The sequence below is a fragment of the Lepidochelys kempii genome, chromosome 5 (assembly GCF_965140285.1).
Source record: "Lepidochelys kempii isolate rLepKem1 chromosome 5, rLepKem1.hap1, whole genome shotgun sequence".
Taxonomy (NCBI): Eukaryota; Metazoa; Chordata; order Testudines; family Cheloniidae; genus Lepidochelys; species Lepidochelys kempii.
This window is the reverse complement of record NC_136384.1, coordinates 123,868,198-123,940,286: the sequence shown is the minus strand read 5'-3', so window position 1 is coordinate 123,940,286 and position 72,089 is coordinate 123,868,198. Positions and strand designations below refer to the sequence as shown.

Sequence of the window (72,089 nt, the reverse complement as noted above, 5' to 3'; positions counted from 1 at the left end):
ACTCAATGCTTTTTTTGCCTCTGTTTTCACTAACAAGGTCAGCTCCCAGACTGCTGCGCTGGGCATCACAAAATGGGGAAGAGATGGCCAGCCCTCTGTGGAGATAGAGGTGGTTAGGGACTATTTAGAAAAGCTGGACGTGCACAAGTCCATGGGGCCGGACGAGTTGCATCCGAGAGTGCTGAAGGAATTGGCGGCTGTGATTGCAGAGCCATTGGCCATTATCTTTGAAAACTCGTGGCGAACGGGGGAAGTCCCGGATGACTGGAAAAAGGCTAATGTAGTGCCAAACTTTAAAAAAGGGAAGAAGGAGGATCCTGGGAACTACAGGCCAGTCAGCCTCACCTCAGTCCCTGGAAAAATCATGGAGCAGGTCCTCAAAGAATCAATCCTGAAGCACTTGCATGAGAGGAAAGTGATCAGGAACAGCCAGCATGGATTCACCAAGGGAAGGTCATGCCTGACTAATCTAATCGCCTTTTATGATGAGATTACTGGTTCTGTGGATGAAGGGAAAGCAGTGGATGTATTGTTTCTTGACGTTAGCAAAGCTTTTGACACGGTCTCCCACAGTATTCTTATCAGCAAGTTAAGGAAGTATGGGCTGGATGAATGCACTATAAGGTGGGTAGAAAGCTGGCTAGATTGTCGGGCTCAACGGGTAGTGATCAATGGCTCCATGTCTAGTTGGCAGCCGGTATCAAGTGGAGTGCCCCAAGGGTCGGTCCTGGGGCCGGTTTTGTTCAATATCTTCATAAATGATCTGGAGGATGGTGTGGATTGCACTCTCAGCAAATTTGCGGATGATACTAAACTGGGAGGAGTGGTAGATACGCTGGAGGGGAGGGATAGGATACAGAAGGACCTAGACAAGTTGGAGGATGGGGCCAAAAGAAATCTGATGAGGTTCAATAAGGATAAGTGCAGGGTCCTGCACTTAGGACGGAAGAATCCAATGCACAGCTACAGACTATGGACCGAATGGCTAGGCAGCAGTTCTGCGGAAAAGGACCTAGGGGTGACGGTGGACGAGAAGCTGGATATGAGTCAGCAGTGTGCCCTTGTTGCCAAGAAGGCCAATGGCATTTTGGGATGTATAAGTAGGGGCATAGCGAGCAGATCGAGGGACGTGATCATTCCCCTCTATTTGACATTGGTGAGGCCTCATCTGGAGTACTGTGTCCAGTTTTGGGCCCCACACTACAAGAAGGATGTGGATAAATTGGAGAGAGTCCAGCGAAGGGCAACAAAAATGATTAGGGGTCTAGAACACATGAGTTATGAGGAGAGGCTGAGGGAGCTGGGATTGTTTAGCCTGCAGAAGAGAAGAATGAGGGGGGATTTGATAGCTGCTTTTAACTACCTGAAAGGGGGTTCCAAGAGGATGGCTCTAGACTGTTCTCAATGGTAGCAGATGACAGAACGAGGAGTAGTGGTCTCAAGTTGCAGTGGGGGAGGTTTAGATTGGATATTAGGAAAAACTGTTTCACTAAGAGGGTGGTGAAACACTGGAATGCGTTACCTAGGGAGGTGGTAGAATCTCCTTCCTTAGAGGTTTTTAAGGTCAGGCTTGACAAAGCCCTGGCTGGGATGATTTAACTGGGAATTGGTCCTGCTTCGAGCAGGGGGTTGGACTAGATGACCTTCTGGGGTCTCTTCCAACCCTGATATTCTATGATTCTATGATTCAGGGAATTGGTATAGCCATGGTTCCACCCTCCCTTCTGTTCCAGCCAGTTCAGCTGACTGGCCACATGGGAATGGGGAGAATATGCTGCAGACCGTTAAGGAGTGTTGCAAATTATTCCCTCTCAGTGCAACCGGGAGGTATTTTGCCTCTATTAGTATGTGCATAGTTAACCTGGGCTCTTACCTGGATTTTAGCCCACCATCCTCCCCAATCCACCCTGATCAGGGTTTGGAGATGCTTTCAGATCAGGATAGCTTACCTGGCTGGAGATGTGGGTTAAAGCCTGAGTTCTGCTTTAACTTGGACTGGAACCCCCCGACTTTGCAGTGAGGATGTAGGTTAAATCATTTGAGTGTTGATAGTCTTCCACTGTTTTCCCACAATTCTCCCCAAATGACAGACACATTCTCCCCAAATTGACACAAAAGTCACTGAAAAAGAATCACAGTGCGTCTCAAGAAAAGAACCATGGGATGTGCCCCCAGACACACACACAAGTCTGTGCAAGTTCAGAAACAGTGAAGACACAGTGAGGCAGTGTGCTAAGACAACCCAGATGCTCAGACCTGGGTGCCAATCCCTTGGGCTAACTCTTCAGTGAAGACACCCTCAGATGCAGGATACCTCCAGTGTGGCCGTTAGGACAGTGTGCCTTCTACACTATTTGTTATTTCTGTGCTGTGCCTAAGTGGCACAAAGTAGCCCATAACTAGCAGCAAACATAAAGCCACGATTTAAACAATGTCAAAAAGCAGAACATCTAAATGCTTCATTCTTTATTTATTGCTGTGGGTAATAATTGGGGTGCCAAGTTAAAATCCATAACACTAAAAAACAAACGAACCAGGATTGCTGACCCCTTTGTTTCTTTTACAGATGAGACAGATATTTTTGCTAATTAATATAAACATATTGCAGTGAAATCCTTTAAATTAACATTGCTTACCTTGTTATTTATAGTTTTCAGAGTAGGAGCCGTGTTAGTCTGTATTGTACTCCTTTTCTTGTTATTTATGATTCACCGATGTGGGAAGAATTATTATTTTGTTAATAGACTGCATCTGGAACATTTAGCATACTAATTCATATATTCATTTGCCCAAAAGGTGAAAATGGAAATATTCTAATTAATGCATCTCATGCCATGCATTTTAGCGATGCAAGCCATATTAACTAAGCGCACACAGAAATCTGGCATTTATTGATCAGAGGAAAGAAGCAGATCCTGAAAGTATAGAGCAATTTAACACATCCTCCCTGGATTACAAAACTCTAGCAAATGAATATAAATGTAGAAAAGAAATAAGGGGGGCGGGGGAGGGAAATGCAAATATTGCCCTGCCAGCTGTTCAGTGGGGAGTTGAAAAAATGACAGGACTGGTATCTCCAAATGAAAAAAATAAATCACTATTGTGTACTCAGGAACAGGTTTTGTTTTGTCTTTAAAAATAACTTTTTTCATGTACATGCCATGTCTTACACACATGGGACACAAATACAAATCTTTTGCATGAGAGAGGCAATGACTCCCAGATCCTCAAGGTATTTATGTGCCTATCTGCCATTGATTTCATTGGGAGTAATACGTTTGATGATCAAGGAATAAGGGTCAAATCCAAAGCCCACTGAGATCAATATGAAGCTTTCAATTTATTTTAATATTCTTTGGATCAGGGTCTGAGCCAATATGGTGATGGGGCCACACGAGAGCACAATGACTACTGGCACCTATATGTGTGATATGTTTTGATAAAGGGACATATTCCTCCAATATTAGTGGCCTGGACAAAAGATATAAAGGGAATCCTATCAACAGGAAAAATAGCCTTAAATCAGATCTAACAGATTTTGTAATATTTGGTTTCCATTCCTTGAATTTGAACAAAATAAATTCACACAGATAATGGCAGGGGGTTATCCAAATACAAATGGATCTCAATGTTAACTCATGGTTAACAAATATGGGTTAGCAATAGTGCTTGTTGAAAAACATTTTGACAGAACCTTTTTCCACATTTTGTTGAAATCAAAAGGTTTCACGGGAACATGTAGAATTCAGCTAAATATTTGATGGGGAAAAGTTGCAATGGATTGTTTCAACTTTATTGTTTTATTTTGATAAGGTCAAAGCATTTAACTCTGATAATACTGAAATGTTTCATTTCAGCTATCATTTTTTATTCATTTCATTTCAACTTTTGTTGAATTAAAATATTTTAAAACATTTAATATTAGGCATAATTTTATATATTGTACAAATTAAAATGAAATTCATCAAAATGATGAAGTTGAAAGGAATGTTTTAACCTTACTGGAAGAACACATTTCGACATTATAAAAAAAACAACAACAGTTCAATGGTCCTGAATCCATTTTTTTCAGAAATGTCATTCCATGGGAAATTCTGAAATTTCAGCTTTTCATTCCAATTCAGAATGAAAGCAAACTTTGGCAAGAGTGGAATTTCCTGTCGACTGGAAAGGCTACATATGTGGTGTAGTTATGAATAAGATTTACTAACAGTTGTATTGAAAGTTCATTCATGTTAATGATAAAATAAGTTGACAAACGAACTCTATTAGATAACGTGACCAAATAACTGTAAGATATAAAATAATATCCATTAGACAGTGTTAAAAGGAAGCTTATCCTCCCATGAACAGTTCTAGAAGTGCACATGGGCCTGATTCACATCTGTGATAGTCCAGCTTTATACCCACGTAACTTCACTGAGAGTAGTAATGCAGCAACATAAAATCAGAGTGATGTGGGCATGCAGGCGGCACTATTGTCAGAGTACTATTCTGGTCTGAAGAGGGCGTCTCCTGCTAACATAGCACGGTGTAGACACCACGTTAAGTCGATGTAAGTTACATCACACGGGAATGTGTGTGTGTTATAGCCTTGAGTGACATAACTTATGTCAACTTAACTGGAAGCATAGACAAGGCCTCAGGGTGCCAACAAAGGCCCCAAGTGCTTCAATTTACTGCAGTTTTTCTACAGAATTTAGCAGAAGTGTGACTCTCAGAAAGTTTTTTGCAGCTATCACCAGCATATTTTTCTGTGGTATAACTGCTGCACTAGGGAACAGAAAATGTGTATTGCATTGATGTGACACTTCATGACAGCTAAAGAACAGGCACAAAAAAGTGAGTCATAAAGGCTCTCTGTAAAAACTTTTTCTACATAAAAATAGATGTAATAAAAAAATGACATTACGAAGGCTTAAGCTTCAAATACTGAGCGCCATTTTTGTATTTAGAGCTTAACCTCAGATTCACTAAATTCTTCAGTGTTCAAAATTAGATTTTGTGACATGACAACTTTTTTTAAACTTTGTTTGGGGGATGCCTGACAGTGTTGGTAATGGAATATGGGGCCTTTCGTTAAAGTCACTGGTTCAATTTCAGGCCATATTGATGGTAATCAAATATATAGCTAACTTTTATGACTTATGGGTTGCAGTCTTAGCTCAGTTTCTGCTGAACAGGTCTTTACAAAGTCACAGTGTTAGCATTCTGGGGAACTAGAAAGCTCATATTTAAAAAGATGAATAATATATAGCTAGGTTTTGAATATGTAACCTGGTTAACATCATGTCTTTGGAAGAGCTACAATCTCTTGAAATGGAATATGTTTTGGAAACTGTGCTCCATTGACTTCTGGGAAGGTAGTCTTAATTTATTTACATAGGTACAGCTAAGAACAGAATCTGGCCCAAAATGAAGAAGTTGAAGCACTGATCAGCGTGTTCTGCAATCACTGAAGTCAATGGGACAGATTCTCAGTTGCTGCAAATAAGCATAGTTCCATGAATGTCAATTAACTGATTTACACAAGCTGAGTGATCTTGCCTATCAGCACAACACCTGTTAACTTCAGTGAACACAGGACCCAGCCTAGAAGGAGCAAATAGTGTAGTGATATGAGGTAAAGATGTATAGCTTCAAGGAGAGCTAAGCTGCTGAATGTTGTCTATAAAAAAAAATAAAGTAAGTGTGAGGGGTTTAGAGATGAGTTATTTGCCTCTGCATTCCCTTACACTGAGCATGCAACAATAATAAAAAAAACCCTCCATTTAACAAGTGGTACATTGGAGGGAGCTCTTTATACTGCTGCTAGCTGCAAACATGGAACCCGGTGAGTGGAAAAAAATCTGTCGCTATTTTGATGTGACTTTCTAAGCGTGCTCTCTAACTACAAAACTTAATTTAGCTTTAAATCTTCCACCCAGTACTGAGATGCTGCTGTAATAGCCCTGCGCTTATTTGTTCTAGAGTTTCTTATTTAGTGTGAAAGATCTTTCTGAGGAGAGCTGCTGGGATGAAAAATTGTGTCCAGAAACTAAACTGCATAGCCATATATCTATATCTATATATCTCCTTTACTCTCACTTATTCACCCAAGTAGTCCCATTGAAGTCAAGGCTGCAGAAAGTTGCCCCAAATCCGTTATTGTTGGCAGATTTGTGTCATGGCTAAAACATAGGAAGGTGGGTTCAGCAGTGGTAATTCTATTATGATCTGGTGAAAATACATCTGCCCTCATTAGTGGGTTCATACTTCTGTGCAGCACGTGTTGTCCAATGCTGAGAGAAAATTCTCACAAATCAGGATATCTGGGTTCTCTTCTCAACTTTACTACTGAGTCTCTGTGTGTCCTTGTGTAATTCCACTGGGGCTATTTGCCAATGCGAGTAAATTGTCCTATGCATCTTCAATATAAATCAAACTCTGATCCAAAATGTTGGCAATAACTTGTTAATGTTTAATTACACTTATCTGTGTTAAAGTTGCAGGGTTTTTTGGCGGAGGAGAATGAAAGCAATTGATTTTAAAAGCAATGTATATGACTTTAAAAATGTTCAAAGGGATTTAGGTCAGATATTTATGACAACTTTGGCGTCTTGTTTCTTAGAGACATGGTGTTTTACCGTCAACTTATTTGATTAATTTTGTTCCACTCTTTTAATAGGGATTAATATTTTCTGTTAAGTGTGTATATATTGCAAGCTCTCTAGGTAGGGGATTGTGTTGTAGTAACTGTCTTGTACAACCCCAGGCATACTGTGTTGGCACTTACTGCTGCTAATAATAATAATGGCAGGAATCTATTTATTGCTACGAAGAAAACATTAATACACTGATATCCTATTTTCTAGCTGCCACTGGATGTAATTCTTGTTTTCCAAAAAGTATTTTTCATTATATAGTTACATTTTGCTCCTCTTTAAGCAGAGGTGAAATGGTAATTTTTTTGAACATGGACTTTTAGTAAAATTCTGGTTGAAATTTAAGGTGATCTGAAATTAGCAATGCATGTTTCGTAGACCTCAGAGATAATCTGAGGTCAAATACGATAATTCGATGGATGTCAAACCGTAGGGCCATCTCTTCTTGTGATGTTTGGCTGAATCTATATAAGAGACTAAAAAAGTTCATAATTTCATCAAGATATGAACTTATAACATGGCTGTTTCAGAGAAATTTCTGTAGTGATTGCTTACTGGAAATGACATGTAGCACTTGTCGTTCAACAAAGACCTCAATTTGGGTACAGATGTTTCCAAGAGTGAGGAAATTTGGGGGCTTATTTTCAGAGCTTATGATGTGCTGGAAGAAAAATGTATTATGAGGAATGGGAGGACTCCTGCAGTTCTCTTCCAATAATTCTGTTACTGATTACATCGTTAGCAATGAATTTGAATCAGGAGTTTGATTAGTGAGTTATGTAAAGTGCAACACAATTTCAGACTGGTTTTATGTTTCTGCATAACTCTACTTGTTATCAATGTTTTGTTTAAAAATGGCCAAAATTATCAGCAATTTTTTTTAATGGCTCAACTTTTGGATATGCAAGTGAATTGTCTGGATATATGTCCTATGGGCCTGATACTCTTTTATACTAACATTTCTTTGCATCCATTTACCAAAGGGGTACTTAGTGTGAGAGTCAAAGTTCTGTGTTTCTGTCACAGTCCTCCACAGGCTAAAACTATTATTGAAATATCTAATTGGCATATGACCCATAGGAGCTGGACTATGAAGAGTGCATGCTCTACTTTTACAGTATGCTTATAAAAAAAAAAAAACAATTGAACAGGTCTAGGTTTTTTACATCAATGTAGTTTTTCACCAAAAACAAAACAAAAAAAAGTACGAAAAATGTGTTTGGGTAAAATGACTTTTTAACCAAAAAACTTAAAACTCTTTCTCTTTTTACTCCCCATCCCCTGCTTTCCCACTAGAAAAGGTGGGGGTGGGGGTGTGGGGGAAGAGAGAGGCCAAAATAAAAAACTTGAATTCAAAACATTTTGAAAAGTGATGGTTTCATTTTGAATTTTTCTTCTGGGGAAAAGGGGAGGAATCCTGTCATGCTCTTTTTTATATAAATATTTTAGTTCCAGTCTTCAATTTCAACCAGCTCTCCAACACACAGTCATCTGAGCTCAAGTGCAAGAGATTTTTTTTTTAAAGCCAAAATTTATTCTATTCCTCATGCTGTAAAACGATGTTCATTTGAGAATTATCACTGTTGCCGCATGGTTTGTTTCCATGTCTATTCTGTGCCATTTAAAGTGTTCATAGAATTACATTTTAGCTATTGTCTGTTACCAATTATGATAGCAGTGATTGACAGGGACACTGTGTCAGACAGAGCCGAGGGTGAAATTGTTTTTGTGGCATTCCCTACCACTTGAGTTCATGACGAGCCTTTAGTGCGTCAGTCTGAATTACATCTACATTACTTGGTGACTGCAGAATTACCTTGGAAATAGGTGGTCTGGAGACAAATAAGAATATTTCCACATTATTATATACATTTCTTTCTCAAATAGGTGAAGACAAACATTTTCTTTATGCATTTCTAAAGTATCATATATAGACAAATATATAGCTACAAGGCCATTACACAATGGACTGGTTTATTCAGAATAAGGTCAATGATGCAAACAAGAAGCCTGTCTCTTTCTAAGTGACCATATTGTAATTGATCTGATTTTTTTTTCAAAGGAGAAAGCAAAGAGTGTGCCTGTTACGCTGCTCCAGAGAAAAGCATCTAAATCTGCAAGATCATTTATCTGGTGAAGAAAAATTCACTCATGAAGGGGAAAAAATGAAGATAAAGCTATTCTGGGTCCATAGACTCACAGATTATAAAACCAGAAGGGAACATTGTGATCATGCAGTCTGACCTGCTGTATAACGCAAGACGTTGGATTGACTTGAATTAATTCCTGTTTGAACTAGATCATATCTTTTAGAAAACAATTCAGTCTTTATTGTAAAACTGCCACTGATTGAGGTTGCTTAATATTTCCTAAGTTTAAAAACTTTCATTAACACTGACACCTTTTAATAAGCAGAACAATTGGTCGTACGGGAGCCGAAACTCCCCCCCCCCCGCCCACCCCACTCCTACCAGGCTATTATCAATGCTCTGAGCACAGCTTTCTAGAACTATTATGTGATTCCTAAAGGGCATTTTTACCCCACTGTAGAACATTAAAAAGAAAACACTGTTAACATCTATTAAGAAAGTAAAAACATCCTATTATACATGGTTCCGTGTCCCCAATTTTCGTGTCAGCTGCATGTTGGGGATGGGAGGAAAAATGTTTCAAGTTCTGGGGGAGTTTTCTGTAACTTCCAAGAAAACTATAGCTTTTCTGTGCTGCCTCAAAGCACACTGGAGGGTGGAAAAAACTAGTGTATAGCATCAGAAAAGGGAATGTGGTCCGAGACCAAGTCACTGCACTGTAGTCATCACAACTGAACAGAATGAAGAGTGAAAAGAAAAGGAGTACTTGTGCACCTTAGAGACTAACCAATTTATTTGAGCATAAGCTTTCATGAGCTACAGCTCACTTCATCGGATGTAGCTCATGAAAGCTTATGCTCAGATAAATTGGTTAGTCTCTAAGGTGCCACAAGTCCTCCTTTTCTTTTTGCAAATACAGACTAACACGGCTGTTACTCTGAAACCTGTCAGAATGAAGAGTGTACGTTAAAGTCCTTCTCTGAGTGATGTCCCTGTGGGTGCTCCACTTTAGGTGTCCGTGAACCCCAGCGCTTGTAATCAGAGATCTATAGTAGCAGAGCCTGGTTGGGTCGCACATGCACGGTCCCCGTCTCGCGCCACTTCAGGCAGTTAACTGACGCTGTGCAACTAACTTCAGGCAGTTAACTAACTAACTAACTAACTAACTAACTAACTAACTTCAGGCAGTTAACTGACGCTGTGCCCCCCCGCCCACTCCCTGTTCCTTTTCCACCATCTTTGGCTTGAGTCAGAGCAAATAGCAGCTCCTCACAGCCTCTGAGTGGCATAGTTTCCCTTAGTTTTAGGGTTCAGTTAGAATAGTTAGCATTAATACTTTACCTTCGGCCTTTCGTTCTTAAAAAAAAAATGTTTTTGTCCTCATAGGACTGCAGGTTTCCGGGTTTTTTTTTACTGCAGAACCACTGTATTCATTCCCCCACCGCCCTTATGGGGAGAATACGCTCCCTGAGGGGCATGCCTGGCTCCGCAGGGTCCAAACACTGTGTTACCTGCAGGCTTTCTGTACCTCTCTGATGGGCACTCTGTGTGTCGGTGTCCCCGCAATACACATATGTGCTCACACTGTCACAATCGGAAAGCCTGCACAAGAAAGGCAAGAGATCTCTAACTTAAACTTTTCCTCATGGAGAAGTCTCTCTGGCGTCTGAGCCTGAGGTATGCACCCCACCTGGCCAGAAATCACCGACCATAGCCTCTGACAAGGGTCCTTCTTCCCAGACCCAGGCCCCCGATCAACCAGCCAGGTAGGTGGCAAAAAAATGGGGTATCATGTCCCCAACCTTGGAGTTGGCCAAGAAAAAGCACTCCACTAACTGGCAAATGTTGCCGGTATTGACCGCACTGGCCATGTCAACAGCCAAAACAGCAGGACGCTTCAGCGACGTCGGTACCAAGAAAATGAAAGCTTCCAAACAGCCGAGCTCAGGTACAGGCACCAAGGGGAAGATGAAACCCCATACCACGGTACCGCCGGACACAAATAAACATGTGGTGGGGCACCCTGGCACCCCCGCTGCTAATGTTGCCACCTAGTGTGGGCATTGTGCACTCCAGTCACACACTGGTACTGACAGGCAGTTTTCAGCATACGGTACCGATTCCTACCATACCAACAGTGCCGATGCCATGCGCTTTGCAGCAATTCCTCCACCAGAAATATTTCTGTGTCTCTTCGGTACCAGAGTCTCCCATCCTCTGCATCAATGGTACCTAGTCAACCCAGCTCTCCACCTCTTTCCACTCCACAGTTCTCCAGTGAGGATGAAGATGCATATGAGGATGCCGGGCACTCTCCACAACATTCCTCCCTGTGACTGCTGTCATCACACATGCTCCTCCATGCAAGGGCTACCGAACAAACCCTCCCAGTGGTTCTCAAACTTTTCTACTGGTGATGCCTTTCACATAGCAAGCCTCTGAGTGCGACCCCCCCCCAGCTTATAAATTAAAAACATTTTTTTTATATATGTTGAACACCATTATAAATGCTGGATGCAAAGCGGTGTTTAAGGTGAAGGCTGGCAGCTTGTGACCTCCCCATGTAATAACCTTGCGACCCCCTGAGGCATCCTGACCTCCAGTTTGAGAACCCCTGCTCCAAACCAACCCTGGTACGGGAAACCCTGGATGCCCACTATGCCCTTACTGCCACAATGGCCATTTTGGAACCTGTGGGCAGCATAACCACAACAACAATGTGTATCTGTCAGTCTTCCCAGAGCTGTCACACATCAGTCACCTTCGTTAACACCACAGGGACCACCTAACATCTCAGAACAGGAGGATGAAGAGGAGGAGAAATTCTCTGATCAAGCCAGTCCACCTGAAGTCCACTTATCTTCATCCTCATCTGACGACATGATTATTCCCCCACCTTCCAACACACGTGATGATTTCAAACAATTCCAAGACCTCTACAAGAGAGTTGCCACCTCACTGGACACTTTCTCTGGAAGAAGTCCAGGAATCTCTACATAAATTAGTAGCTATACCGCACATATCGACCTCCCCAAAAATCACCCTTCCGATGAATGATGCGATTATGGACCCTGTGAAGTTTCTCTGGCAAGTCCCTGCAATGATTCCACCGATCGGTAAGAGGTCTGATTAAAAAGTACTACGTGCCTGCAAAGGGCACTGAATTTCTCTTTTTGCATCCAGTGCGGAACTCATAGGTGATTCATGTAGTCAATGAACAGGGTAGACAATGATACTCCAGAAACTCCCCGTATGACACAGAATGGAAATGGCTCGACCTTTTTGGATGCAAAGCATACACTGTTGCAACCTCACAATTTAAGAATAGCCAACTACAAAACCTTACTGGCAAAGTATGACCACAATAATTACACAAGTCTTTCTGAATGTACTGAGTTTATTCCAGATGACAAAAATGAACACTATAAATCTATCATCACAGAAGGTCAACTCATAATTAGAACAGCATTACAGGCCACTCTTCATTCTGCAGCGAGATCCATAGTGACTGTAATGGTTGAGAAGGGCTTCCTGGCTTCATCTATCTGGATTCCCAAAGCCAGTATAGTCAACTGAAGAAGACTTACCATTCGAAGGATCCAAACTCTTTGCAGACAAAACGGATGAGTCGTTACACACTCTTAAGGACTCGAGGGTAACATTGTGATCTCTAGGCATTCACACACCTAAGATCAAAAGAAGACCGGGAAGTTATCAAACCCCTCAAAGATTCCGACCCCTTCCATATGCACAATGCCATAGATACTATGACCATCGGGGCGGAAACAGAAAACATCAAGGAGATGACAATCTGCTCCCTCGAATACTACCTCTCAGCCATCAACTTCCAGACAACAAATTTGAAGTCCTGGTCAAGGGCCCGAGAACCCCATCTCTTTCAATGCTGGAGCCATCTACCACTTGCAAGAACTTTGGAGATTGCCAGAACAGGTAAAATGGAATCAGGCAGAGTATTACAATAGACCAATGAGTATTAGAAATTATCAAAAGTGGTTACTTCATCCCTTTACCTCCAAACCCCCAACCCATCCCCCTTCCCCATACTTCTTTAGGGACCCCTCTCATGAGCATCTACTGTGATAAGTGGTAACCCACCTCCTATCTCTAGGAGCCATAGAACCCCTTCCTTCTGTACTCGGATGGTATGGGTTCTATTCCCACCATTTTCTCTCACAGAAAAAAACAGGAGGCTGGAGACCTATCTGAAATCTACGGCGACTCAACAAATTTGTGAAAACACAATGATTCAAAATGATCACACTAGGCATCATAATCCCAGCGTTAGAAAGGAAGGACTGGTTCTCACCTCTCGACCTCCAGGACGAGTATTTTCGTATATCTATCCATCCTTCAGAATGAAAATTCCTATGACTTGCAATAGGACAGGACCATTTCCAATACAAAGTTCTACCCTTTGGCCTTTCCACTGCTCCTTGGCTATTCACAGATGTACTCGCTGTAGGAGCTGCCTATCTATGCAAGGAGGGAATCATGATATTTCTCTACTTGGACGATTGTCTGCTGAAAGTACCAACACTGCAGACAGCCATAGAGTCCACCGAACAACCAATAACTCTATTTACCAGGTTAGGCCTTCAGATCAACATACACAGATCTACTGACACCAGTTCAACATCTGTAATTTATTGGGGTAGACCTCAACTCTCTTGAGGCAACTGCATCCCTACCAACAAAATGATTTTTGACTTTAACCAACTTGATCTCCATGGCGCGAAACAGCCTGTAAGTGTCTGTCAGAACTTGCCTACAAATTGTAGGCAACGTGGCCACCACGACCTTTGTCATCTGACATGCAAGACTACATACGTGGTGTCTATGAGCCTGGCTCCAGACAAATTATGTCCCACATAGGCATAGTATAAACACATGCCTCACCATGCCAGGTACAATCAAAGACTCCCTTTTATGGTGGAACAATCCAGACAACATTGGCAGGGAGGTGCCCTTCCTACAGAATACACCATTGCTCACCATGACCATGGATTCATCCCTTCTAGGTTGGGGAGCACATCTGAAACCACACTCTATACAGTGCTGATGGTCCACAATGGAGTCCCATCTTCATATAAACCTGCTAGAACTGCAAGAGGTTCAGAACACTTGCTCTCACTTCTTACTAATAACCAAAGACAAGATGGTGCCGATCCTCACCGACAATGTGGCTTATGTGTTATATAAACAGACAAGGAGGAGCCTGATCCACTCTCCCTCTGTGTGGAAGCCATGCGACTCTGGTAATGGTGCATCAAGTACAATGTCCATATTACAGCATCATACCTACATGGTTGTCAGAATACCACAGTGGATATCCTGAGCAGGAACTTCTATTAGGACCACAAGTGACAGCTGAATTCATGAGTACTCCTAGACATTTTTCGTACATCGGGGTTTCCAACAATAGATCTTTTTGCAACCCCTGCACAAAAACACCAAATGCGCTCACTTTTGCTCCAGGCCAGGATTCGGTCCACACTCTCTGGGCGATGCCTTCCTCATCAAGTGGAATGCTCCCCTAATATACACCTTCCCTCCTAACCCCCTCCTAGCCCACATGTTTGACAAGACAAGATCCAGAGTGATCCTAATAGCCACCCACATGGTCACGACGAACATGGTATCATTACCTTCTCCACATGGCGGTCTGTCCACCGTGCACACTCCCACTTCTATATCACCATTATTGGTCATTTTTAGTGATACAGGAAGTACAAGTAGACATGGTTCAGTGTCAAATTTTGCCTGTTTCAAACTTCAGCATAAAGCGGGTCAATTTTTTGTGAAAATGTTCACACCAAAAAGTTGACTTGCCTTTATTCATAAGCAGAGTTGGCTCAAAGATATCTGCCATTTCACTGATTAATGGAAAAAAAACTGACTCAAAAGAAGTCCAAATGCAAATATGAGCCATAACAGAATTAGCAGTGAGATCTGATCTTAACTTTTCCCCAATTTTGGGAAAGTTTTGGATCCACACCTGGGGGAGAACCTTGAGTTGGACCCATTTCTAATTAAGATGCATAGCCTTAGCTTTTACTTACAGCACTTGAATTGCTACAGGAGTCATTTTGTCTGTCTGTGTCTCTCATATACAAGAGTTCAGGTGTGGAACGGATCCTTCTCTTTAACTGAGAGAGGAAGCTTGCAGATAATAGGCTCAATCCTCTTGAAAATGACATAGTAACAAACCACAAATCTGTACATTGGGGAGGCAATGATCTTGTACATACCAGTGATTTGAAAACAATATATTTGCTCTACTGACAATCTCAAACCAAGGTAGGAATAGAATAATTAAACCACCAAACTTAATGGGGTAGCATCTGTCTCTGTTCCCTTTTGCAGCAACTGAGAATCCGGCCACCATCTCTGAAATGTAGGAAAATGCCGTACTTGCTCTTTTATTCTTATTGGAAAAAGTAAAACACCCAATGCCCAATTTTTCCCTCACTGGCACAGATGCACTTCATGACTCTTAGTGAGTTGCACCTGTATAAGTGAGCTTCAAGGACACACTAAATTAGCTTTGATGTGCATTACATTTTTGCCTGCACAAAGCTTCGTATGAAAGAAGGAACAAGCTTTGCTTAACTGATGTTGCCTTTTTAGTTTGTTTTATTAATCTGTTTAATAGTAACTATGACCTAAATTGAAAGGGGATGCCCAGTGAATGGATAAAAGTTACATACCTTGCCTGTGCACACCTCTCGAAATCTAAGCTAATTAGTAACCGGTTCTGGAAAAAATGTCCTGCAACCTTTGTTCCTTCAGTTTTACAAGTACAAATAACTATAGACATGGATTTTAGTACTAATGTGTCTAAATTCATGACTGTGCCCCCAAATGAGGTAGGAATTTATGGTAGGATTTTGAAAAGGGCTCTGTGTTGGTCTAACTGTCCTCCCTTTTTACATCAGTGATAAAATTCCCATTTTTCAGAGTAACAGCCGTGTTAGTCTGTCTTTGCAAAGAGAAAAGGAGTACTTGTGGCACCTTAGAGACTAACCAATTTATTTGAGCATGAGCTTTCGTGAGCTACAGCTCACTTCATCGGATGCATTCCCATTGACTTCATTGGGAGCAATGTTTCCCCAATGAAGAGCACTTCTGAGAATCCCACCCCACATGCACTTTTTTTAAATGTGCTTGCAACTACTGACACCTCCAAAACTTCAGGAGCAGAACCGATAGCCTGACTGAACCTGTTAGAAAACCAAGGACTTAATGTCAGATGAATCGGCACACTTTCAAAATTTAAGGGCATATGCTGTCAGGTGATATAAACTCAAAATCCCCACTGGAGTCAAAGGGATTAACATACAAGTATGTTCTTATAGAATTTATGATGGTGGGGTAGCCAAGTTGGACCCAGGATATTATAGAGATAAGGGAGGGTCAGGTAATATGGGTAGAACTTAGCCAGCAGTAAACTTTAGGGTTCATAAAATAGAATGCATTCAACAAGATCATATACATAAAGTTCTTTTGACACAAAATATACTAAATCAGATCAAGTTCTTAATTTTTATACAATTAGACCTTATGTATTAAGGTAGCTTTAATATTAATCTTTCATATTTTATCCCTTAATATACAATATGATTTTTAATGAAGTCAGACAAGAATAGGGGAGCTGTACTGTAGTTAATTTAATAGCTGAACACTTCCATAGATCAGAACCAAAGTGTGTAGCCAACTGGAGAAAATTCTCTGCATCACATTTCAAAGGTAATGATTTCAATTTCTGTTAAATGGATGAGTGTGTGCTTTTTATTAAATTTTCTAATGCTCTTCCATCAGTGCAATCTTAGATTATTCATTTTGTTTTTTGTAAAGCAAAATCCTGTTATCTGAACTTTAAATATTTCCCATAAAAAGGCCAAGTTGAGGGGGGAGGAAGAGGAGGGAATGGAGCCAGACATTGACGTAATTCTAAAAACAACCAAACTAGGAAAGGATTCTCCAGGTTGGGTCCTGATTCTGGAAAGCATCTTTCCTCAGCATAGCACTTGTATTCAACGTTAAAGTAAATGGAACTTAAGCAGCTGCAGAATCTGGGACTTAAAGAAGACACAATGAGCCATAGCCTACAGTCCTTACTTGAGTCCACATATTTCTTTTGAGGTGAATTCTTTCTGGTTCACAGCCCCAAGTCAACATGAGTCACTACCACTGACTGTCAGCTTTGCATCAAGCCAGAAGGTGCTAGGGTCCAAGTGGAGAAACTGAGACACTCTGAGGGTTAAATTGTGTCAGTCCCTGCATTACGAGAAGACTGAGCACCTAGATCCTCTCCATTCTTCTATGTACTTGTGCAGGAAGCAGCTATAATCTGTTCCCAGTGTTCTGATACTGAAGAAGATGCTTGCTTCCTTGCTAGAACCGAATGGCTCAGAAAAGACATGTTTGGAGGTGGGTGACACCATGAGTCAAAGTATTTTGTGATCTAATGAGGAAAAATCCTGTATAGGAGTTAGGTATTAAGATACTGAACTACCTCAGGATAGTCCAATGGTTAAAGTCCTCTTGTGATGGTGAAGTAAATTTGTAGACCCCATGCTGTGAGCTCAACTGTAGAATGAGTGTAAGTTCATAAGATGTTATGATGACCTGTAATACCAAATGTTGATGAGAAAAGGTGCAAAAAAAAGAGACAGATTGGATTAGTCCAAACCAAAAGGCCCTCTGATAAAACTCAAGGATGGTGTTGAGATCATGCCTCATAAACACGAAAAATGTGGGACTGGAAATTAATGAACCAAAACAGGCTTCACATCTGACACCAAACTGGTGGACAAAACAATGAGGTTATTCAACCCATCACTCCTTTCTGAGGTCCTTTTAAAAAACAAATACCACCACCTCCCCCTGCGCAAGACTTTGGGAGGAAAAATTGGCTACTTGAGCAAGCTTCATCATCATGGCTGCCATCTCCACTCTCTCAAGGGAATCTGGACCCCCTTCTTCATGATCCTGAAAGATGTCCTGGCCAGGCCAAGCCAGAGAGAGGGAGGCAGATGACATTCCCACCTCCATCAGCTCTGGCTAAATCTCAGATACCACCTGGGATGTGAGACTTTTTGTCACTCATCCCATGTGTTCTTTTCTTTCCCCACACTTTCTTATCCATCCCCTGTTACTGTCTGTCTAATAAGTCTGGCTTAAGCTGGCCAAGACTGCATATTTTGCAATGCTGCTGAAAGCCTGTGAGCAGAAATGCCCCAAACTGCCCTATCCTGGTACAAGTTTGCTGGGTCTTGGAGTGGCTAATTTGACTGGGAGGTGTGCTTCTGCTTGTCCAGCGGTAAAGTTGCAAGTGGAAATCAGCAGTGGAGACAGAAGCTGTGGGCTGTATCTTTTTCTATCTGTGTTTGTTTTTTTTTTCTCTAGGAAACAGGGTCAGATTGTGATGCCAGCTCCAGCCCATTTCCACTAAACTCTTTTTTCTCTTCTCCGAAAGGACAGTTATTATCATCTTTAATACTATCTAAAAGAATGTCAAAGACAATTCCGCTGCCCCCCCCCACTCACACACACACAGCTTCTACAGACTGTAAGATAAAGGGGAAGGGAACAAGGGATGTTGAAATGAAAGCCTTAATTAATATTTTACATTTTAAATGTAAAATTTAAAATGTAAACATTTTCCCCCCTTTTCTGTATCTTATCTACCCTTTTAACCTTTTATGAAAAGGTGTTTTGCTGTGTACTATGCATGTTGAGTTCTCTGTATACCAAACTGCTAGACGGTGACCGGTTGGCTTATCTTAACATCTTTGGCCCATATATTCCATTTAAATTAATACAACAGTCCTTGCTTGGGCTGCTGAAACAAAGTTCAACTTGTTCTGTCATAGATGTCCTGCATGATCTTGGGTGAGTCATGATCTCGGTGCCTCCATTTTCCATCTGTAAAGTAGAGAAAATAGTACTGCCCTACATCACAGGGGTATCTGTGTGAGGATGGATAAATGCAGACTATGAAGATTTCAGATACTATGGTAATGGGGACTATATAAATACCTAAAAAGAACTTTGAGTAGAACAGAGGTTCACAGTTCAAGCCTGAAGGATCTTGCCCACTAAAACTAATCAGCTAGCTATAGTAAAACTCCACCTCCCCGTCATCTATAACAAGAGAGAGCTCTCCATGAACTTTGGTAAAAAAATCCCATTTTGTCAAAGATGCTTCAAGAGTGTCTCTAATAAAATGAGATGAATGAGGAAATCCATCTTAAGGCCTGAGGAAGAAATACTTTCTACACATTATAAAAGATATGTAGCAATAGTCCCCCTGAACCTTCCAATTAACCAGGCAATAATTAACTTCATTGTTTTGCAATATGAAGTAGAAGTTTTTCCTTCACTCTGAAAAGGCTGTTTTGCTAGTCTTTACTTACAGTACAGTGTCTGGATTATCACCTGTTTGCTGATTGTGCAAAACAGAAGATAAAATTGAAATAACTTTTTTTAAAATCTTTTGTCAGCAAACTGTCACTCTTGCTATTTCAATGGAATGGACTAATGATTCTGCAGGCAATCTTGCAATAAAGGTTTAAATGCCGCCTACCCCCTTTAAAAAAGTGCATTTCCATACATAAATACAAATAGATGTCCACAACAAATGTAGCCAGTTGTTAAATGTGAAGAAGTATTTTGTTGTCTAACAGTGAATGAGAGCCATTCAAGAGAATGGAATTTAGTTAATTTAACTACCATTACAAGTGTCAGGCTTAAGAGTCCAACTAATCCACGCAGCAGGCTACTAACAGATGGTCCTCTGGGCATCAGCCATCATTGCCTAAATGTATTTGTGACCTTCTCTTATCAGATACCATCTGGAGAATGTTAATGTTCCAATAAAGCTGTCAGTATCTTTTTTTTTTTGCTTCCATCTGAAGTCTATAAAAAAGCAACCAAATTCCTACGTAATACTGAAGATTTATATAGCACCATAGGTGTGTGTGATCCTATAACAACAGATATGCTGGACAAATCCCTGACCACTTGCAATATAAGACTCCCTATAGTTGTGGGGTAAAGGGTGCAACACAAGACTTCTGCCATATTTTTATAGCCTTGCTATTATGAATGTACTCCAATTCCCATTGAAGTCAATGGGAGTGTTCCTGTTGATAACCATAAACGTAGAATCAGCTAGGCCAGTTTTCATTATATTTAAGTTGGATGACCCAATGCTATTTATTTAGTTTTTTCTGGTTGATGGAGTCTCTAAAAAGTAGCAGGGAGCCTCTGGGGTTATGTATCTTTTCAAATGATCACAATGAGAATGTCTTAATTTTTTCCTTTTAAGCTGTCACTACTGTTGAACTCCATAATGACAGGTTTCAGAGTAACAGCCGTGTTAGTCTGTATTCGCAAAAAGAAAAGGAGTACTAAGGTGCCACAAGTTGTCCTTTTCTTTTTGCGAACTGAATAAAGACATTGTATCTACTAGGGCTACAGGTGGACCTGAGTTAAGATTGGTGTGAAAGGGAGAATGGAGATGTCACAATGGAAAGCATTGAGAGAGCAACCGAAGACTGAACATTGTTATATCCTCAGAATGATACCTTTCTTTTTTCTGTTAAACTATTTCTATCAGATGCCTATAAATACTAGTCCTTCCCCTTTAAGTGCTAACTAGTGAGTAAACTGAGAATCTTTTTGAAAACACCTATTCCTGAAATGATGGAATTAGTAAGAGACAAACTTCACTGCTTGATCTACAGCAAACTGAGCCAAACTTTGGCCCCTCTGAGGTTCTCCCTTCACTAATAACAAGAACAAAGTTGAGATTTTTATCCCCATACACAGGAAAATGTGTAGTGTTCATTTTTCTTTACTGCAAATAAAAAGGACAAGATTCTTCCACCCTCCCTCAGTATCTTACTCTCACTGAAGTTAGTAAGTGAGGATGACAGAATCTACCTCAAATAGGTAGTCACCATGGGAGTGAATATGACTCACTCAGTAACATGCTGCATCTGAATTGAAAGACAAAATGGAAGCAGACAGGGCAATGCCTCAACATGTAAAGGTGTAGTACACAAAAAACTGAATGTTATCCCCTTTTGATACTAAGCACACCAGACTTTCTTCACTGGATGGTGGAAAGATGCCTGGTGCTTGTCGTATCAGTCCATTAGCCAGCCAGCTTAGTGACATGTTAATGTTAAGGGGTGACTTTGCAGTTAATAACTTACCATCTTACATTAGCCACCTTATGTTGTTAGATGTAACTAGTAGAGAGGTGTGGGAACTGAAATTTCCATTTCATGGGAAATTCTGCAACTTCAAAATTTGTCACACTCCAAATAAGATTGAAAACAGAATTTATAAATTTCTCCCAACAAAATTACCACCAAAAAAAAAAAAATCCATTATTTTGGGTAAGTCCAAACATTTTTTAACTTTGAGGTTTAATGTTTTTTTATGAAGTCATTTTGAAAAGAAGACTTTTTTTTCCATTGTGGAAAAAGTCAAAAAGGAATGTTTTGACCTTACCAAAATGCTTTTCATTTTGTTTTTCTTTAATGTAATTTTGTCAATGAGCAGGTTCCCACGGGAAGCTTTGATTTTGGCAAAACAGCATTTTCTGTCGTAAAACTGTTTGGCTGCCGAAATTTGGACCAGCTTTCATTATACCTAAGCAGTGAGTGTTGTGCTTTTGTCATAAGCAACAGGCTATCCAAAAGGAGGTGCTTAGGGAGAAAATAATGTCACTGTTGCAGTTTTAAAGTGCTGAAGTTTCACTATAATAGATTTCATTCATTTACTGGAATTGGAGCTCAGTTATGAAAGGGAAGTTTACATAGTCATTATTCCAGAGGGCCTTGTTAAATACTTAACAGCATACGAACACTCTGGGATTCACATGGAGAGATTAATCTGAGGTGAAAGTACAATATGTGTCCGTATAGATTTGGCAAGGTGGGTGAGGTAATAGCTTTTATTGGACCACCTTCTGTTGGTGAGAGCGAGACGAGCTTTCAAGCTACACAGCGCTCTTCTTCAGGTCCAACAGAAGTTAATCCAGTAGAAGTTATTGCCTCACCCACCTTGTCTTGCCAATATCCCGAGACCAACACTGCTACAAGAACTCTGTATAGGTTTGTTAATAATAAAAAATTGAGTTCACTTTCTGATCAGAGAGAGAACCAGCTCAAGCTATCTCCAGTGCATGTTGGGAAAAAGTCTACATCTGTAGGACTGTGGGTTTCTTTCCCTAAAATCAAGAAGTAGGCATTCGTTTTTATTGCTGCTGTCACTTTTCTGGGGCACACTTCTTCCCCTTTTCACACAACCAACAAAATTGTTGGGCTACTTGTTTCTGCTTTGATCTACTTTGGCCATTGGTGATGAGCTTGTAGCTCCACAGAAATCTGCACTCTTGTATCAGCCCAGCACGGTACCAATGCTGAGCCAGGACTTTCACAAAGGCCTGTGCCTGGCAGTCTCCTAGCAACTAGCAGTTGCTTCAGTCAACTCACAGAGGCCTGTGCGTAAATGCAGCTGGAGGTGCCAAGTCAATAACACTCAAAGGCCTGGGCCCTGGCTTGATGACAAGCTAAAGTTGCTGAGCTGCTGATCACACCGTACTGAGCATGCTGGCACTGCTGAGCCAGTTAACCCTTACAGAGTCCGTAGCTTACCACCAGCTCCAGTTCAGGGGCAGAAGAGGGCGTAAGTAACGCAAAGGGCCCTGCACCAATCTCCTGTGCTTGGGTCAATTTTTGCTTAACTGAGTACAGGGGAAACCTTTCTTTCCCCAAGCTTGCTTTATAGGATATTGTCTCTACCTTCAAAGGAAACTCACTCAGTACATGAAACCTATTTTGGGTCTAAATGATGCTCTGTATTCTGGTAAGAATTGGGGATTGGTCCTGCTAATTGGGGATTGGTCCTGCTCTGAGCAGGGGGTTGGACTAGATGACCTCCTGAGGTCCCTTCCAACCCTGATATTCTATGATTCTATGATCTATGATTAAGAAAAACCTTTCCCTGTGGACAGTTTGGTCTAAATGGCTATTGAAAGGATTAATTATCATACTTACTACAAGGGGCTATTACGAAGCCAGTGAACTGTGGTGTGCAAAGTATCAGAGGGGTAGCCATGTTAGTCTGGTTCTGTAAAAGCAGCAAAGAGTCCTGTGGTACCTTATAGACTAACAGATGTACGGAGCATAAGCTTTCATAGAATATCAGGGTTGGAAGGGACCTCAGAGGTCATCTAGTCCAACCCCCTGCTCAAAGCAGGACCAATCCCTAATTTTTGCCCCAGATCCCTAAATGGTCCCCTCAAGGATTGAACTCACAACCCTGGGTTTAGCAGGCCAATGCTCAAACCACTGAGCTATCCCTCTCCCCACTTTGTCAGATGCATGTAGTGGAAATTTCCTTTGCTGTGGGGTGCAAAGTGGTTTTTGTTAGTACCAACAAACTCCTGAGACTTGTAGGCACAGTAGGTTTGTTTAAAAGCAGTATGAGTTTGGGGGCTCAGGGAAAACCTAGAGTGCCACTTACAATTTTATATCCAGTGTATTTCTCTGAGGAACTTAAGGTACAAAAGATGAAGACAAGCTTAGTGTTTGGAGGCTGCATATTGTTCAGATTCGTTTTGTGGGTAATAAAAGTCAAATGGACTGATGCATTTACTCTGGATCTGAGCCAAGCAGTTTCCAGAGGAGGATAACAGAATTTAACTGGAAAAGATGTTGCTAAGACTGATCTATAGTGATTTGGAGAGGGGGAGGTCAGGGAAGGAGTCTTGATACTTAACAAATCAGTTTGTCATATTGAGTCTTTTCTTATCTGATATCACTTGGACATGGCTTGGAAATGGAAGTTTGATTGCTGTGTTGAGCCATTGTGAGAGGGATGGTGTGGAATTTTTCACAGCTTTGCTCTCTTGGTTTCCATGTCTGTACAACGTAGCGATTAGTTTTGCACATCAGAATTCAAAAGCACTTTGTGTAATTTGAGTTACTCTGTTACAGAAAGACACTTTATGTTACACACACTGGAATTTTACTTCACTTCATAAACCAGGTGTCTGTTTTCAAGTACACACTGGTACAAAGGAAATAATATCCAGTCATATATAGCACTTTTCCTCAATGGATCTCAAAGCACTTTACAAAGGAGGTCAGATATCATCAGGCCCATTTGACACATGAGGAAGCACAGGCACCGGAGATGTAAAAAAACTTGCCCATGGTCAACCAGCAAGTCAGTGTCAGAGCTGGGAATAGAAACCAGGTATCAAAAGTTCTAGCCCCATGCTTTTTCCACTACAGAGCAATGCCTTCCAACTAGAAAACCTACTTATCTAGAATTCTATCCGTCATCTTTCTAGAAAACCAAAGGGTTTATTACGTCTATTAAGGCCATTACATTTTTGCAGGTGTTTGGTTTTCATTTTTCATCAATATTCAGGCAAAGGATAAAAATGGAGATTCAGAAAAGACTCAGACAAATTAATAAATAATGCTAAATAGTTTTGACAATATAAATTCTACCCTCCCACACACACACATCCTCCCCCCCCAAAAAACCTCTGCCTTTATTGTGCAAAAGAGTGGTACATCTGTAGTGTTTTCTTTTTAAATTCAGTCATGAAAGTACAGATGGAAGAGCACAAACCTGCAACTCTGAAGTCAATGGCAACAGTTTGACCATAGTTGCTGTTGATACTGTTTTTCTGCTCAGAGGTTTACATAGCAGTGTGCAGCCAACCGTCCCCCAATTCCTTCTCTACCACCTTTGGCTTGAGTCAGAGTGATCAGCAGTGCCCTGTCTTTCTTGTTAGATAGTTCAGAGTTCGTTAGTTTATAGTGTAGTGATAGCATAACAAATAATTAGATAGTTACCCTTCCTACATTTCTTTTTTTTAAAAAAATCCCTTTTCTCTACTTATCTACCCCCTGTAGAAAATTAGATTTAAATAGACAGTCTGTCCTCCTGTTACGTTTCAGAGACAGACTTATCTGGCATGCCCAGATTACTGGGTTTCAAATGTTGTCTGATGTGCAGACTTTCTATCCCGGTCTCTGATGGACACACTCAGTGAGTTTGGTGTCTAGGAGAGACCCACATAATGTAAAAGTGTCCCCATTGTCACAATCTCACAACCAGAACAAGGAAGGCAAGAGATCTCCAACTGAAATGGCTCATGATGGAGAAATCATTGCGACCGGCCTCGCACCCCAAGTCTTGGACCCCTCTGGACCAGCAGTCTCCATCAGCAGCCTCTGACAGAAGACCTGCTCCTACTGCCCCTCACCCGGAGCCTTTATCCAAAAAGGCCATTAAGAAGAAAGTTCAAACTTCTCAGAGAGAATCAGCCAAAAAGAAGCAATCCGCACTGGCCAAGTCCACCTCTGTACCAACGGCACCGAGCACATTGGATTCAGAGACTCTGGGTACCTCTGGCAATGGAAGTTCTCACAGAGCAAGGGACCAGAAGCAGGCAAGCCCTGAGGACGCCTCACAGGGCACGGTAAAGCCCTCTACCATGGCATCCATGGAGCCAAATCGGCGTTTGGCACCAAGCATCACTATGGCGCCACCTGCCATGTCTGCACAGATCACCTCTAAACCCTCTGTCCCGGCGCCCGTAATAGGGCACTGGCACCTGTATGGCTGCATGGCCAGCAATGCCCATGGCAGCACTGCTCCCATGGGTACTACATCAGTTCTTACGGCACGCCGATCTGCTAGTATCTTCAACCCCCGAATCGCCGATCCTCTGTACTGGCGGCACTCCAACCCTGGACATATCTCTGGAGGAGATGCCAGAGTCACAGCACAAGTTGTTAGATATATTCCAAACTTCGACTTCTTCCAAGATGGCTCTGCCAATTAACAACGCCATTATGGACCCTGCCAAAACCACCTGGCATACACCTGCCACAATACCACCATTTTGCAGAAGATCTGATAAAAATTACTACATGTCGTCCAAAGGCTCAGAGTTCCTATTCACCCACCCCACACACAAATTGTCAGAAGTGGAGGCTGTGAATGTTAGGGGTAAATAACACCAGGCCAGAACAACTCCTTACAACAAGGATTGGAAGAGGCTTGACCTCTTTGGCTGCAAGGCATATTCATCTGCCGCACTACAGTTTCGCATAGCAAACTACGAAGCTCTATTACCTAAATACACCCACATGGTATTTTCAAAAATGTCAAACTTTATTGACCACTTCCCACATGACAAAAAAGAACAGTTTAAAGCCAACATTATGGAAGGCCACCTCATCGCCAGGACTTCACTTGACTCAGCGGGCACAGCTTCAACATTGATTGCAACATCTATGGTCATACATCTTGGCTATGCCTCTCTAGGTTCCCCAGGAAAGTTCAGTCAACAGTGGAGGACTTGCCCTTTGAAGGCTCTAAAGTATTCGGGGGCAAGACTGACGAGTCCCTTCATTCTCTCCAGGACTCCAGAGCCAGCCTAAAATCACTGGGCATTTATGCACCTGCAAATAAAAAGAAGCAAGGCAGGCATTACACACAGAGATTCTGCTCACCCTCCTATACACAACCATACAGACAGTATGACCAACACCACAAACAGAAACAATCCAGGCATCAGCAGACCCCAAACCAACCCTCGATGTCTCAACAATCCACCTTGAGACAACAGTTTTGAAGGTGTGGTCGAGGACTCGAGACCAACACTTTCTCTAATGCTGGAAACAGAAATTATCTCTGCACCATTCGGAGATCAACTGCTGCCATTTTACTAGGTCTGGAAGAACATCACCACACACAAACGGATTCTGGAAATAATCCAAAATGATTACTCCATTCCCTTTATCTCCTTCCTACCCACCTACCCTCCTTCCCTCTCCCTCTTAAGGGACCCCTCTCATAAGCACCTGTTGCAACAAGAAATAAAACACCTTGTTCAGCTAGGAGCTGTAGAATCTGTACCAACACAATACAAGGGGAAAGGGTTCCATTCACTGGAAGGTGGTGACCCATTTTGGATCTAAGAAAACTAGACACATTTGCAAGAACTCAACATTTCAAAATGGTGAGATTAAGAACTATGATTCCAGCATTAGAGAGAGGGACTGGCTCTTGGCCCTTGACCTTTAGGACGCATACTTTCACATCACTATCCATCCCTCACACAGGAAATTCATGAGGTTCACCCTACGGAAACCACAGGTCCAATGCAAAGTATTAGCCTTCGGTCTCTCTACCACCCCAAGGGTGTTCTCAAAAGTATTAGTGGTGGGGGCACGTCTCCGCAGCCATGGAGTCGTGATATTTCCATATCTAGATGCCTGCCTCAGAAGAGCGCCAGCCCAGCTTGAAGCACTGAGCGCCATGCACCGCACAATAACCCTCTTTACAAACTTAGGTCTGCAGCTAAACAGTCAAAATCCGCATTGACTCCCGTCCAGACACTGGAATTTATCGGAGCTCATCTTGACTGCATAACAGCAACTGCAACACTATCTCAACAACGCTTTACCACTCTCATCAACTTAATTACAATGGTAAAGGACAGTCCACGAATATCTGCCAGAACATGTCTCCAACTTCTGGGACATATGGCAGCAACAACATTTGTTGTCGAGCACGCCAGACTTCACACGAGAGCTCTACAATCCTGGCTTCGAACAGTGTACATCCCATGCAGGCACAGCCTAAACAGATATCTCACGATGCTGGTAAAGGACTTACTCAATTGGTGGACACAACTGATGAACGTGCGCACAGGAGTCCCATTTCTACAAAGAACTCCAATGATGACAATCACCATGGACGCCTCCCTGATAGGATGGGAAGCACATCTACTAAACAATACTGTCCAGGGCCGATGGTCCCGATTGGAGACCATATGACATATAAACCTGTATAAACTCAGGGCAGTCCGCAATGCATGCAACCACTTTCTACCTCTTATCAAACAAAAACATCAGGATCCTTATGGACAATGTAGCATGCATGTTCTACATAAACCGCCAAGGGGGTGCACAGTCTGTCCCTAGGCACAAAAGTGACATGGCTCTGGAACTAGTTCATCAGCAACATTCACATATTAGCATCCTACCTTCCGGCATGTCAAAACACAATAGCAGACACCCTAAGCAGAGACTTTGCACAGACTCACAAATGGGAAATGGATCCTGGAATCCTACATGCGATATTCAGACTTTGGGGAGTCCCTACCATAGACTTATTTGCAACATCACTAAACACCAAATACTGACAATATTGCTTCAGAGCGGGACTGGGACACCTCTCTCTGGGGAACACTCTCCTTATCAAATGGTGTATGCATTTCCACCGACCCCATTCTTAAATCAGGTCATACATAATTATCAAGAGAGACAAATCTAAGATGATCCTAATAGCGCTATGACAGGGCAAGGCCAGATGGCTATAGTAAAGAAATGGGAGACAGATATATTAGCCAGAGGCTAAACAAATCCCTGTTACCAGAATAAGCAAATGGCAGCTGTTCCAGGTCAGTTAAGACACCTGGGGCCAATTAAGGTCTTTCCAGAAGGCAGGGAGGATGCTAGGTTGATTGGGACACCTGAAGCCAATCAGGGGCTGGCTGAAACTAGTTAAAAGCCTCCCAGTGAGTCAGGTGGGTGTGCACGTCAGGAGCTGTAGGAGGAAGCTGCGTTGTTGGAGGAATTGAGCAGTATACACCATTTCAGGCGCAAGGAAGGAGGCCCTGAGGTAATGGTGAAGTAGATATTGAGAAACTGGGGGCTGCTGTGGGGAAGTGGCCCAGGTAATTGTACACATCCTATTTCCAAAAAGTCAGCTACCGTAGCTGCTACTATTAGGGTCCCTGGGCTGGGGCCCAGAGTAGAGGGTGGGTCCGGGCTTCCCCTTTTGCTCCCCCTGATTAATCACTGAGACTGGGAGACAACAGAGACTGTGCAAGGGAGGATAGTTTTTCCTCATCTCCCTTGCTGGCTTATGATGAAAATGGCTCAGTAGGCTGAGACCCTTGCCGCTGGAGAGAGAAGGGCTACATGGAGAGTCACAGAGATCCTCTGAGGCGAGCAAAATCCGCCAGGAAACACGGGACCCATGGAGACAAGGACAGAGCTTTGTCACAGCGCCTACATGGCCCAGATAAACATATGGAAGTGATTCAGTAATTGGTGCCAAGATAAAAACATCTTTCCAACATCCTCCCCTCTACCAAGTGTCCTGGACTACATACTAGAACATTAACAGTCTGGGTTTTCTGCAAGCCCATCAGGATACACTTAGCAGCTATCACTGCTTTCCACAGCAAGGTTGAGGTGACATCAATATTTGCCCACCTGACAACTAAACGCGTTCTTAAGGGCCTTGAGAATACCCATCCCACAATGACAACCCCCTCCCTGCCAGTGTGGGACCTCAATCTCTTCTTACACTCACTCATGGGTAAACTAGTTGAATCCCCTGGAGAGTTGCTCATTGCTACATTTATCCATAAAGGTGGATTTCCTTGTTGCCATTACATCTGCCAGGCATGTGGGAGGACTAGGGGGATTACTGGCACACACTCCATAAACAACTTTCTTCAAAGAAGACCATATCCCAAATTCTTACCCAAAGTCATCTCCCCATTTCACCTTACTCAACTTACCTGTATTTTTTCCAAAACTGCATGCAGACTGAAGGGAAGCATCACTCCACACACTAGACATTCGCAGAGCTCTTGCTTTCTACATTGATAGAACAAATCCATTTAGAAAATCTCCAAGACTATTTGTTTTGATAACGGAACGATCAAAGGGAGAAACCATCTTAAAGCAGAGACTACTCAGATTCATATCAGGATGCATCCATCTCTGTTATGAAAACTTTCATCTACTGGTCCCTATGGGCATCTGTACATATTTGACTAGAGCACTTACAACATCGGTAGCCTTCACAATAGGGACGCTATTGAAGGACATTTGCAAAACAGCAACTTGGGCATCACCCCATACATTCACAAAACACTACACCACTGAGTAACAATCAGCATCAGATGCTCAGTTTGGACTCTCAGTGCTACCCACCATTGATACGGCAACTCCAAAGCCCCTCCCTCCCACTGAGGTGCACTGCTGAACAGTCACCTAAAGTGGAGCACCCACAGGGACGTTCCTCAAAGAAGAAGAAAAGGTTACTCACCTTGTGCAGTAATTGAGGTTCTTCAAGACGATTGTCCCTATGGGTGTTCCACTACCCTCCCTCCTCTCTTCTACTTCGGCGTTTCAGGCCAGTTCTCTGAGGTAGAGAAGGAACAGGGCGATGGTTGGCTACGCACCACTATGTAACTGCTCAGAGCTGCATGAGACGGCTATGGTGCGTGTGCTGCCCAACTGGGCACTGCTACCACAGATCTCCAATTACAAGCGAAGGGTGTCAAGACACCCAAAGAGGAGCAACCATAGGGACAACCATCTCGAAGAACCTCAGTTACTGCACAAGATGAGTAACCTTCTCATTTCCGTTCCATGAGAAATTCTGCTACTTTGACAAAATATAAAAACTTTTCACAGTTTTGAAAAACTTTGATTTCAGTGATATCTAAACATTTTGTTGCAATATTTTTAATCAAAACAAAACCTTTCAAACATTCCCAAATTTATTTGTTTGGGTTGAATCAGCCTTAACTTCTGCATCCTTCTGAAATGTTCATATTTCAAAGAATCATAGAATATCAGGGTTGGAAGGGACCTCAGGAGGTCATCTAGTCCAACCCCCTGCTCAAAGCAGGACCAATCCCCAACTAAATCATCCATTTCATTTAATAATTAACTTTTTTTAATTGACATATTGCTGACATGCAAAAATGTTTGCTGCTAATGATGTGTTTCAACTTTATTTTTTAATGAGCTTGCTGGACAAGTTTTCTTTCATTTCCTGGGGGGTTTCTAATTAAAGAGAACGATTTAATCTATCCATCTCTTACTATATTTCTAAAATTAAAATGACCTTTCAACATAGCTGCTTATGTGTGGCGTAATTAATAAAAAAAGACCCTAGGAACCATTTGGTATACTTCTTATTTTACACTCTTCTTTTTGCTCTCTGGGAATGTTTGGTATTTCTAAGTCTCACCATAAACCACAAAACTATTTTTTTAATAATTGTGAAAAGCAGAACACAGTTCTTGCTAGCTAAAATGAGACTGAAATATGCCTGTAGCTCACTGCATAGACCCATTGTCCAGTGTTTTGAAAACAAGTTGAGCATCATCGGATGCATCTTATGCTCAAATAAATTGGTTAGTCTCTAAGGTGCCACAAGTACTCCTTTTCTTTTTGCGAATACAGACTAACACGGCTGTTACTCTGAAACCATTCAATGTATTCTTCAACTTGACTAGATGTTGAAAAGGGCTAAAAGCTGAGAATTTACTTGAAGGAATTCCAACAGGCGGCCAGCTTTGACATCTAGTACTGAATAAGGAATACTAAAATCTTATATTTATCATGAATCAGAGACAAGCAAAGATTCTTCACTTACTACTGTGAAATCCTGTCAGTGGTATTCCATGAATGTCAAGTGGCTTCTTGTCTGACTTTGAGATTAAATCTGATAGCATCCCATTTCGTGTTGCAAAATCCAAACTTTTTCCCCCAACAATTCCAGAGGAATCTCTTATTTAATAGCATGTTCAGCTGGGGATATATTATTGGGCAGGGAGGGGGGCCAGGAAAGGCAGATATTGGGTTAAGTCTATGGAATTGAGAGAACACAATCAATGTGCATGTGAGCAAGAGAACAGAACCACTGCTGGTGCTGCATTTGATCACTTTTCTCTTGTACAAACTCTGGGCCCTAAAATCTAAAGGCAATTTGAAATGCGATTTGGACTTGAAATGTTCTTTAAAAGTACTGTACATTACACAGTTCCCTGTACATGTAATATGATCTCTGCTAGTCCATCTAGCTCCCTTCCTTCCCACCAGTGAGAGTACCCCATAGGCAATACTCCCTGGGCCACACCACTTCACCCATCCACCAAGCCTCACTCCTGGATTGGAACAGTGAGTTAAGTAGTCCAAATATTTCTGCTGGTCTGTCTCTAGTGTCTAGGGAGCTGCTTGTGTGGTCCTGGTTGGAGACACTATCATCTAACCAATCTTAGTGATGCGGCTTTATTAAGGTACTGGGTAGGCAGGGCCTCACTGGAGCCCACTTAGCTTTTCTGAGCTTCCTGTGGTGGTTCTTGCAGTAAAGCGTTCATTGGAAGGGATCCAGGAGCCCTGAGGACCCCTAAGCTGCATCCTGGTTGTTGGGAAATGAACTCTATCCCTCCCCAAGCCTCTCTGGGAGCACATTGCCTCCCATTCAAGTTCATGTATATTTCTGGTGACCTTCAAGTGTCACTAGAGCAATTGTGAGTAGGCAACTTAGGAAAATGAAGCTTTTTATGGCCAGATCTTTCCCTTTCTCTCAATTGGAACCAATCCCACCGAGGACTTGAAGGGGTTAATGAGGCTGTGGGTTCAATAAGCTTTGCCCTGCTACAGCTGCAGTAGGTCTCAGGGAAGAGTTGAAAAGGCTGAGGTAGGGCCTGACCAGGAAGCAGAACAAGTCTCTGGCACTGGCTTAGTGAGAGAAGCCTGGCTGGAGTCAGTCATCTGAGTGGGACTGCTGGCAGACAGAGCCCCTCTGAAGGAAGGTAGGACTGCAACAGGGAACCCCAGGCAGCTGGGGAGGGGATGCAGGAAGCGAGTCCTCCTAGAATTGTCGGTGGTGGTGGAGGGGCTGCAAGGAGACTTCTGACTTGGGGACAGCCCTGGAAAGGAAGTGGAGAAAACTTTCTTTCAGCAGAACCAGCTGGGTGGCATAAAGTGCTGAGGAACACTGTAGTGAGCCTGGGGAAGAGTAGAGGTGATAGCCTGGGAAGAGGCTGAGACAAAGCCCCAGACAGGGCAAGGTAGGAAGTGGCTCAGGGAGGCAGCAAGGAGTCTGCAAAGTCAGGTTAACTATTAAAGGGTCCTTGATTGGAACCCAGTGGAGAAGGAGGGCCTGAGTTTCCCTACCAGCCTACCCAAGGAGGTGGAGTAGAAACCTGCCTCCACATCCATACACCAATACCATGGGTAAGAACTAGTAAGTCTGGACTTGGACTGAGGGTCCAATATGAAACTGAAGAACTGTCAGTTGTTGGTCTATTGATTTACCCTGGAAGGGGTGGGAATGTACGTAACCTAGCCTGAGGGCCGTGTCACAAGAAGCAGACCAATACAAGTCTGGAGTTGCTGTTGAGAGGGGTGCTGAAATGGGAATCTGCTATGCCTGGTACAGCCCGCGGGGTGTGCCCCATATGGTGAGTCAAATAGAGGGTTGCCAGGTGTCTGTTTTTTCAACTGGAATGCCTGGTCAAAAAGGGACCCTGGTGGCGCTGGTCAGCACCACTGACCGGGTTGTTTAAAGTCCTGGTCCATGGCGTAGTGGAGCTAAGGCAGGCTCCGTGCCTGCCGTGGCTCCCAAAGAAGCAGCATGTACCACCTTTGGCTTTTAAGTGTAGGGATCTCCGCAGCTCCTATTGGTCAGGAACCATGGCCAATGGGAGTTCTGGGGGTGGCGCCTACTGATGGGGCAGCACGGAGAGCCACCTGGCCACGCCTCTGCATAGGAGCCGGAAGGGGACATGCCCCTGCTTCCAGGAGCCGCTTGAGGTAAGTGCTGCCCAAAGCCTGCACTCCTGACCCCCTCCCATGCCCCAACCCCCTACCCCAGCCCTGATCCTCCTCCCGCCCTCCAAACCCCTTGGTCCCAGCCCAGTGCACCCTCCTACATCGCAAACCCCTTATTCCCAGCCCCACCCCAGAGTCTGCACTCCCAGCCAGAGCCCTCACCCCCCCGACCCGGAGCCCCCTCCTGCACCCCAAATCCCTCATCCCCAGCCTCATACCAGAGGCCTCACCCCATCCCAGAGTTCCTCCCTCATCCTGAACCCCTTATTTCTGGCCCCACCCTGGAATCCACAACCCCAGCCAAGAGCCCATACCCCCTCCTACACCCATGCCTCTGCCTGGAGCCCTCTCCACTCCCCAGCCTGGAGTCTCCTCCTGCACCCCAAACCCCTCATCCCTGGCCCCTCCCCAGAGCCTGCACCCACATCTGGAGCCCTCACCCCCTCCCACACCCCAACCCCCTGAGCCAGCCTGGTGAAAATGAGCAAGTGAGTGTGGGGATAGTAAGCGACAGAGTTGGGGGGCTGGTGCAGTGGGGGGGGGGGCTCAAAGGAGGGGAGGGGAAGGGGGCGGGGCAAGGGTGTCTGGTTTTGTATGAGTAGAAAGTTGGCAACCCTAGTCCTATACTCACAGAGTTCGGTTTCCTTTGGCACTTCAGGCTCTGTAGTGGTGTTGTCAGGCGTCTGTTTTTTTTACCGGAACACCTAGTCGAAAATGGACCCTGTCGACTTCGGTCAGCACCACAGACTGGGCTGTTAAAAGTCCAGTCAGTGACACAGCAGGATTTAAGAAATCTCCCTGGCTGCACATGTCTCCTGGAAGCGGCCGGCATATCTCTGCAGCCCCTAGGAGGGGAAGTGCGATCAGGGAAACTCAGGGTGCTGCCCTCCCCTTCCCCGAGCACTGCCCCCACAGCTCCCATTGGCCGGGAACTGTGTCCAATGGGAGCTGTGGGGGCAGGCAGGGTGCACCATGCAGAGCCGCCTGACCACCCGTCAGCCTAGGAGCCGGACATGCCAGCCTCTTCCAGGAGCCGTGCGGAACCAGGACAGGCAGGGAGCTTGCCTTAGCCCCGCTGTGTCGCTGACCAGGAGCTGCCTGTGCTAAGCGCTGCCCAGCTGGAGCTCAAACCCCGACCTGCACCCCAACACCCTGCCCCAGGTCGGAACCTCCTTCCATGCCCTAACTCCCTCCCAGATCCCACACCCCAAACCCTGTCCCAGCTACAAGCTCCCTCCCAGAGACCACACCCTCTCTTGCACCCCAACACCCTGCCTGTGCCCGCTTCTACACTCCAAACCCCTTTGCCCCAGCCCAGAGCCCCCTCCTGTACCCCAAACCTCTCATCCCTGACCCACCCAAGAGCCCACATCCCCAGCCAAAGCCCTCAGCCCCTCCCACACCTCAACCCCCAGCTGGAGCCCTCACCCCCTCCCGCGCCCTGTACCCCTCATTTCTGGCCCCACCCCAGAGCCCACACCCCAAACCCTTGCCCCAGACCAGTGAAAGTGAGTGAGGACTGGGGAGAGTGAGCAATAGAGGGAGGGGGGATAGAGTGAGTGGGGGTGGGGCCACACAGAAGCGGTGGGGCCTCAGGGAAAGGGTGGTGCAGGAGGCAGGGCAGGGGTGTTCAGTTTGGTGCGATTAGAAAGTTGGCAACCCTAAGCTGTAGGACTTACAATTAGGAAGCTTTTGAAGTGCCTGCAGTTTTAAGACTCGTTTTGTCAGAAAACCTTCACTTCTCTCTTCCTTATTTAATTCATTACTTCTTTCAGTAAATCTCAGAAAATGTAATGTAATGATGATCCTTATTTACCAGATAGCTGCCTGTTGACATCATTTTAACAAGAGAAATGTGTGTGATTACATACCCTGGGTAATTCTAAAGTGACTCCAAATCATTCTGGCTGGAAGCTTGCAATCTCTTAAGTGCAACTGGGTTTCTTCAGTTGCCATTTTTCTGTGTGTGTTGTGGGTGGGGGGAGGTGGGAGGGTTGTCTGGTTTAACCAAGTTTATGGAGTGCAGAGACACCCCTGCAGTAACAGTAGTCCTCCGTGACTGATTTCTGCAGTCCTAATATAAAATGAGCTATTTTACAGGGTAATATTGATATCAAAAATCCAAGGCTCCTGGGCTATATGAATTCCTTAAAACCAAATGGTATAAAGTGGACAGTTTTCTTCTTGAAGGCCTATAGTAGGCTTTAAAATGAAACCTAATCTAATTATTTTATCTTCAAAAGTAATGTTTCAAGGTGAACATGTGGAAAACGGGTCTATCCAAACTCCATTGAAGTTGATGAAAGGCTCCTGTTATAGACTTCAGAGGGCTTTGGATTCTAGCTGAGAAAGATTTTGTTTCCATCGCCTGTCAAGACCCAAGGGAAAAGAGGAAGATTGAAAACAGTGGGATTGTGTTCAATTTTAAGCTCATATTCTTATCAGCTAAGTGCAGCTACTGTAACATGATCTACAGAGGCATTTTGGCAGTTTCCTACAGTATTTCATGGTCTTAAATACTAAATTAGCCCTTCTACCTGAAGACTGTCTGCTGAATCCTAGTTCTCAATAGGTAGAATATTTTCTCTTCCAGTGCAATTGAACATTCCAGGCCTTGTTCCACTGTGGGATAAGGGACTGAATAAGTTGTTTTAATATATTTCAGCTGCTCTGTCTTGTATTAAAAATGACACTCTAGAACTTCTTGGGAGAGACCAACTGGGGCTGAGAAAAATCAATGGTGGCTTTGGTTTTTCATTTTTGATTGATTGCATCTAGGAGTATGGAGTGTCCTCTACGTTCCCAAATTTCCTCTCTCTAGTTGTGAATCTCAAGGTAGGTCTACACTGTACACTTCTTATGCCAGCGTGCAGAGAAAATATGTGGCATGGACCCCTAGCATGTGTGTAAATAGCCGCGTAGGTGATGCAGAATTGCTTAGGCAAGTAGAGTAAAGACACACCTGAGCCCCTATGGTATGTACCCTATATGGCTCTCTACTTGCTCAAACAGGGCCTTTCTCATCTACAGTGCTGGGTGCCGTTGCCTCCCCCCTGCCAGAACCTTTCACTGATAGGCATAGCTACACACCACAGTGTGGAGGCAGCTTGCTTTTCACTGAGGCATGTAGCTACATGTACCCTACACACTGCCGTCTTGGGAGGTGTGCACCTTAGACGTAGCCTTACAGTGACAATTATCTCATTATTTTCTTTTCCCCTTTTCAAATCAAACTACTTCCTTGAAAATAATTTAGAGACCAATTCTGCTGCCTGTGTGCGTGTGGAGTAGCATAGACCCCAATCCAGCCAAGCGCTTAAACACGTTTAACTTAATCACGTGGCCATGTTGCTTTGACTTCAAAGCATGTGCTTAAAGTTAAACGCGTTCAAATCCAGGTGGAGCCAATGGAAGTTGGCTCGCTCCTTATTTAAAATTAAGCAAATGCTTGAGAGTCTGATGAAGAGAACTACACCTAATACACACAGATCAAATTCTACTTCACGTGAAGTAGAAAGGCAGAATTTGGTCTTCAGGTTTGGTATGAGAAGAAATAGGGTTTTGTTTGTTTGTTTTTTTTTGTGGGGGGAGGAGGGGAGTTTACAGACTTCTGACCACATATTGCAAAAATAGCCATTATTAGTACATTGAAATATTTTAAACCTTATGGTTCCTCTTAGACAGAAAAAATGCTTAGACTTTGTTCACGAAGGTTGTATTAGCAGTGGAAGTGAGAGGGAACAGTCCTAGGATCAAGTGTTTAGATCACCTGTACTTCTAAAGATGCAAACTTGTATTTTGTATGATCTGAGCTAATGTACAAGTAAGTCAGAAGAGACTTAATAGGCTATATTCAACATCGACTGTGTGCAACGGGCCTCCTTGCAATAAATGTGGTACACCATTGCAGTCCACTAACAGTTACTTTTGTGTGGCCAGCCATTCTTTCAGAATATTATCTATTCAATGTAATGCATGCAGGAGAAAGATTCAACAAAATAACTTCATAAAATAATAATAAAGTAGTCACAATAACACTATTTAAAATCAATTAAAGAAACTTTTTCCTGTCTAAGCAATGCAAATACTAATTGACTGTTATTTTGTATTAACTACACTATCTTTTCTGTCCGCACCTTCTTGGCTCATTTAGGAAATTAAATAATACCTAGCTCTTAGGTAGTGGTTTTCATCAGTAGAGCTCAAAGCACATCAGTCTTTAATGTAGTTATCCTCACAATGTCCCTGTGAGGAAGGGAAGTGCTATTATCCCAGTTTTTTTTAAAGATGGCTTCACTGTGCCTTGGCTCAATAAGACTTGTCTCTGCTCTCGCTCATAGTCTGTGGTGGAGTAGGTAGTTGAACCCAGGTCTTCGAAGTCTGCACAGGTCGCAGTGTTAGCCCAGGACTTTGGGAAGTTGATTCCCTGCTCTGCCACAGACTTCTTGCGAGACCTTGGACATGACACTTAATCTCTCTGTGCCCTGTTTCCCCATCTGTAGTATGGCAACAATAGCACTGCCGTACCACACAGGGGTATTGTGAGGATAAACGCATGATAGATGGAGGTACTTGGATACTATAGTAATAGAGGCCATTTAAGTATCTAGGATACATAAAGAGGGTACACCTACATTCTCTCTCTTAGATAATGGGCAAAATCACAATGGCTCATGTAAATGGGTTAATTCATTCCACCTGCAGATATATCACTGCAAGGTTGGGGCTCTAGTTTGAGACTCATAATTAAATGAATATCCACTTTTCTGCCAACTTTTTTAATGAAAACTGTAGTTTATGTTGTCTTCAGTCAAGCATGACCTTGGCAACGCTTAGTAATAAGAACGGGAAAGTCTTTGGTTGACACTAGCTGTGTTTCTCTTCCAATGATGGCTGCTGTAAATATATTTTTAATGCTTTTCCTTTTTGATGGCAGGGAGCTTTTAAACTGTGACAGCTCAGATAATATTGTGGTAACTACTGTCAATTAGCAAGGCTAGGCACTTTAAAAAAACAAAACAGTGTTATCCTGAACTTGAATTTAGAAATTCAGGTTCATGCTCTAGAACACAACTTTATACTACATGTTATCCATCAGACCTGCTTTGTTTCTTATTGGATGTGGAGCTTGCCAAGCCACTTTGCTGAAGCCTCATCAGCAAGGTGCAGAACTCTCAGCTCCCCATCAAATCTGGTCGGAGTGTAGTCGTCGGTGATGTGAAACATCGTCTCTTTGGCAACGACCACATCTGCGATCTTCAGGTTGGATCCAGGTGTGAAGGCTGGTTGTACAATGACCCTGGCCTGTTAGGAATTAGTTCAGAACAGCCCATGAGCAGTGTATCAAATCAAAGCCAAACACACACATAGTCAGGTCAGTTATAAGAGACTGGTTTTGGGCATCAGCTGCAGACCATTCTTCATTTCCCATTGACATCACAGAGAAATCTGGCAGGTCAAGTGGGCCTACAATAGGTGCCTCGATGATAAATGCACTCTTGGGTGGTCAAAGAAGTTTGTATACAGTGGAAGGCTTGGGTTTACCCTGATCTTCTCAAACATTCTGGCTGTGGATTCCTCACGATGGATGTGTGGAGTTGCATCCGATGAAGTGAGCTGTAGCTCACGAAAGCTTATGCTCAAATAAATTTGTTAGTCTCTAAGGTGCCACAAGTCCTCCTTTTCCTTTTATGAATACAGACTAACACGGCTGCTACTCTGAAACGTGTGGAGGAATGTTGTTGTTTGACACGGGGAGCCACAGTATTGGGGTGGGTCAAATTGTCCCAGTTATGATGCAGATGGTTGAATATCATTTGTGGACCAACGAACTTGACATAAGATGAGTGGAGCCAGACTGGTGCACAGCATTCTTCTGTAGAGTTATGGAGAGCTCAACTGGATGATCGGAGAGTTTGAGCATTTGATCCGCATGAAGTGATGGCCAGTTTGCTTAGAAGGTTGTTACGTGGTCTCACCTTAGACGCAATTTTCCGATGAAGTGAGCTGTAGCTCATGAAAGCTTATGCTCAAATAAATTGGTTAGTCTCTAAGGTGCCACAAGTCCTCCTTTTCTGTTTTCCTCTGGTGGTTAAGATATGTGAGAGATCTATCTAGGGTTTGCCAACATAGGCTGGGTGGGATTTATGTTTCAAGTGATGTCTATTGAGAAAGATACACAGTTCTCGGACTGCTCCAGCAATGTAAAGATGGAACAGATTAGAAACTGTCTTGGTCACACTTGGTTGTAAGTGCCACTGACTACGGTATTTGGCAGTCTTAATCAAGTAAGTGTTTAGCGTGTCTTCAAGTTCTGGGAATGACTGTGCTTGGACACCTAAGCGGATGTGACCTGTGTATGTGAACTGATGGGACTGGTAAGGGGAAGGTTGTTTGTGTACCGTGAAAAGTGTCAGGACCAGTACAGAGCGTTGGAGTAGACTGTTGGTTTGTTGTTTCCACGCACTAACCCAGTCTTCCATGTGCTCTCAAACATCTGAGGAGAAGGAGAGGTCAATTATGACCACTTACGCTGGGAGTGCTCTGACCATTTGACTGAGACCGATGTGCCAGATTGTGTCCTATTCTGCCATCAGGTCTAGAAATATGGCTCCTCTCAAGGTTTCTTCCCCACTCTGAACTCTAGGGTACAGATATGGGGACCTGCTTGAAAGACCCCCTAAGCTTATTCTTACCAGCTTAGATTAAAAACTTCCTCAAGGTACAAACTTTGCCTTGTCCTTGAATAGTATGCTGCCACCACCAAGCGTGTTAAACAAAGAACAGGGAAAGAGGCCACTTGGAGACATCTTCCCCCAAAAATATCCCCCCAAGCCCTACACCCCCTTTCCTGGGGAAGGCTTGATAAAAATCCTCACCAATTTGCATAGGTGAACACAGACCCAAACCCTTGAATCTTAAGAACAATGAAAAATCAATCAGGTTCTTAAAAGAAGAATTTTAATTAAAGAAAAAGTAAAAGAATCACCTCTGTAAAATCAGGATGGTAAATACCTTACAGGGTAATCAGATTCAAAACATAGAGAATTCCTCTAGGCAAAACCTTAAGTTACAAAAAGACACAAACAGGAATATACATTCCCTCTAGCACAGCTCATTTTACCAGCCACTAAAAAGAAAATCTAACGCATGTTCTAGCTAGATTACTTACTAACTTAACAGGAGTTAGAAGGCTTGCATTTCTGATCTGTTCCTGGCAAAAGCATCACACAGACAGACCGAACCCTTTGTTTCCCCCGCCTCAAGATTTGAAAGTATCTTGTCCCCTCATTGGTCATTTTGGGTCAGGTGCCAGTGAGGTTGCCTTAGCTTCTTAACCCTTTACAGGTGAAAGGGTCTTGCCTCTGGCCAGGAGGGATTTTATAGCACTGTATACAGAAAGGTGGTTACCCTTCTCTTTATATTTATGACAGCTCCCATCTTCACGTTTTTCAGAAAACGGTTTTCACTTAATGTTGTCAAAGTTAGCACTTGATTGTAGGTGCTGCAACCTCCGCGAAAGTCTGCCTGCTTGATGCTGAATATTGACTCCACTTCTGGGGAGATGCCCTTAAGAGTGAGATGCTCCAGCACCTTGAATGGCACAGACAAGAGATATCAGTCAATATCTTGTAACATTATGTGGGTCTTTCCCAGGTTTCCAGAGAGCAATGACTTTTGACATGTCTTCAGAAGTCACTCTGTTAAGTGTGGTAAAACAGCATTTGATATTCATATATGGGGATTTACATCTATTTTAAGTAATTTTATAGCCTCATTGAGTGCCTCCCCTCACCCTTCTGAACTAGGACAGTATTATCCCCACTTCACAGATGGGGAATTGAGACACAGAGTCTGGTTGATCTTGGTCAAGTCTGTAGCAGAGCAGGGACTTGAACCCATGTCATCTTTCTCCTAGATTAATGCCCTAACTACTGGACTATCTTTTATCTCAAAGAATCTCAAAGAACTCTACAACCTATGGACCGGATTGTGCAAAAACTAAATTAAACTGTCCATGTAGATAAGTCTGTATAGATATATAATGCAACACAACTGAACTGCATCAACTTCTGGGGTGGTGCTTGACCATTATCAGTACTCTACAGCTATGGGTGAAAGGAAAGCTTTGGTTGAAGACACCCACAAAACAACTTCTGTTACGAAAATTACCATAATACCTTTATTATCCACTCAGTGCAGAGACTGCCCCGTCTTTTTTTTTAAAGGTGCCATATTTACATGTAAATGTGTTACTGTGTTAGTCTGTTTCCTATTTTCTGAGTGCAGAAAGGGTGCTGAGCTAGCTCTTTAAATATACAGAACAGTTTTCAAATGAATTAATGTAGTATGGTATTAATCAAGTTGTCTTGATATGCTTTAATTTAACAAGAAAAAAGTCTAATAGATTTTTTTGGTGGTTTTTAAATTAAGGCAATTTATATCAGCTGTCTTAAATAGACAAGGATACTGCCCACAATAAAATTAGCTTTTGAATCATCTTACTCTAGAGACTTGCTTCATATTAAACAAAATTTTGGGGTATTCCATGACAGATTTTAACATTTCAAACTTTGATATTTATTAGAGGTACAAAAATCAATCTGAAATGTTTTTAACACTTTTTTGTGGTGGGTGACTAAAATTAACCTCCTAAATCCTTATGTTATGTAAAATAAGTGACCTGACTTTTAAAAAGTCCGAGGCACCCAGCAATTGCCAATCATGGCATTGGGAATTGGTGGGTGCTCAAATGCATTTGAAAATCAGGTCAATTTATTGGGGTGCCTAAGTATGGACATAGGAGACGATTTAAAATAGACAAATCTACAAACTAAGTCCTAGAAGGCTTTTATTTTTATTTTTTATTTTTTTTAAAAAAGCTTACCATCAGATTCTACCAATAAAAAATTGAGCATTGTTCTGGGGAATCCTTTATCCTGAATTATTTGGTTTATAGTTGAACTGTACACTAGTTCTCAGATTTCGAGATGGATGGCTGTAAAGTTGTGCTGTAGCTTCTGTGCAGTTGGCAAACTATAAATGTGCAGGGGGAGGGGAAGGGGTGGGGAATCCGGATCCTTCATTGCAGTGTCAGATAGCTATTGGTTCTGCTTTAGTTGCAGGAACATGCCACAGCAGACTGAAAGACAGTATGTAGGCGGTGAGACTTATGCCACGAATTGTAGGCCTCTAAACCCGACATTTGTGGTGGTGTAATAATCGCTGTCCTCTCAAGCCATGCTTTTGTGTGTATGTCAAGAAAAGAAAACATGACACACAATTTCATGGAACTGTAAATTAACATCTTTCAAGATCTTGAACAGAAGGGAAGCAGCAGTCATAAATATTATAAATGGTATGCTGGAATCTACGTTAAATAGCAGCATCACTCTACAGCATTCTCATCCTGAGTCTCTACAGATGGTGATGTGCTATGTACTTGACTTTTATTGTTGTCACTTTTATGCAGTGCTACTTGTCTTCTACCAGACACTTGAACTCATGCTCTGGTTCTGTCTTTTTATCTTGCATATCAAATTTTAATTCTCAAGTCAGACACGAAGTATATGGAGGGCACAGGTTGATTAGATGGATTATCTGATCCTTCTAACCTATTATTAAGGAGGTTTCCTGTGGGTGGTAATCCTGAGAAGCTGGACAGAGAACCAATAGTTTTCAGAAGCATTAGCAGCTTAAAACAAGACCAGATATTGACATATGAGAACAGGATGCAGATAACACTTTCTTCTATAACTTCACCTTTGCCATCATGATTCACATTTTAGGCCAAATTGATTGGAAATTAGTTTTATCTGTTGGAATAGAGTTAAGACCTAGGGTATCTTATCTACTCTTCTTGATATGCACTTCCACCAACATACAGACAATATCATTCCAAACAGAAAAATAACTAGTGCTTTGTCCACTTCTACCTTTATGAGAGGAGACTCAAGGAGCTTGGCTTGTTTAGCGTAACCAAAAGAAGTATGAGAGGAGATAAGATTGCTCTCTAAATACATCAGAGGGATAAATACCAGAGACGGAGTGGAGTTATTTAAGTTAAGCACCAGTGTGGACACAACAACAAATGGATGTAAACTGGCCATCAAGAAGTTTAGGATTGAAACTAGATGAAGTTTTCTAACCATCAGAGGAGTTACGTTCTGGAACAGTGGGGATAAAAAACCTAATTCGCTTCAAGAATGAGCTTAATATGTTTATGGAGGGGCTGGTATGATGATACTGCCTAAAATAGCATGTAGCTGGTTTGCGACTGCTAGTAGCCGGCGATGGGACTAGATGGGGTGGGCTCTGAGTTACTACAGAGAATCCTTTCCCACAAGTGATCACAAGTGATCAATGGCTCCATGTCTAGTTGGCAGCCGGTATCAAGTGGAGTGCCCCAAGGGTCGGTCCTGGGGCCGGTTTTATTCAATATCTTCATAAATGATCTGGAGGATGGTGTGGATTGCACTCTCAGCAAATTTGCGGATGATACTAAACTGGGAGGAGTGGTAGATACGCTGGAGGGGAGGGATAGGATACAGAAGGACCTAGACCAATTGGAAGATTGGGCCAAAAGGAATCTGATGAGGTTCAATAAGGATAAGTGCAGGGTCCTGCACTTAGGACGGAAGAACCCAATGCACAGCTACAGACTAGGGACCGAATGGCTAGGCAGCAGTTCTGCGGAAAAGGACCTAGGGGTGACAGTGGACGAGAAGCTGGATATGAGTCAGCAGTGTGCCCTTGTTGCCAAGAAGGCCAATGGCATTTTGGGATGTATAAGTAGGGGCATAGCGAGCAGATCGAGGGACATGATCGTTCCCCTCTATTCGACATTGGTGAGGCCTCATCTGGAGTACTGTGTCCAGTTTTGGGCCCCACACTTCAAGAAGGATGTGGATAAATTGGAGAGAGTCCAGCGAAGGGCAACAAAAATGATTAGGGGACTGGAACACATGAGTTATGAGGAGAGGCTGAGGGAGCTGGGATTGTTTAGCCTGCAGAAGAGAAGAATGAGGGGGGATTTGATAGCTGCTTTCAACTACCTGAAAGGGGGTTCCAAAGAGGATGGCTCTAGACTGTTCTCAATGGTAGCAGATGACAGAACGAGGAGTAATGGTCTCAAGTTGCAGTGGGGGAGGTTTAGATTGGATATTAGGAAAAACTTTTTCACTAAGAGGGTGGTGAAACACTGGAATGCGTTACCTAGGGAGGTGGTAGAATCTCCTTCCTTAGAGGTTTTTAAGGTCAGGCTTGACAAAGCCCTGGCTGGGATGATTTAACTGGGAATTGGTCCTGCTTTGAGCAGGGGGTTGGACTAGATGACCTTCTGGGGTCCCTTCCAACCCTGATATTCTATGATTCTAAGTCTGGCAGTTGTGTCTTGCTGAAATGCTCAGGGTCCTACTGACAGTCATGTTTGGGGTCAGGAAGAAATTTTCCTGCAGGTCAAACTGGCAGAAATCCTGGGGGAGTTTTGCCTTCCTCTGTGGCATGGGGTACAGGTCACTTGCAGGCTTAAAGCAAAATAAATGGTGGATTCTCTGTAACTTGAAGCCTTTTAAAATCATGCTTTGAGGACTTCAGTAACTTAGCCAGAGGTTAGGGGTCTATTGCAGGAGTGGGTGATTGAGGTTCTGTGGCCTGCAATGTGCAGGAGGTCAAACTAGATTATCATGATGGTCCCTTCTGGCCTTAAAGTCTATGGGTGGGGTTTGGAGGGACTGCTCACCGGCCATAGCCCATGTTGGAGTTGGGGTGTTCTCTGTTAAGCTTATTAGCATGTGTGTAGGATCTTTTATTTTAAACGTTTTCTCTGTAATGCTTTTTACCTTCATAAAAGAAGATTACTGAGAAATTGCTGAGTGGTAACTTATACCAATGGCAATTACACGGTGCACTGCAAATTAATGTTGCTTAGTCCGCCTGTCTGTTGCTAGGGAGATCACAGAATCTCCAGTTGACTGCACAGTCTGGAAATACACTGATCAGAAGGGAGAGGCACGTGACTCGCGACCCAAGGGAGGCACTGACTGGGGAGCCAGAAGCCTACACTGAGTGCCCTTGTTGGATCATAGAGGGGAAATGCAAGTGCAGTTGCCCTGAACTGTGACCGGCACTTTTTGAAATGCCAATAGAGTCATGTTTTTTTTTTTTTCATGAAATGTTACTTTGTTTTCTGATAGATTCTCCGATATTTAAAATACATACACGCCTCCTCTGTCTCCTCTTGGTGTGTTAAGCTCATGTGCCTGATTGTTACCTGGGGACAAATTTTGTGTGACTGCAGAGAAATGAGCAGGGCTCTTCCATGGTGTAGCTCAATGATCAGGTGCTAGAAACCTGCATAAAAAAGCAGAGCAAACATTGCTAATGCATCTTGGTGGGTGGATCTTGATAGGTGCCACACCAGATACCATGGTTAGCACGTCCTCTGGGGCAGAAGGATCTAGAAGCTGGACAGCAGTGGTCATTTGGGGAAACCAACTAGCAGCAGACACGCTTGGGAAAGTTTAGGCGCAGGCTTATGTTTTGCTGTTCTTAAGTGATGAATAAAGCTAAGACCTAGGAAGGGGATAGATCTGGATCTTATCTTGAGTCTGTATATTCTGTACAGGAGAGATGGTTGGCTTTTTTTCATTCAATTTTCCAGGTTTTCAATGGAAAAAATGGAACATGTGGAGTAGAAAAAAGTTGGGGGGGAGGGGTTAAGTTTTTCATCAGAATATTTTTTTGCTGAAAACTTCCATTTTTATTTAATTTCCTTATGAGAAATTGGCATTTTTCAGGCAGCTCTAGTTAGAACCAGCACAGGAAAACCGTGAGTTTAGCCTGCTTTTTCAAATTGTTGTGCTAAGGTATAAATGAACAGAATGAAAAGGAAAACTTCTCTCCACACCAGATTACATCATGACAATACAGAGTGCTGTCCCTATTTCTGTATTCAGTGCAATAAAATCAACTGTGAAGTGTTTTCAAGCATTCTGCCTGTATTTTTGCTTCCAAGAAGAAAAAGGATAGAATTCTGGGTCCAACGCTTAAATAAACCATATACTTTCTGTGTGACCTTGGTTAAGTCAATTAACATCTGGCTAATGTATTCAAAAGTGACTATTAATTTCGGGGTCTTCAGTATTGGAGTGTCCCAACTGAAACATTTTAAAAGGACCTGACTTTCAGAGGTTGGGAGCTGAGTACTTTCTGAAAATCATTCTCCATTTGTCAGGTGTCTCATGCTGAACACTCCAGCCCTGATGCACCCAAAATAATTAGTCACTTTTGGCCAGAGTCTGTGTTTTAGTTCCCCCAGCCGTTGTCAAACTTGTCTGTATTCTGGAAGTTCTTTGTCACAGGGACTCTGTCTATGCATTTTCAAAGCACCTAAGACAATTGGGCTTTTGTGTGATACTATAATACCAATAACTCTTTTCATTCATTTGCAGGAGAAGGGAGGGATTGTTTTATAGAGCTCAGAGGACTTTAAGCATGGGAGCTTATATGTAAAAGTTGTTGTATGACTATAATCAAGCTCAAAAGTTTAATGAATGAGAGAAATGCTGCATTATAAAATGTAATTTTTAAGACGTGTCTTCCTCTCTTAGAGTGACTTTTACCATCTGTAGAGCATTATCATTGGAACCTTGGCGGGGGGGAAGATTACATGCCGCCTTCTATGAAGTTCTTCATCTCTTCACCCCTTTAGTCCTTCAAACTACATTAAATATAAAAAACACAGTGAAGAAGGTAAATGCTTTGAATCCCGCTGTGGGCTCTGTTTGGTATATGCAGTCTTTCTGATCCTTTCCAAGTTCTTACGCTGGGTTGGCCAGATTCTCAAGGAACTCTACACCCGACATGCTGAGTTTTTAAAAAAATCAATCAATCTGGCCACTCTTTTTGAAAATCTGCCCCTATTTGTAGGTACTGAGCACTTGAAAATTTGACCCTTAGGGCCTTGTCTATAGTATCAAAACTTGCTTCCATATTACAGCAAACCCCAACAGCACAGATGCACTGATCATGGCAACTAACTGCTGATTGAGAGAGGTCTCGGGTGTTATTGTCCTGGATAATTTTTTCAAGTGACATCAGAGCCTAAGTCTCATTGAATTTCTGTTGAAAGTCTCTTGAAAATTTTACCTAGCTTCCGAAGTTACAACATATGGCTAATGTTACCTAGACTATGTGGCTGAACCATCGTTTTTAGGTGGGTTTTTTTTTGTTAGTTTTAAAGTGTATGTGCAGCTGGTATTACGTGTTTTTATGATATTGGAAGGGTTGGGAAAGGCATGTGATCCTTAGTCCTAGGCATCCTAGGTATTGGATACTTATGCCAGGGTGCACAAAGCTCTATTGAGAGGGGCTATGCACAGTCAGAGGGAAATATCTAGACTCAGTTTGGCAATTGGAGCCATACTTTATGTGGGTATTGTAACTGCAGAATTTGAGTTAACATGATGGTTATGATGATGTAATTGTTCCAGTGTAGGATGGTCAAATCTTCCAGTTTAATATAAGGAATAACTTCTAAAACCAGTGACATAATGAAGTGAGAATTGGAGAAAGGCATCAAGAGGCTGATTTTCATAATAATGTGTGTTAAATACTGGACCTCTTGAGCCTATCCCCAGGAACCATCAAAGTGATCTCATTCTCAGCATTCTCATTACTTAGCAATCATGGTGCCTTTTTTAAAGTGTGTGGTTTATATGAATATCCAAGTTTATGCACACTATGGCAGATCTGACAAACTGGAGTATAATTCCACTATCATCAATAGGTAGGACAAAATGCTTTAAAAATGATGATACTCCCTAGCTTTAACATGTTTGGGAGTACTCCCATTTGATGACCAATCCTATTTCCAATAAGCAGCTGACTGTAACCGTTACTTCATTCTTCTAGACAAATGGCAGAATCCAAATAACTATGGAGATGCTGCAGGTATCTCTAAAAGCTGGAGACTTTGTTCTGTCTCATTTATACATGTTTACTAGCAGCACTGATTCCCAAGCCCTTTGGAATGGATCCTGTACAGCCCAAATAAATTTGCAGATACCTCCTACTACATTCTTGCTGACAGTTTACTGCTGCTGAATAGCTGTGGCAATACTTATTCCAGCGTGCCCTTCCCCAAACCCATGTATCTCAAAGCAGTGATGACTTGTAAGCTTAGTACAAACTTTGTATATGCTAGTGCTATAATACAAATTGGACTATTTTCATAACTGTTTGTGTCCTGAGGGTTTAGTTTTGTGAGGTGCTGAATGCCCTCCACTTCCACCCTTTACAGTGGGAGTTGATGGCACCAAGAAAATGTCCTGCACCCTTAAAATCATTGGGAATTTAAAAACTTACTTCTGTGAGAGTGGGATCAGGACAATAGTGTCGGGCAGTCTAGAGCCCTAAACCTATAGGATGGGATTTCCAGAAGGGCTCATCATTAACCCAGTGCTTTTTCCATTAAATTCAGTGGAACTTTCACCACTGACTTCAATGGGAACAAAGTCAGCCCAACACTGCCCACATTTTTAAAATCCCGCTAATAAGCTTTGGGCTACATTGCTAACTGGGGCAAAGCTCCAAGGGAGGGCAGAAAGACGATAACTTAACGGAATCTGTCACATTAGCTATTAACTCAGTAGTTATTACACACTTGCTTCCCATGGTGCCTTGGGTAACGGAAAACACCAAAGACTTTTTGGAGTTTGTCAAGTGAAGAATATTTTGTGTAATTATTTTGTTCATAAACTGCATGAAAGTTTGCTAAAAGCATTAAGTTCATTTGTATAATGAAGCAGAATAAAGCAATTTTGTATCTAATGATCATCTTTAAATGCTTTCAGCATGAAGAAAATGTAATTTCAGTCATCATTGTAGATATAAAAATAAGTTCTTTTAAAATAGTATTTAAAATTATCACAGAAGAGGGAAGCAACCGACTTAATAAACCATGGTGAAGTATCCTTAATAGAATTGTTTGTTGAAAATCTCGAGTATTTATGCTGTTCTGACATTAGGGTAAATGCACATTAGCTGGCTTATATAGTTATTGATAGCTGGGCTTAATGAAATTATAATAATACCCAGAATATTTTTGTAGAATAGAAATATGTTCCACCAGAAATATTATTCTTCTCCTAGAATGTCTGTGAAAACCAAAGTATCAGAGCAGATCTTCAGCTGGTGCAACTCAGACCAATTTACAATAGCTAAGAACCTGGTCCATTATGTTTAGAATAACCACAGATTCATTTATAAGAGAACTTCTTATTTAGTATGACCTGCACTTGAGATTGTAGACCCTGACTCAGAAAAACACTTAACTGTGAGCTTATGTGCTTTTGTGTACATGGCCTGTAAAGATGGGCTGGCTTTCCCTATTTGGGGAAGGCTGCCTTTAATTTATAAGTTTAAGGGATGTATGTATTTAATGGAACAGTCATGGATCTGTGTGTCTCCCAAAGTCCTTTTGAATAAGCTACTTAATTCAAGTCCCAGAGAAGCGATAGATGTTTAGATATACAAATTCTTAAATACTGAACTTCAAACTGGATATTTGGAAAGCATGACTTTCTCTCCCACAGCACACAGTACATCTGCGTCTGCCATAGTTGAAAATGTGCTTTTTTTTTTTAACTTTCATCACCTAAAACTTTATTCAAATCCTTCAGAAGAGGTACACAAGTTTGTGAAGATTTCTCAGGTTGAGCCAGATGCTCCATTTCAAATCATAACTAATATTCATCTGGAAATATCTTAGGTGTTCCTCTTGCAAATTACATTCCAAATATCACATTATATTTCCTTAACCACTTATGCCAATGGCTTTCTAGTAGGGGCTTGTGGTAAGGAAATGAAGGGGAGAGTGAGGCACGAGGAAGAGAGAGACTGTTGGAGAACTGTCTCACAGGTAACATTTTTACATGGTGTCTAATAATAATGGGATTGGTGTATTGTGGGAAGGCTTCCTCTGAAACACGAGCTACTGGGCTGAGCAAGATTAGGAAAATTTTCATACAGATTGGTTAGTTTAATGTGGTCTTAGTGTTTGTCTTCTATTTTAATAAACATAAGTGATTGGATGTAGCTGATCATGAAGCAGTATCATTTTAGACTTGCCACATTGGAAATTAGGTGTTAACTTTTAGTTCATTTTGGAGAAGCCGAGATTAAATATACAGTTGCAGTTAGCCAGAATTTAGGGAAATGTCTTTAATTTTAGAAATCAGTGCAGACTGGGGATTTCAAATCTGAAATAAAACTTGGAAATTGTTTTTCAGCAATAATGAGATTACTGGAAATCAATATTTGCAGCCACTAGTATGGATATCGCTTCTATCTGTGTATCAAGATTCCTATATTGTGCCCATCACTATAGCATTTAAGCCTTCATGCCCCCAGGATTGAGATATGCACTCCAATGCTACGGTTGCTTGGCAACTGTCCAGCAAAATAGCACAGGAGTGGGGAGTGTACATGCATAGTAATGCATGAGTGTCTAATGCCAATCTGTGTATTAGTACCATTTTCGTTTACATTTCCTTAAATGAAAGCACTACCGACCCTTCTGTCTGTACTGAAAGGCCACTTACGCTCAGTGGTGGCAAAAGCTATGTAGTAGCAATATGTAGAGTGCTCAGTACCTATTGTTTCCAGTGTAAGCAAACCAGTATAATAGGTCTGCATTTATTCTTTCCCCACAGAACAGAGTGGTGGAAAAACAAAGCCCACTGTTGCAGTAGACCAAACAAGCAATGATACCCCTGTAGGTAGTGGAAGCCACCTATGTCCCATCACGCTTTCTAACTAGAAAGTGACTAACTTTCTGACTAAAGGTGAGACATCAGAATTGTGGAAAGTTGGCATTTTATCTATCTTTGACATTATTTTATTTGTTAGTATGTATAGCATTTCCTATGTTCAAATAATAGCTAATTAATTCACACAGCATCCCCGGGATAAGTGATTTGGCCAAAGCCACATAGCCAGTCAATAATGGATCAGTTTCACAGTTATAGGGTGAAATGGACTTCTAGTAATTGGTGCAAGAGGTTTAAAAGTTTGGGCTAGAGCCACAAAGGGATTTAGGCACCTAAAGTGGTAGGTAGATGCTTAACTCCAGAATTTAGATCTTCAAACCTCAAAACCCTTCTCAGCTGCCACCTAATCCTGTAGGAGCCAAAAGTCCCTAGCAACCTAAATAATTGCCCTTTGCTTCTGCACAAGCTGCCTCAATCAAGGTGCCTAAACCCCAACTGGACCTCAAACTAGGCATCACCCCACTTTCATTAGGCCTGATCAAGTAGGCATTCTTAGTGACCACCAAAGAGACTGGGTCCCTAAACCTGGGTATCTCACATCCCAGGAGAGGAACATACCCTTAGAGCAGTGGTAATAAAGGAGGTCCTCTCCCTCCCCCTGCTTTGTGAATCTAATCCTCCTTTGCTTATTTGGGCATAAGCTTTTGTGGGCTAAAACCCACTTCCTCAGATGCATGGAGTGGAAAATACAGAGGCAAGTATAAATACATAGCTCTTTAGCACTGCAAAAGTGATTTTTTCCCCTCCCTTGGTATTCACCCCCTTCTTGTCAAAATTCCCAAAATCCAAATGAAAACTTTCAAGACAACTTGAAACAAAATGTTTCTGAGCTGAGTGCATGTGTTGGTGTTGGGGTGAGCGTGGGAGTGAGGAATCCATCCATAGGATGGACCAATACACTTTAAAATAATGGGGAAATCTGAACTCTGCAGTAGTTTGGGGTTTTTTTGCTCATCATGGTCAATTTCTAGACCACAGGAGCAAGACATACCTATAATATACACTATTTCAGTCTAAAATGGCTGCTTTGTAGGAGCCCAGTCATGGTTTCACTGGGAATGGTAGGTGTCTTCCTCAGGGACTAGATTACACCCCTCTGTTGGAAAAAGCCACAGGAAGGAAAGAAATCACAAAGTTTTCCCCTTGCAGAATTTTCCTATTACTCCCTCTTCTGGTGGCAGTGTTTTGGGGAACTGCAGAATTTGAAAACCACATTCCTCTTCAACCCTGCTGAGATCTCAGGGCTCTGCAGGGAAGGGATCAGTTTTAAGGCTGGCTGGGCTCAGTGCATCCAGGGGGCAAAGGGATCTGTGCACATTCCTTAAATGGGTAGTGTCAAGTACAGTTAGGCTAATGAGTGATTTCTTTTTTGAATCATTGCAAGTTCCAAAAAGTCAGGAAAATAAATTGTTTGGGATCAAACTAAACATTTCATTTTGATTGCGGGTTTTTACTTTTTATTTGTATAATAAAAATGAAGGAAATTCTGAAATGAGAAGTCACTTTAAAACTTTTTGGTTTGAAAATATTAAAATTGAACATGTAAACAATGTTGTTGTTGCTGTGTCAGTTGCAGGATATTAGAGATACAAGGTGGGTGGGGTAGTATTTTTATTGGACCACCAACTTCTGTTGATGAGAGACAAGCTTTCATGCTCACAAGCTTTTATAAGAACATAAAAATGGCCCGATTGGTCAGACCAAAGGTCCATCTAGCCCAGTATCCTGTCTTCCAGCAGCAGCCAGTGCCAGGTGCCCCAGAGGGAATGAACAGAACACAGAGCTTTGTTTCTTTTTAAGACCTGAGGAAGAGCTCTGTGTAAGCTCTAAAGCTTGCATCTTTCACCAACAGAAGCTGGTCCAATAAGAGATTACCTCACCCATCTTATCTCTCTAAAATTGACCATTTCATTTTTTTTCTGATTCATTTTTAGCTTGACCAAAACTATTTGATAAAATTGACATGCATTCTTGAAATATTTCAACTGACGTGAATCTGCATATTTCAGCAAAATATTTTGTCCACAGTGTTTTACCCAGATTCAGTACCAAGATCTCTGGCAGGTTGGACGGAGTTCTCATTTCTGCACTTAGGAAGCAAGTGAGTTTGGGAGTGTGTACAGTTGCTGTAGACCCAATGTTTATAAGGAACTACCTCTATTCTCCATGTTGTTCTCTGACCCTTCACAGATGCTATAGGGCCCTTGAAAGCCCACGCTGCGAAGGAAGGAATGGTTATGATTTAGCCTTAGTTATCTCACCATAAGTGCAGAAGGAAGAGGTTCATCTAACAGGGCTGTGTGTAATTTGAAAACTTGAGTGAAAACACCCTCGCTGTTGAGTCTGACAGCAGAGGTTGGTGGGGAAAGGAGGATTATAGATATAACAAATCACACTAGCTCTCTTTATTGAGTGCATTGAAGAAGTGATGAGCATGTGCCAGTTTGTAAGGATTTAGCTGAAATGATTTGAATGTCTAGAGATAGCATATCAAGGTCTTGAAGTGCATTTCCCTCCTTCCTCCCCCCCCCCCCCCAAGTCTTGGCTAGAGATGTGCCCAGAGAGTATGGGAGACCAAGGTGAGAATGCTATATGCCTGTGTGCTTTGAAAATCACAAGTCCTGAATCAATAAGTTACAAGCACCACAGAAGGTTAAAGCAAGTGAATTTACTAGGGAAGAAATGTCACTGTTTTAAAGGCTGCACACAGTGTACAGGGCTCATCCATTTAAACCCTTACTGTCTGATGTGTCTTTGCACTATGGGCTTTAATAAGACTTGCTATCATTCATATTAAAAGAACACATTAAATACAAAATACTCCTTTCTTTTCAATAAGTTGTGTGTCTCCTATAGATCACTGAAGGGTTTGGGCTTTTAGACACCATGTTTAGGTCCACTGTACCATTGGTATCATTACATTAGATTCTGAGTGATTTGGAGTGGCAGCTAGCTAACATGAGAATTAACACGTTTTCCTCTTGCAAAGAGTTACACAGAATTGAGACTTGCAGAATTAAAGCATGGAGAACATCATAAGGAGGAACATAACTAAGCAAGAGACTATGTGAAGTAGAGTGATGGCCTTGGGATTAAGGCCCTGTATTTGGGCAAAGGAGATGAGGGTTCAGTTCCTTGTTCTGACAGACTCCTGATGTGATCTTGCACAAATTACTTAATCTTTCTGACTGTGCATCAGTTCCCCAACTGTAAAACTGGAGAAGACAAGGATGATCATCCTCACCCCTTTTCTTGGAGGGCAGAGCTCTTACTGTGGTATGTCCACATTACCGTGGCATAGCTGTGCCATGGCCACTGTGGAGCCATAGTGCAGACGTTTCCTACATTGACTGAAGCAGTTTTCCCTTGCTGTACATAATCCAGCTCTCCAAGAGGTGGTAGCTAGGTCAACGGAAGAATTCTTCCATTGACCTAGCTCTGTGTACACTGCGGGTTAGGTCAACCTAACCATGGCACTTGGTATGAAACTTTTCACACCCCTTAGCAACGTAGTTAAGTCAATCTCACTTAAGTATGGACCAGCCCTATATATATGTACCCAGCAGAATGGGGGACTGATCTCAGTGGGGGCCTTTAGGTGCTAGGATAATAAAAATACTGAAAGATAGATCGTAATTTCATTGTTCAGAAGAAGATGGCAGAATGTAGTAGTAATGAATGAATTTTTTTGTACAATAATGTCTAGCAGATTCAGAGTGCTTTTCATGCATAAATCTCAGTGACTTAGAACAATGGGTTAATAATACACAATGATAAATTCTGCATTCACATTGGCTTTGTAAATTGTGTTTTTTCATAAGCTCTTATGGTAGGAGCTGACATTCTTGTTGTAACTCAAGCATTGAATGGGCTTTGTTATTTTGCAAAAAGAGTAATTCAAACTATTTCCAATATAGCATTCCATACAATCAACTCTTCTAAACCCCCTGTTGTAAAACTCATTCCAAAAGCATGGAGAAAGCAAATTCACCAAAACAATTTCAGAAGAAACATTAATGAGACTGTTAGTATCTTATTTTACCTAGCACCCCCACCCCTTCTTTCTTATGCATGCATTTGAATGTAGAGCCAAATCCTCAGCTAGGGTACATAAGCATATGTACATTGGAGCTTCCTACTTGTGTGCCTTCATAGATTATTCTTTGAATGTGTTGTGATTGCCACCTGCAGTGCTAGCATATGAACAATAAAGCTTTCACTCTAGAAAAGGTCACAGTCCTCTGCATTAAGCAGTACACTTTGTTACATTTTTTCAAACCATCAGCCATGATTCATCTTGCTGTAATGTAATATATTGAATGCAAGTGTGCGGGGGATGTTGGTATTAAATTGTATAGATCAAACCTTAACTGAAACTTTTATATTGTTTAAGAAAAGTTTTATGCATCCTATTTTAAAAAATCAAGCCTTTCTATGTATAAATTCATCTGCTTACTCCTACATATTTGTCATTTTAGAAAGATGTTTTTGCAGCCACCTTGGGTGAAAAAACCTTTAGTAGACGGTGGATTTTATAAACCAAGATTACTTTGTCATGGGGAACGTGAAGTCAGGCTGTCCAACAAGATTCTTGATTGCAATGGTGTCAAGGCTGAATCCCCACTCTGGCACTTCAAGTGCAGAAGGTGGGGGCCCGCAAGGATTTTAAAATTAATACTTGCCACTCCAGGCTTGTATTACACTTCCAAGGTTACAGCTTTTCTCACCTTGGCTTGGTAAATGCTGCCACCACCGAAATGCGGGAAAAAACCTACCTTTGAACCCAGGAAGGTGCACTTGGGAATTTCTCCCTGTGGGGTACCCTCAATCCCTTTCACCCCCCTCTGGGGAAGAGCTGAGAAAGAAAACAAAGGAAATTAGCAGTTGCCACCAGTTAATTAAACAACATATGCACAAACCTCTTAGGACACCAAAAATCCAATCCTGTTCTTAAAAAAGGTAAATTTTATTAAATACAAAAAGGAAGAAAATACATCTGAAACTTAGGCTTTTGCTAGATTTTAAAAGAGCAATTCCAAAAATTAAGCACCCAAAATAGCTTTCTTTGGGAGTTCAGCTTAAAGATTACAAGTAAACAAAAGCATCTGGGGTTAGCACAGAGGAGAGCCACAAGCCAAAATAAAGAAATAAACCTGATCATGTCTGTCTAAACATTCCCTGTCCCAATAATTCCTTCTAGGTATGGAAGATAATTTTTTTTCATACCTGGTTCAAACCTTATACAGCATTCCTGCTTATAGCATTGCTGCTCCGTGTCCCTGTAGCCCAGAGAGAACAACAGACAGAGGGAAAGTTTCTTTCCCAGTTTTAAAAAGTTCTACCTCCCCTTTGGCTCTTTTGGTCAGGTGCCCACTTCCTTTTCTTTAGCCGGGGGACTTTTAACCCTTTATAGGTAAAGCAAGCGAACAGTTACCAAGAGGGATTTTACAGCTAACTGGCTGGTTGGGTGTCCATAAAAGGGAGCTACCCTCTCCCTTCATTTATCACAAAAGGTTATAACTGAATGACTTCTAAAGTAATAAAAATGACTAATTATAAGGTGTACAACAAGAATAATGCATTTTGGTAAACATTTTGTGAAGACATGTTTCAGTAAAAAATCCAGGTATCTAATTTGAAACATATAATTTACAGCAATCTGGCTCATTTTAAACAATGAACTAAGGTCCAAGTTCAGGAATGTATTTTAGCATGTGCTTAACATTAAGGAAAGAGAGATTGTTTGAGTCTGTATGTACAGCTGAGTGGGGAAGGCAGGGTGAGAAGGGAAATTATTACATAAACTTTTTCTGAACTCAAAGTTTGGGATTCAGATGTAGAGATTAGAGACAGCTGAAATCCAGGTGCTTTTAGTTTCAATCAAAGCATGTTTTTCTATTCTTTATGAAAAAGGAAAAAACCCAACGTTAGCAACTTTTCCCCTACATGATCAGCAGTTTCTAGAAGAGCTTTCACTTAAGTTTAACAGTGTCTTGTGAATTTCAACATGAAGTTTGAACAATAACATAGCTGATACCGGCACTACATTGCAGGCCATCAAGACGATGCTGTAATTGTATGTACATGTTACAATATGGGAACGAGGGGACGTTGCAGAAGAGAAATCGAAATGATACTCGCTTGATATTACTCTTTCTGAATTGCTTTATTTTTTTCCTCTTAATTGGCTTGGATCACATTTCTCTCTCTATCACTGGTCTCTCGGGCAACATGGCGTTACGTTGGAGTTGGATGATGACTGAACAACAAAGAAACTGAAGTGCCATTTTAGTAGCAGAGGCGGCACATGGCAAAGCAATTTAGAGGAAAAATAACACTATTTGCATGGAGGGAAGCTCATTATGCTGCATTTAAAAAAAAAATTCATCTCGCAATGGCAGTAGCACCAAAGAGCTGTTAGCAGAGATGAGTGAGAGAGAGTAATTGTGAGTGTCTTTTTAAAAAAAAAATGGGGGGGGGATGGAAAGATAAGGAAAATGTCACTTAAAAGTGAAAAGAATCAGCTCATCAATGGCTAAGCAACAGTAAAATATATAGGTATGTAATATAATACATTTTCTTTTGTTCTTCTCACATGTAATGGCCATTTGATGCTTTGGGGGTTCACCCAGACCAGTAAGGGGTTCTGTCACCACCTGCCCAGTAACCCTGCATGCCCTTAGGCTGTGCAACTTTTGGCTCCATGCCCTGACCGAAGCAGCATGCCCACAGTCCAAAGGTCTCACCCTTAGCTTCCACTAACCCAGTACTCCTTGATCCCATCATCCATTCCAGAGTGTCCCTCTTACTGGACACTCACAGAGATAGCACCAACTTCCCTGCCTCCAAAAAGCTAAGAATAAGTTTAAGTGACGACAAGCAAGAGTGAAAGATATGAAATGGTTACAAACAAAACAGAAACATATTTTCTAGTGCCTAGAACTTTAATTCTAGCAAGATATAACTTTGCCTAACACAGTTTCTTACTTGCCACAAGTTTTCAGCATTCTCCATCCTGTTTGAGCAGGCTGACCCATCTTTAATAGATATAAAGCACTGCCTTCTTTGTTCATCCAGATGATGGATGACTCAAATGTCTCTTTCCCCCATTATATTACACCAAAGTTAATTGTCTCTGTTTCAAGAGCCGGGGAGACTTTCTGGGTGTGTAGACTCTATCCCCTGTTGTGATTGTTAAGCGGTCATTTCCCACATTTGTTTACCTTGTATGTAAATGTACGTTTCATTGTCCTCTGTGATTGAGCTGGTCCTACAATAAAATATGCATTCCTTTGTTTAAGAAGAAAACTGTTTTCCCTTCTTTGTCTACAGACTCCAAAACATAGTATCAGAGAGTGTCCATAATTGCACATGCCGTGTTTACATACATTAAATGGTGATACTGATGACCAGCATGTTGTTGGTTTTCAAATGATAATTACATAAATATCATGACCACAGTGTGTGAGGTGTTTTTAAACTGGTCAAGTCAGCTGAGATTCTGTTACATAGTAAGGAGCCCTTTGCCTTCTAAAATTGGGGTACTCTTAGAGCCACAGGTCATTAATTTGTTTAGTTCAGACTCCATACTCGGTAATAATTCTGTGTAACAATCAGACAGATAGGGCTATAAGTATGGTTTAACAATGAGCCCTGTGGGAAAATTAATTTTATATGTATGCAGCTGCACTGCCCTACAAGCTACATGGGGAAGGAGTTGTGTCTAAGGCTATGTGGCTACTGCAATCAGAGGTGTGACTGCAGCACATTTAGACCTACCCTAGGTAGTTTTGATCTAGTATAACAATAGCAGTGATATTGCAGTAGCATGGGCAAGCCACTCAAGTAATTACCCAGGGTCCCAGGTGGGCTTTTACAGCCTGTGCTTCCATGACCTCACTGCTACTGTTGTGTAGACATGCTCTCAGAGGTATTCCTTTGTCCCAGAGAATGGTACTGGCCCTTATTAGTAGCAGTGCACTGGGTCAGCTGCGTACATTGGCCTGTTCGAGGGAACGGAGTGAAGATTCCTTTGACTCCCTGCCCGAAACCATCCCACAAGCTGCACAGTTGTGTAGGCTGAGACACAGTCCAGTCCACAGAAAGAGAGACTTCCTCACCTAAGTGTTTGTAGCCTCATCTTATTTACACCCAGGTCAAGAGATCCAGAGCGGGAGGGTTTGTGGACTATTTGAATAGGAATAGGTAGGAAAATCTCTTGAAGAGGTGAGTTTTTAAGGAAGGCCAGGAAGAAAGGTTGCTTGACAAATGAGCACACATTATGACCGTAAAAGGGCAAAAGTGGGAAGAAAAGACATAGCAGTGCGGTCAGAGAACAAAGAAAGAGAGGAGAAGTAGAAGGAAATGACTGAGAGCAGAGATAGAAGTGGCAGCAGGCAGGGACAGAGTGAGAAATCTTCAGTGCCTAACGTGACACTTGGTTTGTGCTCTGAGATCCTGTTTGCTAGGAACTGTATTGAGACCACAGATTCATTCCAAAGACCACTGTGCAGCCATTGGGTTGTAAATTTCACTGCTGTCCTGCAATGGCACTGTGTGAATAGCTCAACAAAAATGTAACAATGAATGTTTCTGTTATAGTAATGCCCCATCTGTGCCTTTCCATGACTGTGAAAGCAAAGGCATTTGCTGTCAGGATTATTCATGGGAACAATGAACCTGAAGCAAATGCTGTTAGGCTCTACTGGTGGGAAAGCAAACTTTGAGCTCCTCAAGATGGAGAATGAGTCTATCCATTGAAGGAACAGAACCAACAACATGTGACCTATATGCTCAATCCAAATCAACCAATATATTTTCGGTTTTGTATGGTGACTAGTCACAGATATCTGCTTACCCACAGACCTTGAATTATTTACTGAAAGTATTCAGTAAATCCTAATGAACAGCAAGTATATGTAAGAGAACTGTTAACTGCTCATGCAAAATTCACCGGGGCGGGGGAGCCCAAAATCTATGGAGTGAGTTATTCTCTAAAGATTATTTGCTCAGATATTACGAGTTAGTGACTAAGAAACAAAGGACTCCATAATCCCTTTATGAATTCCCTGAGCCATGCTGTCCCCCAGGCTTTCATTTTCTTTTTAAGTTAGTGAAACTAACAAAAGTATTGAAATCAACTGAGCTGAGCAAGTGTCAAAGGATAACATGAAAATGATTTCTCTCCAAGGTAGATTTGAAACTGTCTACTTCTATACAGAATATCATCAGTATTATCCAGCCCTTTTCTCATGTGTCTCATACAGTTTCATGTTTCAGAGTGGTAGCCATGTAGTCTGTATCAGCAAAAACAACGAGGAGTCCTTGTGGCATCTTAGAGACTAACAAATGTATTTGGGCATAAGCTTTTGTGGGCTAAAATCCACTTCATCAGATGCATGGAATGGAAAATTCAGAGGCAGATATAAATACACAACTCATTAGCACTACAAAAGTAATTTTTCCTTCCTTGGTATTCACCCCCTTCTTGTCAACTGTTGAGAATAGCCCACTTCCACCTTAATTGAATTGGCTCGTTAGCACTGACCCCTGACTCGGTAAGGCAACTCCCATCTTTTCATGTGCTGTGTATTTATACCTGCCTCTGTATTTTCCACTCCATGCATCTGATGAAGTGGGTTTTAGCCCATGAAAGCTTGTGCCCAAATACATTTGTTAGTGTATAAGGTGCCACAAGGATTCCTCATTATTTATACAATTTCATGAAGGCTCAGGCTTGCGTACAGCAAATCCACCATATTTTTTACATGAACATCTGCGGCAAGAGACTCAAACTTGCCCAGAAGAATATATTCAGGAGCTCTTTAGTGGTAACAAGTAACCTTATTAGTGTTAGGAGAATGTGAAGTAAATAGGGTAGAGACTAAACCATTCTAATCTTGCTTCTGGCCTTGCTGTTAGTTTAAACAAGCTAAATAAGCAAGTAAGAAAATGTAAGTGAAACCACAAGGCTGCACCCACACCCCTGTACTCCATCCCCAGGTGGTAGCCTTGAAGATAAGGGGCTAATTGAGCAAAGGATTGCTATGGTAACCAAGCAGCTGGAGGGGAGAGGAGGGTGTAAGGCGGAGAAGCAAATTCTGCAAGAAAGTGACCATGGCGAAAAGCAACCCCACTCCTTACCCCTTCCATCAGGTACAAAAGAGGTGGGCCTTATCGACCCCAGACTCAAGAACCCCCGAACAGAACATGACCAGGTATTGGGAGGGGCACTTCGAGTACAATTAAGTTTGCCAAGAAGAGAGAGGAGAAGAGGGAGCTCTGTTGGTGTGCGGCGCTAGAGGTCAGGAGAAGAGGGTTCTATCGGCTTATACAACAATAGCTGGGGGAGGGGAAGAGGAAAAATCTATCAACGCATAGAGATAAACCAGACTGGTGTGAAAGGCTTCGGAATATGCTTGCTTGTTTAGCCCCAATAAACCCATCAAATTGCCTGTAGACTGGACTCTGGACTGTTATTTTCTGATAAACTGTGTCTGGGAACTGAGAGGGAGGAGGGAGCTGGACCACCGCCAACAATTAGGACTATTTATAATTGATTGAAGGGGTCACGTGGCTTTGGGGAATGGGGAGTGGAGGACGGTAAACAAGTTTTGAAGTCAGATTTTGGTAGGCAACACACAATGGGGTTCAATGATCACTCAGGGCATGAGGTGCCTGCAGGAACTTTGCTTTAGTCTGTGTCCAGTTCCAACTGGCTGTGCATAACAAGACTAAGCTTCACAGTATCCCACCCAGACTCTTTGGGAAGCTCAGATGGTGCTTGTTTAAATTTTATTGCAAAAGGTGACTACAGAGTGAGACATCTGTGCAAAAATCTCATGCATTAGGTTAGTTGAAGGAATCCTCCCCCACAAATACCTTGTAGCTTAAGGGACGGAACATTGAATGGGAGCCTGGAGACCATGAGCTCTAGTCTTGCCACTTCTGCTAACTGATTTCTGTGTACTTCACAGCTCTGATTGCTTACTATGGCCTCATCGCTCTTCTTTAGGAGGTAGGCAACTGCCAACATACAAATAAATTAGCCTAGTGACTTTGCAAGTGCAGGAGATATAAATATCACACTAGTCTTCCAGCCATTGATTTAAGTCTGTCAATTAACTGCAGTTAACTCATGCTATTAACTAAAAAAATTAATGGTGAGTAATCATAGTTTTAAGTGCACTGGTAAACAGAATACCAATTGAAATTTATTAAATATTTTTGGATGTTTTTCTGTTGGGATATATATAGACACACGCACACACATTGTGATTCATATATCTATGTAATATGTTATAGGTCATTCAGGTCTGGTATGAATGATGCGTGCTTGACATGAATGCATGTGTTGCAAGTTAACAACCGAAGCAAGGACTTAAGGTCCAGGACTACTAGAATTCTTTGTGCAAAAACAATCTTACGTTCTGAGAAAAATACAGAAAATCATCAGAAAAGGAAATAACACCAGCTGGACTGATATAAAATTGTATAAGAATTGGAGGAAATGGCATGCCTTGGATCATGGTGGCCCACCCAGGATTGTCTCTTTGGAATTGTGTGGATAGAAGGCCTAGTAAACAAAGGCAAAGAACCGATGATGCGACGGAATGGACTATAAATGGATGCCTATGATTTCTTCAAATTGGAGTCGTTTATTGTTCCAGAGTCCCATGTGGATATAGATGTGGTTTTGCCATCTCCCCGCATCTTATGATCTTATCCTGATGGAAGGAACCTCAACTGGCCATCGGGGACATTCTGACCTTTGGACTCTGGTATAGTATGTGTAGAGTGTGCTTATGGAGTGAGTAACGTTTGTTTTGTAATCGATAATGAGCATTTAGAGTACCAACATTCTTTCCGGTATCTGCTTGCTCCCTATCCCGTAGGGAGACCTCTATTGCGTGTCTAACAAGTGGTGGAGAATGCGGATGGGGGAGAGATATTAAGGAGTGCCAGATTTCAAGATGAGGTCTTATAGTGTTGGGGGAGTCCTTATTTAAGACTAATAAAGGTGACTCCTTATTTGTGAAGAAAAAAATAACGCATGGGAAGATACCACGTGGTGTTAGTTTAATAATGTTTAAAACACTGTTTAAGAAGAGAAGTAAAGGGGTGGAAGAGGCACCCCAGTGGACTAAAGTTAAAGCCCCTTCTCTGTTAGAGAAGGAGATTATTACATCGGGGACATGCCCTTGGATGAAAGGTGCAGTGGAACCTGATGTAATACTTAAAAAGAAAAGGAGTACTTGTGGCACCTTAGAGACTAACCAATTTATTTGAGCGTGAGCTTTCGTGAGCTACAGCTCACTTCATCGGATGCATACCGTGGAAACTGCAGCAGACTTTATATACACACAGAGATCATGAAACAATACCTCCTCCCACCCCACTGTCCTGCTGGTAATAGCTTATCTAAAGTGATCATCAAGTTGGGCCATTTCCAGCACAAATCCAGGTTTTCTCACCCTCCACCCCCCCACACACAAACTCACTCTCCTGCTGGTAATAGCCCATCCAAAGTGACAACTCTCTACACAATGTGCATGATAATCAAAGTGGGCCATTTCCTGCACAAATCCAGGTTCTCTCACCCCCTCACCCCCCTCCAAAAACTTAAGAATACTTAATAAAACTTAGTAATACTTGACACCTTAAAAAATATGTTTGAGAAATATGTACAGCTGTACAAGCCTAATGCCTGTAAAAAGCAAACGGCCATAGTATGGCTATTGTGGCAAACTGTAAAAAAGGCAATAGCATGTAAGGGGGAAGTCTGTGCAGAGTTACAAACATTACAAGAAGAAAAGGAGGACTTGTGGCACCTTAGAGACTAACAAATTTATTTGAGCATAAGCTTTCATGAGCTACAGCATCCGATGAAGTGAGCTGTAGGTCGCGAAAGCTTATGCTCAAATAAATTTGTTAGTCTCTAAGGTGCCACAAGTCCTCCTTTTCTTTTTGCGAATACAGACTAACACGGCTGCTACTCTGAAACCAAACATTACAAGAGAATTTTAAAACTTGCTAGGAAAATCTGGAATGGGAAGTGAGACAGACACAGATAATGCAAACTCAGAACAAATGGGTGAACAAAATAGGGAATTGGAGAAAAGAATGATGGACTGGGAAAAGATTAAAGCAGACAAAGATAAATTAGACCGTCAAGTGATAGGAATGAAACAGTTAATTCGAGATTTGACTAAGGAAAAGGAAGAGGAGATTGCAAGCGTTTCTGACAGTTGGTGCCAGAAAACTCTAGCAGCATTGAAAAAGCAAGTGAAAGTACAGTAGCTGCAAGGTTTGGCTGTGTGTCAAAAAGAGAGAGATTTGGATTTGGATTCCAATGATATCTGGTATGCACAAGGCTGGCTCCACAATTTTTGCCGCCCCAAGCAATGAAAAAAACTACCGCCACAGACAGCAAAAGGAAGAAGCTGCCACCAATTTGCCGCGGCGGCGGGCAGAACAGAAAAGCTGCCGTCGAATTGCCGCCGTGGCCGGAGGAACTGCTGCCCCTTTCGAACTGCCGCCCCAAGCACCTGCTTGGGACACTGGTGCCTGGAGCCGGCCCTGGGTATGGACAGGATCTGTGAGGGGGTCAAGAGAAAAGGGAATTTGTCCAGCCTCGAGAGGGGCTTTATACTAAGTTGCGGGAAGAGATAAGAAACTGGCCGGGAGAGCCAAAGCCAGAAAAGTCTGTAGCAGCGATAGAACAGAGATCAACCATTAAGGATGCAGCAGGGGAGATACAGGCAGAGGAGACCCAAATAATTCCTGTGAGTTCATCAGACTTACAGTTGATGGTAAAGTCATTAGGCCCAGTGAATATGAACAATTTAGCTACATGGCTGGTACAGTGCGCAGAATTAGGAGGAACAGAAAATTTAAATATAAGTGAATCTTATCAGTTAATCAGGGCAGCTACCACTGGCAAGATTAGACAGGCAGTAGATGGAGTGAAAAATGCTTTGGACAGGCAGCCAGAAGCACACCAGCTGATACCACGATTTATTATGCTGTTGGGAAAAGAGAGAAGTCAAAGACCCATGAAGGTGTTATCCAGTGCAAATTACAGGAAGCCTGGAGATTCACCCAGAGGTTACCTGTTAAGGATAATAATATTGGGATTATTGGCTGGAGAAATACAATTGATTCATCCCAGGGCGGAGGTCTCCAGACATGTCTCAGCTGATTCTTTGATGGCAGTTGATTTGAATCAGAGGGGATTTTGGAATGATGTGTTTAAAGGATTGGACTGAAATTTATTAGCAGTGTCTACTAATTTGGTGAACCAAGGAGCGAAGAATGAGGCGTTAACAGTTATGAATGCACTGGAGCACTGTGTAGCATGCCAGCAAATGATGAAAGGGGGAAGCCAGGTAGAAGGATTGAGACCCAGAGTACCTTTTGTTGAGGCAATATAGACGATGTATTAGTGTGGGGGGGACGCTGAAGAGGAGGTGACTGAGCGGACTAAAAAAGTGTTGAGACTGATCCAGGAAACGGGTTTCAAGGCTAATAAAGAGAAAACCCAACTACTGCAGAGGAGAGTGAATTATTTGGGGGTGACCCTAGGGGAACAAGGAATTCAGGTAGATCAACAAAAGGTGAAACCATTAATGAATTTACCAAGGACAGAGGATTCTCATGCATTGAGGGTGATGTTAGGAGGGCTTAATTAAGGAAATACATCTGGAATTTTGCTGCGATAACTGGACCCTTGTGGTGTTTACTAAAAAAGAAAGGAGAATGGGAGTGGGGGCCCAAACAAGAAAAAGCTTTCTGTCATTTAAAACAAGCCTTGATGCAAGCTCCAGCATTGAAATTCCCAGAGATCAACAAGCTGTTTGTGATTAAGTTGGCAGCAACCCAACGAAGTCTAGTGGCAGTTTTGCAGCAAGAAATGGACAGAAAGTTAATACCAGTAGCATATGAGTCTCGAAGATTAACCCTTATGGAGCAGCCGTTTGGGATCCGTGAAAGAGAATGCGTAGCTTCTGTGTGGGCCATTGAAGCTTTTGCTTTGACTACTGGCACAGCCCCTATTATAATACACACACCTCACTCTCCCCTGAAGTATATTTTAACAGGGAAACTGCAGGGGAAAGATGCATCAAATACCAGGATGGCCCAATGGACCTTGGTGTTAACTAGCAGAGATGTTACTTATGAGAAGAACAAACAAACAAGGATGTTACCATATGCCCTCCTGACGGAAGGAGAGGAGCATGAATGCCCACTTCCAGAAACTGAAAGTGAGAACAGGTGTTCGCATGGTACTTTTGTAGCCAGCATTACAAGGTATTTTACGTGCCAGATATGCCTCTTCATGCTTCAACCACCATTCCAGAGGACATGCTTCCATCCTGATGCTTGGGTTTTTTTGTTTGTTTGTTTGTTTTTCAATGGTTAATTAAATTTGTGACTGAACTCCTTGGAGGAGAATTGTATGTCTCCTGCTCCATGGTTTTACCCGCATTCTGCCATATATTTTGTGTTATGGTAGCCTCAAATGACAACTACCCAGCATATGTTGTTTGCTTGAAGAACACTTTCACTGCAGATTTGAGCTTTTACTGGTACAACTTATTCCACTACCATCAAGCAAAACAAGCTGTACCAGCAAAAACACTGTTTTACTACTATAACTTCATCTACACTAGGGCCTTCTGCTGGTATCGTTTTCTCAAGTCAGGAATCCCACCTCTTGACACCCTGACGGACATAGTTATGCCAGCAGAAGTCTGTACTGTCTGTAGACAGCCTCAGAAACATATTAATTCAGCCTGAGGAAGAGAGCAAGCATGGAAAACTTCAGCTCAAACAGTTAGTTTGGCACAGTTACAAGCAGCTGAAAACAGGGGCTTAGTATAATGGGAAGTGTTGGGCAACCTTAATTATAAGCATCTCTACCAGCTCTGCATTCAATTTAGGTACCCGAATATGTGTCCTGACACTTCTAAAGTACCAAGCCTTCAGCAGTTCCCATTGAGTTTTATGGGAACCGTTGGGTCCTTGGCACTTTTGAAGATCAGACCACTTATTTTGGAGCCTAAAGTCTTTTAAAAGATCCTAAACTGATAAGCACTTTTACATTTTTACCCCCGTATTCAAGAATACGATATAGTTGTATCTCTCACCAACCCCATCCGTTTGCTAAATATTGAATATATAATTGCCAATTGTGGCACTTAAATTAGCATTCTACTGCTTTCTGTGACACCTGCTGCTTCAAGATCTTTGCAGTCATGATTTTGCAGTTTATCATATCAGAGAAAGGATAGAGGTGCTAACAAAGCTCTGTTAATCAAGATGCCTAGGAAATCTATGCATTTATAATCTTTTTTAATAATCCAGATTTATGATGTACCTACTCATGTGGCAGCTTGGGATTGTTTTCTACAACCACTTAATTATATGAGAAGAGTGATTTATATATTGTAATTAGCATGTGTATCTTTGAGTAGCCCTTTTTTCAGGTTGAATATTGGTCTGTTGGGGTTTACATTTGATTTAAACAACCATTTAAACAATGGTTTTTTCCAGAATCTAATAGGAGCCTGCAATGGATGACCTGTGATGCATATAGAGTAGGAGTCCTGTGCTTCTTCCTTAGAAGGGAATTGCTTCATTCTTTGAATGAAATTTGAGTGAGCCTTGGTTTCATTTGAAAAATCCATTGGAAAATGTACTTTCTTCAGTTAATATCTACAAAGTTTTTTCTACTGTGCTTAAACCTCATATATATGTTAAGAGGTGCAGCAGTATTGAACAGTCAATATTAAGATATGTTTACGCTACAGCTGCAGCTACGCCACTGTAGTGTAGACACTTGTTACAGTGATGGATGGTTTTTTTTCCTGTTGCTGTAGTAAATCCACCCCATGAGCAGCAGTAGGCACATTGAGGAAGAATTCTTCTGTCAACCTACCTCTGTCATCAGTGGGGATTGGGTCAATGTGACTCCCTGCACAATGTAATTACGCTTTGCACAGCCCTGAGTGATGTAGCTAGCTTGACTGAAGGACACTCTTGAGTACTTTGTTCCAGATGAGAAGAAGAGCTCTGTGTAGCCAGAAAACTTCTCTTTCACCAACAGAAATTGATCCAGTAAAAGATATTGGAACCACCTTGTCGCTCTGATGTGCAGCTCAGGCCTAAGATTCCACTCCCTATCCTCACTCTCAAGGTTTAGAGGAGCTGGAAGGGACCCGGAGGAGAATCCCCCTGGAGAAGGCATTGTATTGGGCCATCATGGACACCTCTATGTAGCCCACTTCAAGCGCAGGTGTAGGGGTTGTGCCTAGGCATGGCTGCACTATATGATCTGTGGGCATTCTGGCTTACCCCACAAGCCATAGACAGCCCTTGGGAGCCACAGCTCAGAATCTTACCCTCACAGTCTGTAACGTGATTAGACTGTGAAGATGTATTTCCATCTAGGCACATGGCTACTGTATCTCTCAGGCTCACTGTTTGTAGTAGGCATATCTCCAAGTCAAATTTTCTTGTTCAAAATGTTTAGAAATTTAAGTATAATACAAAAATATGTCTATATCTTCAAAGTAGAAGCAAAACATTTTAAAATGATTATAAGATAATGTCTAGATTAAGCTGAACCATTTATTTACTTATTTTTGGATTTGGGTTTGCAAAAATTCTCAACATTTCTACTTTGTCCTGACACACAACAAATTTCCAAAATCTCAGACTTTTGTGGGATGGAAAAACCATTTCCTGACTAGCTGTACTTGCAAAGGGCAGAAGAACAAACGTATAATCGATCTAGGACCAGATTGTCACACTTGTGATCTCTGTGCCATCGTACCTCATCATTTTCAGGCCTACTAATTACAGGTCTGATCCTGATAGTTGTTGTGAGGTGCTGAGTGCATTCAGTTGTTGAAATCATTTTGTCTGGTACTCTATTTTGCTTCTCAGAATGATAAGAGTATAGAATGCCATAATCATATTCATTCTAGATTAGAGCTCACAGACACCATAATTCCTCTATAGGTATCTGAGGATGATAATGGGGCTTATTATTTAGCATTCTTGGAAGATGAATACCTTGAGAGCCTCTTCCTAGATACACTATAAAGACTGGCTTAATGTGAAAGGGAGTGAGTCTATTATAGGGATCTGCAAAATTCCTCTTAGGCCATCTCTACATTATGGGTGCTACAGCAGCACAGCGACAGGGTTTTTCCTTCACCTCCCTTAGCGACAGTGGCAAGGTCGATGGAAGCCTTTTTCTGTTGACCTAGCCATACCATCACCTGGCTTAGGTTGGCATAGCTTTGGCTTTCGCAGATGTGGCTTTTTCACACCCTTGAACAATGTAGCTATGGCACTATAAAGTGTACCCCAGGATTTAGAACATTCATTCTTTAGGACACTTGCACAAAGTAAATATGAAGGGGGCATATAACCATAAGTCAAAGTTACTGAATATTTATGGTAATTTTTCCTGCTAGACTAATCCTTAAAGGTAGAGTTGGGGTGTGCTTAAAGCCATCCCTATTCAGCAAAGAAGTTATTAATGCCTTGTCTACACTACTGGGGTAAATCGACCTAAGTGACGCTACTCCAGCTATGTGAATAATGTAGCTGAAGTCGGTATAGCTTAGGTCAACTTACTGTGGTGTCTACACCATGCTGCATTGACAGGAGAGCGTGTCCCATCGACTTACCTTAATCTTTTCATTCTGTTGGTGTACCGGAGTTGACCGGAAAGCACTCTGCGGTCAATTTAGCAAGTCTTCATTGGACCCGCTAAATCACCCCTCTTTCCCCCCCGCCCCCCGGCTGCATCGATCACAGCAGCATCGATCCCCAGTAAGTGTAAATATGACCTCAAAGTTAGGCATGGGACTTTAATGGGATTTAAGCACCTGTTTAAAATTAAGCATGGGATTAGATGTTTCGCTGAATTTGGGATGGTCTTTAACTCATGCTGAAAATTAAGCACATGTAAAGTGTTCTGAACTGGGGCCTTAAATAGTGGTGTGAATTACATGAGTGTAGTACATTAAAGGAGAAGCATATGGCTTGATGTAATTTACATACTGCAGGGAGGAAGGGCAGGATTACAGCTGGTAAAACAATGTGTCTTCTCGCACTCATTTGGCTGCGTGTAACTCTCACCATTTACATCACCTCCAGATTTAGCCTACTGGCTCATTATTCATGAAGTTTGAGCTCTCATTGTCTTCACTGGAGTGTCGCTGATTTGTCTGTTGAGAAGCTGGCCCATCAGATAACTCCAGAATAAACCCCTTTCTCTGTAAGGTGCAGAAACTCACAGTAATAAGAATGGATCTACTTTTTCTCAATCTGTACAACTATGTGGCCGTGAATAGATGAAGTACCTACTGTCACTCCAAATAGTGCAAGTTTAATAGTGTGTGTGGGGAGGGGTGTCAGAGGATGAATATTCAGACTTCTGTTTGCTAATACCTATGGCTACATTATCTTCCCAAATATTTGCAATAGAATGTTCTTGGCTGCTTTCTGTGAAATTAGGAACATTTACACACTGAGCAGTGTTTTGTGTGATGCTTAAGGTGTTAGCAGATAGGCAGGTGATGATAAATGGTGTGAGGGTAACTAGTTTTTCTACTTCAGCAATTTGAGACATGATGGATTTGCCAACCTTTCTGTTATCAAAATATAACACATATTACAAAGTTGTATTAATTTACTGTCACTATACTTACTGTGCTTCTTGACAGATTTTATCAACAAAGTTGTTTTTGGTGTTTTTTTTAATGGCACATCTTATTATGACTCATGATATCTATAATATCACTTCAACTTCATCTTCTGTGACTTCATCTCTCCCCTTTAAGGGGCAACCAAGGGGCTGCAGTCATGCAAACATCCATGCATTCTGCACATGTTCTAGACATCAGGTGTGTATGAATTGCTTGAGAGATTTGAAGGTTTTCCTAACTTAGCCCTGGTCTACAATGGGGGGGGGTCAATCTAAGTTACGCAAATTCAGCTAAGTGGATAACGTAGCTGAAGTCGACGTACTTAGATCGACCTACCGTGGCGTCTTCACCACGGTGAGTCGACTGCTGCTGCTCCCCCGTCAACTCTTTCTGCACTTCTCACAGAGCTGGAGTACAGGAGTTGATGGGAGAGCAATCTGGCGGGTAGTTTAGACATACTCCAGGTTAATGTACAAAACAAAGAATGAAAACAGTAGGATCCCAGATATTTAGCATTAAGAAGAGGAAACCACCATATTTGCTGAGATTAAGGGGCAGATTCTGATACCCTGATTCTAGTTTCATAGCCCTTTATAATGAGTGGTACTTCTCAGAGTGAGGAGTTGTTCTATATAAGTAACTGGTTCCCAGTGTGGCTCTAAATACTTTATTATTTTAGTGTGTTTTAATAACACTATTTATTATTTACACAAACAATGCATACCCCCACAATGTTGATGGCAGAGGACTATCCTGGGCCATCCATGATTTGTAAATGTGGCTGAAGACTGTTGCCAAGACAAAATATGTGATTGACAAATACTGATTATTACATAGATATTCCAACCCCACAAATTTCTATGATACATGAGACAATGAATGTAAAAGGTGAAAAATTACAATTTGCACTTGTATGCTGCTGATTTCTTTGGGTTTCCTGTGATGTTACAGAGACTGTGTTTTAGGGGTGAAAGTCATGCCTATGGAGAGGACACACACAAGACCTATGTACAATGTAAACCCTAAAAACGAGGTTTGCAATGACTGTATTCTGGCCCTTTTCTACAGAGGGGTGAAT

General features: G+C 42.1%; 1 long non-coding RNA gene across 1 annotated transcript; it reads right to left on the bottom strand.

Annotated features, from left to right (window-relative positions):
• Positions 1 to 40,482: 40,482 nt before the first annotated feature.
• LOC144930542 (uncharacterized) lies at positions 40,483 to 56,580 on the bottom strand. The gene is made up of 3 exons (XR_013635753.1): positions 56,514 to 56,580; positions 56,063 to 56,142; positions 40,483 to 41,049 (listed from the first exon to the last, which is right to left on the bottom strand). It is a non-coding gene; the product is annotated as an uncharacterized LOC144930542 (long non-coding RNA).
• Positions 56,581 to 72,089: the final 15,509 nt, after the last annotated feature.